This window comes from Esox lucius, chromosome 7, assembly GCF_011004845.1.
Source record: "Esox lucius isolate fEsoLuc1 chromosome 7, fEsoLuc1.pri, whole genome shotgun sequence".
Lineage (NCBI taxonomy): Eukaryota > Metazoa > Chordata > Actinopteri > Esociformes > Esocidae > Esox > Esox lucius.
Window position 1 is genome coordinate 295 of NC_047575.1, and position 72,089 is coordinate 72,383.

General features: G+C 43.8%; 1 long non-coding RNA gene and 6 pseudogenes across 1 annotated transcript; all 7 read right to left on the bottom strand.

The window, feature by feature from the left end:
- Nucleotides 1-20,802: 20,802 nt before the first annotated feature.
- Nucleotides 20,803-22,117, bottom strand: LOC109615910. Its single transcript, XR_004575902.1, has 3 exons — nt 21,990-22,117; nt 21,472-21,860; nt 20,803-21,315 (listed from the first exon to the last, which is right to left on the bottom strand). It is a non-coding gene; the product is annotated as an uncharacterized LOC109615910 (long non-coding RNA).
- Nucleotides 22,118-39,359: 17,242 nt separating this feature from the next.
- LOC114839605 lies at nt 39,360-39,470 on the bottom strand (annotated as a pseudogene).
- A 7,985-nt stretch (nt 39,471-47,455) lies between these two features.
- On the bottom strand, nt 47,456-47,576 carry LOC114839568 (annotated as a pseudogene).
- A 319-nt stretch (nt 47,577-47,895) lies between these two features.
- LOC114839581 lies at nt 47,896-48,006 on the bottom strand (annotated as a pseudogene).
- A 106-nt stretch (nt 48,007-48,112) lies between these two features.
- On the bottom strand, nt 48,113-48,223 carry LOC114839578 (annotated as a pseudogene).
- A 105-nt stretch (nt 48,224-48,328) lies between these two features.
- On the bottom strand, nt 48,329-48,449 carry LOC114839585 (annotated as a pseudogene).
- A 3,627-nt stretch (nt 48,450-52,076) lies between these two features.
- Nucleotides 52,077-52,187, bottom strand: LOC117594777 (annotated as a pseudogene).
- Between the last annotated feature and the right edge of the window lie 19,902 nt (nt 52,188-72,089).

Below are 72,089 nucleotides of genomic sequence, written 5' to 3' on the forward strand. Positions count from 1 at the left end.
ATCACATATTGGCATTAAAACCTTTTCTATAACGATGAATTCCATGTGTTCATGCTTCTAGAGCAACAATATCATCCATTTCAATGTCTTAAGAATTTCCATTCATTTGAGTTTGTTCTTGAATTGCTTGTCGTTTGGATGTGTACATTGACTGCTGTTGAGGACCTATTCACAATATTCGACCTAACTGGCATGTATGTTGTTGGTTTGCACTTGTGCGTTCCATGTATGAAATCTGGGTTAAAACTCATTATAGACTGTTGAATTCTATTAATTTACTTTCATTTGAAATGATAAAATTCCATTTGAATGCACTCTCTTTTGATCAAGGAAAAACACAGTTTCACCATCAATTCTTCAACTATGACTGATTGAATACAGGTTTATACACTTCTATGTAGCATCACCATGTCAGACTATCTTCATCCCTTGTAAGTGTTTTAAATACTAGTTTATGCACACATTTAATGGCATAGTCAAGTGGGGCCCACATATCACATCCATCCATCCATCTTCTTCCGCTTATCCGGGGCCGGGTCGCGGGGGCAGCAGTCTAAGCAGGGATGCCCAGACTTCCTTCTCCCCAGACACTTCCTCTAGCTCTTCCGGGGGGACACCGAGGTGTTCCCAGGCCAGCCGGGAGACATAGTCCCTCCAGCGTGTCCTAGGTCTTCCCCGGGGACTCCTCCCGGTGGGACGGGACCGGAACACCTTCCCAGGAAGGCGTTCCGGAGGCATCCGAAAAAGATGCCCAAGCCACCTCAGCTGACCCCTCTCGATGTGGAGGAGCAGCGGCTCTACTCTGAGCTCCTCCCGGGTGACCGAGCTTCTCACCCTATCTCTAAGGGATCGCCCAGCCACCCTGCGGAGAAAACTCATTTCGGCCGCCTGTATCCGGGATCTTGTCCTTTCGGTCATGACCCAAAGCTCATGACCATAGGTGAGAGTAGGAACGTAGATTGACTGGTAAATCGAGAGCTTCGCCTTGCGGCTCAGCTCTTTCTTCACCACGACAGACCGATACATCGACTGCATTACTGCAGAAGCTGCACCGATCCGTCTGTCAATCTCCCGTTCCATCCTTCCCTCACTCGTGAACAAGACCCCTAGATACTTAAACTCCTCCACTTGAGGCAGGCACTCTCCACCAACCTGAAGTGGGCAAGCCACCCTTTTCCGACTGAGGACCATGGCCTCGGATTTGGAGGTACTGATTTTCATCCCCACCGCTTCACACTCGGCTGCAAACCGTCCCAGTGCATGCTGAAGGTCCTGGTTAGAAGGGGCCAACACGACAACATCATCTGCAAAGAGCAGAGACGAAATCGTGTGGTCCCCAAACCTGACACCCTCCGGCCCCTGGCTGCGCCTAGACATTCTGTCCATAAAAATTACAAACAGAACCGGTGACAAAGGGCAGCCCTGCCGGAGTCCAACATGCACTGGGAACAAGTCTGACTTACTGCCGGCAATGCGGACCAAGCTCCTGCTTCGGTTGTATAGGGACCTGACAGCCCTTAGCAAAGGACCCAGGACCCCATATTCCCCAAGCACCCTCCACAAGATGCCGCGAGGGACACAGTCGAATGCCTTCTCCAAATCCACAAAACACATGTGGATTGGTTGGGCAAACTCCCATGAACCCTCCAACACCCCGTAGAGGGTATAGAGCTGGTCCAGTGTTCCACGGCCCGGACGAAAACCACACTGTTCCTCCTGAATCCGAGGTTCTACTATCGGCCGTATTCTCCTCTCCAGAACCCTGGCATAGACTTTCCCGGGGAGGCTGAGAAGTGTGATCCCCCTATAGTTGGAACACACCCTCCGGTCCCCCTTCTTAAAAAGAACCACACTCCACATATCACATATTGGCATTAAAACCTTTTCTATAATGATGAATTCCATGTTTTCATGCTTCTAGAGCAACAATATCATCAATTTCAATGTTCTATCTCTAAGGGATCGCCCGGCCACCCTGCGGAGAAAGCTCATTTCGTCCGCCTGTATCCAGGATCTTGTCCTTTCGGTCATGACCCAAAGCTCATGACCATAGGTGTGAGTAGGAACGTAGATTGACCGGTAAATCGAGAGCTTCGCCTTGCCACACGATGTTGCACAGGCGTGTCAACCAAGACAGCCTCACAACATCCAGAGACTTGAGGTACTCACACAGCATCGGGTTAAATCCAGCACATTGTTCCTTCCTCTCCTCTCTCTGTAACTACTAAAGCGTAAATTGTCTAGAGAATCGAAAATGAAAAAACTTCAAGTGGCTTACAATGATGCACTGAGAATTGTGCTTAAAATTCCTAGGGGGAGTAGTGCTAGAGAAATGTTTGTGTCTAACAATATGCCCACTTTTAACGCTGTTTTAAGAAATGTTATGTATAGATTCATGTGCAGACTGACAGGGTCTAAGAATATGATTATTGTGTCCATAGTTGATGTTTCTAAGAGTGACACTAGGTATACATCTTGCTTTTGGAAACACTGGACTCGAAAGCCTGTATATGTTTTATAAATGATGCTTTATCAGCACCATTCTTAAATGTTTTGTATTGTTTTATATTTATATATATATTTGGAGTCCGGAGTGCTAGGGCTCTGCAGCTGACCTACAACCTGCAGGCTCATGGCACTTTGACAGACAGAGTGGCTAGCCAATGGGAGCAAGCGTTCTGTGGTGAACTGGGACGATTTGGGGCAGGACATCCTGAACTGGGCTTATATCCATTCACATCTTCTTCTCTAAGTTTTGTTTGTGTTTGTGTGTGTGTGTGTGTGTCTGTGCGTCTCTCTCTCTCTCTCTCTCTGCTACTCTAACCCAGCCCTTTTCCTCTCTCCCCAGATCAGACTTCCAGGCATCGTCAGTGCTGGCCCAACGCCCGTTGCTGGCCAGTATTTGTGTGTGTGCTCTTATCGGTGTGCTGCTGCTCCATGAGGGACTGTGTGAGGGCTAAACCCTGGCTGGGCCTGCTGGCTCTGCTCTCTATCGCCCTCTCTGGACTCACTGCTGCTGGCATCCTCAACCTGACTGGAGCCACCTACAACTCTACCTATCTGGGGGTCCCGTTCATACTACTAGGTTAGTTATAAGTAACCAAGGTCCTGTTCATAGTACTAGGTTAGTTATAAGTAACCAAGGCCCTGTTCATAGTACTAGGTTAGTTATAAGTAACCAAGGTCCTGTTCATAGTACTAGGTTAGTTATAAGTAACCAAGGTTCCATTCATACTACTATGTTAGTTATAAATAACAGAGGTCCCATTCATACTATTAGGTTAGTTATAAATAACGAGATCCCATTCATACTATTAGATTAGTCATTCCTTGATAAAAGGTGAGTGTCTTCTTGCCATTCCTTGATAAAAGGTGAGTGTCTTCTTGCCATTCCTTGATAAAGGGTGAGTGTCTTCTTGCCATTCCTTGATAAAGGGTGAGTGTCTTCTTGCCATTCCTTGATAAAGGGTGAGTGTCTTCTTGCCATTCCTTGGTAAAGGTTGAGAGTTTTCTTGCCATTCTTCGCTAAAGGCTGAGTGTTTTTTTACCATTCTTCAGCACTGTTGTGGAGTACAGTTGCTTTTCAGCTGTCTTGTTTTGCGCAGAGGGAGGGAGCTCTTGTCTCACTTTGTTCACTGAACCAGTGATTACTTAATAAGGCATTCCTTGGCCCAAACTACTCATTATCCCCCATAATAGACAATTATACAAAAACGAATTATAATCTGTTGTTATATGTATGTAATTAGTTTAGGTTCAGATTTGGGGCAATTATCAGAGTGATGATCAACATCAGACATGATGCGTTCCAAAAAAGTTTGGACGCGGTGTAAAATGTAACAAAAAACAGAATGCAATGATGTGCAAATCATGAAAATATCCAAAACTCTTTATATAAATGACTATTTGAATTTGCCCGATGTAAAAAAGATTGTCCGACCACTCATCCCTCTGCCTTCGACTTGACTTTAAGTCTAGGTGTCTCTAGCACTCAAGCTATTGTGTCTAATGACCGACTCCAGAAATGACCTACATGTGTTGGTGTTAATGTAAATCATGTAAACATATGGTGTACAACTGCTCAGCATAATTGCATGAAATGTTCAGGTATGTTCAGGCTCAATGTTAGATCGCTCTCCAATAACAGTTTCACTTTACATGATTTCATCAAGGAGTTTAATATGGACTTTTTTCTAGTCACTGGACTTGGACTTGGATGACAGATGGTGACCAATTTTTATTAAATTATCTCTGTCCTGTTGCTTATAAATCTATAAGCAAGCCTAAGGTTAATGGCCGTGGAGGGGGAATTGCTGTATCTCACAAAACACAGTTGAAATGCAGCCCCATCACTGGGTCAGAATTCTACACTTTTGAGGTGCTTATGTTTTCTATTCGCTGCCTTGAGACAGTTTTATGTGCTGTGGTTTATCACCCTCCAAAACCAAACTCCAACTTCATGCTAGAATTTTCTTAATTTATTTTCTCCCTTGATGGTGAAACATGACCATATCATATATACCATATCATATATAGCCACTGACTTTATAAATCTAACTCAATCATTTAACATGACATGACTTTGGATTTGGTTTTTACTCTTGGACTTACCCTGAATAATCTTGTAAAGGAAGATATTTTTGTCTCTGTCAAAAAGTAGTAGTGACTGTGGCCTCAACTGCTGCAGACTCAAAATCCCTTAACCTTTTTTTTTATCAGAAAACTGCTAATATTAGACCTATGGTGAACCATACACTGTCCTGTTTTGAAGTTCCTTACCCCTCTCTAAACAGATGTAACTCTTTAACTGAAATTGTTTTAGAAGAACTTTCAGATATCACGTCTCATTTAAAACCTTCCCTTTGCCCTCTAGACATTATACCACCCAGACTGTTTACAGAAATTATCAGAACAGTAGGCCCTGAACTTCTCTCCATTATAAACAGTTCTCTCAGCACAGGCTGTGTCTCTGACTATTTGAAGTCAGCATTCTTAAAAAACCTAATCTTGACACCTCTGTTTTTAATAAACTACAGGCCAATTTCCAAGCTGCCTTCATATCCAAAATGTCAGAAAAAAAATTTGCAAAGCAACTTTTACGGGTGGTGGAACACAATCTTATTTTTGAGAAATTCCTGTTAAGCTTTCGTCAGAAACACAGTACTGAAATTGCTCTAGTTAACGTTACAAATGACTTGTTGTTGAATGCTGACTCTGGAGATCTGTTCAATCTTGTTGTTACTGGATCTTAGTGCAGCATTCGACACTATAGACCACAACACTTTAATTCAGAGACTTAGAAATTGGGTTGGGATCTCAGGGATTTCACTAGATTGGTTCAAGTCATATCTGTCAAATAGAGTATTTGTAGTGTCCAATAAAAATGATATGTCTTCCTCTGTGCCTCTCATATGTGGTGTTCTGCAGGGTTCCATCCTGGGGCCAATCCTGTTTTCTCTGTATATGCTATCATTATGCTACCATATATCCTACTAGGTAGGATAATTTGTCAACATGACATTTCTTTTCATTGTTATGCAGATGATACGCAGTTGTATTTGTCGGTTAAAGCAAATGACTTGAGCCAGTTGTGTTACCTGGAAGACGTTACACACTGGATGTCCAAAATAATTCTTCAGGTAAACACCTATAACACAGACATTTTAATGATTGTCCCCCCATCTATTGGGGATTGTTAGGTTGTCTCTTGGATTTCTAGCTAAAATATTCTCTAGGAGTTTTCTTTGACCCAAACTTACAACTTGAATATAACACAAAAAAACTGTTGTAGTCATGTCAAAAAAAGATCAGCTTTTGAGGACACTGCGAAAATGTATACATGCTCTCATTTCATCATGTCCAGACTACTGTAATGATATGTTTACATGCGTCAACAATAAATCCCTAGTTAAACTCCAAGTTATACAGAGTTCAGCTGCCAAAGGACTAAATCAAGGTCTCATATAACCCTTGTTGGCAGCTCTACATTGGTTACCAGTGATTTCAGAGTAGATTTTACAATTCCACTTTTCAGGCACTTTTCAGGTCTTGCACCTGATTACATTAGTGACATGCTCAAACCATACTGCACTGTTAGGCCTATCAGATCAGCTGTAAAAGGACTTATACGGGCCCCTAGACTCTGGAACAGCCTACCACAGAATGTGGAAAGGAAAGAAAAAGGCAAGAAAAAGGTGCAGTGGTCTATTAATTTTTCCCGGAGCTGTATATATACCGCACTGGAAGAAATTAAGAGACAACTGCAAAATTATCAGTTTCTCTGGCTTTAATATTCATAGGTGTGTGTTTGAGGAAATTGAAATGTTTTGTTTTCTTCTATGAAATACTGACAACATTACTACCAAATTCCAAATGAAATTATTTAGAGCATTTATTTGTAGAAAACAACAACTGGTCAAAATAACCCAAAAATATTTTCTGACCTCAAATAATGCAAAGAAAACAAATTAATATACTTTTTTTTAACAACAAAATACTAATATTTTAACTTAGGAACAGTTCAGAAATCAATATCTAGTGGAATAACCCAGATTTCTTATCACAGCTTTCATGTGTCTTGGCATGCTCTCCACCAGTCTGACACATTGCTGTTGGGTGATTATATGCCACTCCTGGCACAAAAATTCAACTAGCTTGGCTTTGTTTGATGGCTTGTGACCATCTTGATGTCATCCTTGATGTCATCCTATGGTTGTTGAGTGACATTCGAATGAGCTGACAGTCATCCTGGTCATTGGACAGTAATTTTCACCCTCTCCCAGTCTGTAGCTTTGTTGTCCCAAATGTCTGTTGCTTGACCTTGTTCTTAGAAATTGCCGTCTGAAATTTTCAGGATGAAAGCAACCTGACGCTCACTGTATCCCTCTGCCAGTAAAGCCAGATATGAACCCTTCTTTTCCTCATTCAAAGCTTTTCTTTTTAACTCTTTTGTCATGCTGAATAGATATATTTTTTTATAAAAATTACCTTTGAGGTGCTACTTGTTTTTGCCATCCCGCTGGTCCTATTGCAAGAGGATAGTGGTGACCACAGCAGTTTTCTTTATACTTAGAATTGGTTAAATTAGATTTGGTTCAGGTAATCACCTAATCAGTAGCTCATTAAGTAAAATTAGGTGTGCCTGTGTTGGAATTTAACAACCACTGGAATGGAATGGCTGCCATAAATGTTAAGATGCTGATTTATGAAAAACCTAGGAGTGGTCTCTTAATTTTTTCCAGAGCTACATATATATATATATAGATAAGATAGATAGATATATACACTCACCTAAAGGATTATTAGGAACACCTGTTCAATTTCTCATGAATGCAATTATCTAATCAACCATGGCAGTTTCTTCAATGCATTTAGGGGTGTGGTCCTGGTCAAGACAATCTCCTGAACTCCAAACTGAATGTCAGAATGGGAAAGAAAGGTGATTTACGCAATTTTGAGCGTGGCCTGTTTGTTGGTGCCAGACGGGCCGGTCTGAGTATTTCACAACCTGCTCAGTTACTGGGATTTTCACGCACAACCATTTCTAGGGTTTACAAAGAATGGTGTGAAAAGGGAAAAACATCCAGTATGCGGCAGTCCTGTGGGCGAAAATGCCTTGTTGATGCTAGAGGTCAGAGGAGAATGGGCCGACTGATTCAAGCTGATAGAAGAGCAACTTTGACTGAAATAACCACTTGTTACAACCGAGGTATGCAGCAAAGCATTTGTGAATCCACAACACGCACAACCTTGAGGCGGATGGGCTACAACAGCAGAAGACCCCACCGGGTACCACTCATCTCCACTACAAATAGGAAAAAGAGGCTACAATTTGCACGAGCTCACCAAAATTGGACAGTTGAAGACTGGAAGAATGTTGCCTGGTCTGATGAGTCTCGATTTCTGTTGAGACATTCAGATGGTAGAGTCAGAATTTGGCGTAAACAGAATGAGAACATGGATCCATCATGCCTTGTTACCACTGTGCAGGCTGCTGGTGGTGGTGTAATGGTATGGGGGATGTTTTCTTGGCACACTTTAGGCCCCTTAGTGCCAATTGGGCATCGTTTAAATGCCACGGCCTACCTGAGCATTGTTTCTGACCATCTCCATCCCTTTATGACCACCATGTACCCATCCTCTGATGGCTACTTCCAGCAGGATAATGCACTATGTCACAAAGCTCGAATCATTTCAAATTGGTTTCTTGAACATGACAATGAGTTCACAGTACTGAAATGGCCCCCACAGTCACCAAATCTCAACCCAATAGAACATATTTAGGATGTGGTTGCCCTGGATGTGCATCCCACAAATCTCCATCAACTGCAAGATGCTATCCTATCAATATGGGCCAACATTTCTAAAGAATGCTTTCAGCACCTTGTTGAATCAATGCCACGTAGAATTAAAGCAGTTCTGAAGGCGAAAGGGGGTCAAACACAGTATTAGTATGGTGTTCCTAATAATCCTTTAGGTGAGTGTATATATATATATGATTTTAATGTATTTTTATTTTTGTAGTTTGTATAGCACTTAGTGTAACTGTACTAAAGTTATTATTATCAGTATTATGAAAAACGTTTTAAAAAAGCTGGGGCAGGGGCAACCAAGACTGAAAAAGTTGAGTAATAATAAAATAATAAACCTGGTGGAACATCTAACAACTTATTTGGCCACTGGTCAGTAACGTGATTGGGTATAAAATAGGGATGCAACAGTACAGTGGGCCCATGATTCCATTCGTATCGCTGTTTGTGGGTCGGTTTCAGTATGAATGACATCATCATGTTAGAAGTGTTTCCACAAAAGTTGCTGACAGTGCCAAAGCATTGCTTGCAGACTGTATTTTTTTTATGGTCTTCTTACCCTTGCTGAATCCAAAATGTTCCCACACAGTGGATTTGAAACACAGTGGTGCCTCTTCAAATTCTCTTCTCTCTGAACCCATTTTGAGCATTAAGAGTCAGTAGTTGTGATTGTTGTAGTGACTGTAGTATTGCCATTAGAGTCAGTAGTAATGACTGTAGTATGGATTGTAGTAGTGACTGTAGTAGTGCAATTAAAGTTAGTAGTAGTGACTGTAGTAGTGACAGTGGTATCTGTTGTACTGCCATTAGAGTAAGTAGTAGTGACTTTAGTACTGCCATTAGATTTAGTAGTAGTGACTGTCGTAGTGACAGTGGTATCTGTAGTAGTGCCATTAGAGTCAGTATTAATGACTGTAGTAGTGACTGTAGTATTGACAGTGGTATCTGTAGTACTGCCATTAGAGTTAGTAGTAGTAGTGACTGTAGTACTGCCATTAGTCAGTAGTAGTGACTGTAATAGTGACTAGTTCTGCCATTAGAGTTAGTAGTAAAGACTGTAGTAGTGACAGTGCTATCTGTGCTACTGCCGTTAGTCATTAGTAATGACTGTAGTAGTGTAGTGATGACTGTAGTACTGCCATTAGAGTCAGTAGTAGTTACTGTAGTAGTGACAATGGTATCTGTAGTACTGCCATTAGAGTTAGTAGTAGTGACTGTAGTAGTGACAGTAGTATCTGCAGTGCTGCCATTAGATTCAGTAGTAGTGACTTTAGTAATGCCATTAAAGTTCGTAATAGTGACTGTAGTACTGTCATTAGAGTTTGTAGTAGTGACAGTGGTATCTGTAGTACTGTCATTAGAGTCAGTAGTAATGACTGTAGTAGTGACAGTGGTATCTGTAGTACTGCCATTAGAGTCAGTAGTAGTGACTGTAGTATGCCCATTAGAGTCAGTATTAGTGACTATAGTAATATAGCCACCGTGCCATACATTTTCAGTTTCCCATCACTCACGAACACATCCTGGTCTGTCACATGTTTTCAATCTTTCACACCAGGTCCCAATTTACATCGTGTGTATGTGTTTAAATGTTTCCCCTCTGCTCCCCACATTGTGGATCATTGTTCTTGTTGTGTTTTCCGTCATGTGTTGCTGTTGTGTGTAAGTCTTTCAGAATCTTTATGTACTGCCGTTTTGCTGCTTTAGCCAGCCTTTTGTTTCATAGTGTTTTGTTTGTGTTCGGTGTTACTTTTGTTTAATGAAATTAAAGAAACCACACCGACTATCTCTGCCTGCAACCTGGTTCCTTGCTCCGCAACACTAGACCGCATCATTACAATGATATGCTGGAAGTTCTTAGAAAAGGTAGCTAATCTTTCATCATAAGCATATGTTATCCTCAATGCTCCTCATCAGTCAAGTACAGAAAACTTGATTATGAAGATGAACGAGGAATGCGGTAGTAATCTATATTCCAATCAAGTAACACAGTTCCAATATAAAACATAGTTACATACCAACACGATTCAACATCCTCCCAACTAGCCTTGCAGTATATTAAGTATACCATAAGTATTTAAGACACTATAGCACAAAGTTATGCTAGGTGGTTCTGTTAAAGATAGTCTCCAAAATATGACAACACAACGTGTTGGGAGGTCTCTTTAACAAGGACAAACTCTTTAATATGACTACAACACAATGTATTGGGAGGTCTTTTTAACGAGGACAAACTCCAATAACTTTTTGGAGACATGGCTATTTATCTTAAAATCAGACATATCTCAAACACCCACCCAAAATAGTCATTAGCATTACTTTACATTGGCAAACACAATGAACACAAAGGATAGGAACTGTCCCACTTGCTAAATGTTTCCACTATAAAAATATAGAATAGACGGGGCATTGCTGCCAGTTGTTGTCTGACATGCAACAAGGACAATCATTTGTACAATATTCTTGTGCAGTTTGACCCATAAACCGTACAGTACAATAAAGCATATCAGCCTATTGTGCCCTTTATGGGGAACAGGGGAAATCCAAACACGGCAGAGAACTGTCCACAATATAATGCATTTAGTTACATTCCAGTTCACTCAGAGTTTCACACCTCTCCAGGTGAGCTCAGGAGGGTGGGGCTGATGGCTCACACCTGGTGTTCCAGATCTTTAGATAAGCAAATGTTACCCAGGACCACTGATTAACATCACTATGGGTCTGTTGGAGACTTGAGTGGGGCCAGATGGGCCTCTTTGTCGATTACACTTCCATTCTTCCTCAACAGAAATTTTTCATTACACTACAGTAGTAGTGACTGTTGTAGTGATTGAAGACAATATTGTAATGACTGTAGTGACAGTAATAATGACTGAAATAGTGACACTAGTATTACTTGTAGTAGTGTCAATAGTAACAATTGTAGGCTGGTCAATTTCAGCCAAATAGTAAAATAATAATAATACTCCAAAAGCTGTGTAGTTTTGTGGCTGTCCTGCTGTCTCTCGTTCTCCTCTTCCCTGTCAGCTGTATGACAGGTGCTGCTGTGGTTTCTGTTTATGACACTTATGATTTAATATTTTTCTTGGTTCTGACAGAAATGTTACTGAAAACACTCTAAGCCCTTGCCGATGTTTCACAGATGCTAAATACAACATATTTTTATTGCAAACTTAATTTCCTATTCGCTATATGAAAAGGACTTTCAGGTTTTTGTTTCAGCGCTCATTAACTGTCGATTACTCCAATAATTAATTAGCAGATAAAGCATTAATGAATCTAAATATATTTGTATTCAAAATTAAACATATTTTATTATAATGGTTATCACTCAGTTACACAATTTAATATCATAGCCCCTTTGTTGTTGTATATTTTATTTCTCAGTGTTCTTTGTTTTGCTTGTTTTTGTAAAGCGTCTTTGGGTCATTGAAAAGCGCTATATAAATCCCATGTATTATTATTATTATTATTAATATTGTGGATGATAGCCAGCTGTTTGTGGATAGGTTGGAATAGTGAAGAAAAACATGAAGTTCATGAGTGGGAATGCGCAGACAATCAATAAAAAAAAATATTTTTACGTCAGCAGCTGTCACAAAATGCTTTTACAAAACACCCGGCCTTAAACCCCAAGGAGCAAACAACAGCAGTGTTGAATTTCAGTGGCTAGGAAAAACTCCCTAAGAAGGACGAAATTTAGAAAGAAACCAGGCTCAGAGGGGTGACCAGTACTCTTCTGGCTGTGCCGGGTGAACATATCAAGAGTACAAACTGTAATAATTGATAAATGCATGTGGGCTGAGTGGCAGCTGAAATCGTCATTTATCGTCTTGATCTGCAACACAACCAGGAAGACTTTGGACAGGGACATCAACAAATCTTTCAAGCCTGGTACTCCGGAGTTGTGGGTCAAGACCTTACCCACACAGCAAAAGGACTCCGCGGCAAATCTGCCCGTATCGGCGTCCACTTGCGCGCAGTGACGGATCCACAACGAAGGCGGATCGCGGACCCACCGCGGCTCCACGCTGCATCTGCTCCACATCCGCGATTAAAACCTTGCCTCCGCAAATTGATACATAGCCTACATACGCCGCGGACCGTAATGGACTCACAAAATTCCTGGTTCATCTGGCCCGGGTCCGTTTTGGACCGGTTTTCTCATTTTCAAAATCCCCTCTGTTCTTTCTGTAGGATAAAATAGGATAAACTAAACCATAGGATTTCTATCACTAGGCCTAGTCTAGGTTACTACAGCAATAAAGTCCTAATCTTAAATCTGCATTGCCTTGTATTTTTAACCTAACAATATTGTCAATAAGCCTAACAGAAAAGGTCAAGACATCAATTTACTGTACAAAAGTAATCACTACTCAATGGAAATATAAAATTCTCATTTACATTTATGGAAAGTTATAAGTTCTTCCTATTATGTTTTTGTTAAGCTAAGCTACTTTACATTCATTTTGTGGCCAAAACCTAATTTAGTGCTTTATAGGCCTAGGTCGGAGCAGACATAAAATATTTTATCCATTAGGCTAAAACTTCAATGAAATGCACAGCTAAAATATTGATGAATATTGAATATTGATGGTGAACAACAAGAAGTTCAATAAAAATATTGTTTATTGCTTATTTCTCCTATTACTCTGTGTGTGTGGCTTGAGGCGGGACACGTCTCCTCGTTGCCCGATCCACTGCCAGGTTGAACCACCTGATTGCGTGCTTGGTGACCTCTGCGTCCGTGGCTGACTGTGTCACTGTTTTTCCTCACAGCACCTGTAATCAAACAGACAGATATGTTTATGGTATGTGGCATCCAAAGCCAAGTATGCTTACACAATACAATAATACAATACAACAGTTAGTGCTCACCAGAGCAGGGAATGGTATCGGTCATTCTTCCCCCTCGCCATGTTGGTCTGTAGGCCAGGCTTGAAGAGGGCTCCTCTGTTCGCCTCATGTTGAGGGTTGGTGCGGGGGGTGGAGGGAGTTGAGGAGGGACTGCCGTTCCTGGCCCATAGTGAGTTGGGTGGTGTGAGAGAGTGGGAAATTTTTTTTATTAAATGGTAGTCATCTGTTAACCATACCATACCATACCATCTTCTTCCGCTTATCCGGGGCCGGGTCGCGGGGGCAGCAGTCTAAGTAGGGATGCCCAGACTTCCCTTTCCCCAGACACTTCCTCTAGCTCTTCCGGGGGACACCGAGGCGTTCCCAGGCCAGCCGGGAGACATAGTCCCTCCAGCGTGTCCTAGGTCTTCCCCGGGGTCTCCTCCCGGTGGGACGGGACCGGAACACCTTCCCAGGAAGGCGTTCCGGAGGCATCCGAAAAAGATGCCCAAGCCACCTCAGCTGACCCCTCTCGATGTGGAGGAGCAGCGGCTCTACTCTGAGCTCCTCCCGGGTGACCGAGCTTCTCACTCTATCTCTAAGGGATCGCCCGGCCACCCTGCGGAGAAAGCTCATTTCGGCCGCCTGTATCCGAGATCTTGTCCTTTCGGTCATGACCCAAAGCTCATGACCATAGGTGAGAGTAGGAACGTAGATTGACTGGTAAAGAGTTTTTGCCTCCACAACCACCCGGGCTGCAGCCCGCTTGGCCTGTCGGTACCCGTCAGCTGCGTCAGGAGTCCCACAAGCCAACCAGGCCTGATAGGACTCCTTCTTCAGCTTGACGGCATCCCTTACTTCCGGTGTCCACCACCGGGTTCGGGGATTGCTGCCTCGACAGGCACCGGAGACCTTACGGCCACAGCTCCGAGCGGCTGCTTCGACAATGGCGGTGGAGAACATGGTCCACTCGGACTCAATATCTCCAGCCTCCCTCGGGATCCAGTCGAAGCTCTGCCGGAGGTGGGAGTTAAAGATCTCTCTGACAGGAGACTCGGCCAGACGTTCCCAGCAGACCCTTACAGTACGCTTGGGCCTGCCGAGTCTGTCCAGCTTTCTCCCCCGCCATCGGATCCAACTCACCACCAGGTGGTGATCAGTTGACAGCTCCGCCCCTCTCTTCACCCGAGTGTCCAAGACATACGACCGCAGGTCAGATGAGACGACAACAAAGTCGATCATCGACCTGCGGCCTAGGGTGTCCTGGTGCCACGTGCACTGATGGACACCCTTATGCTTGAACATGGTGTTCGTTATGGACAAACTGTGACTAGCACAGAAGTCCAATAACTGAACACCACTCGGGTTCAGATCAGGGGGGCCGTTCCTCCCAATCACGCCCCTCCAGGTGTCACTGTGGTTGCCCACGTGGGCGTTGAAGTCCCCCAGTAGAACGATAGAGTCCCCAGTCGGAGCACTTTCCAGCACCCCTCCTAGAGACTCCAAGAAGGTCGGGTACTCTGCACTGCCGTTCGTCCCGTAGGCACAAACAACAGTGAGAGACCTATCCCCGACCCGTAGGCGCAGGGAAACGACCCTCTCGTTCACCGGGGTAAACTCCAACACATGGCGGCAGAGCTGGGGAGCTATAAGCAAACCCACACCAGCCCGCCGCCTCTCACCATGGGCAACTCCAGAGTGGTGAAGAGTCCATCCTCTCTTAAGGAGTGTGGTTCCAGAGCCCAAGCCGTGCGTAGAGGTGATCCCGACTACCTCTAATCGGAACCTCTCAACCTCACGCACTAACTCAGGCTCCTTCCCCGCCAGCGAGGTGACATTCCACGTCCCTAGAGCTAGTTTCCGTGTCCAGAGATCGGGTTGTCTAGGCCCCTGCCTTCGACTGCCGCCCGATCCTCTTCGCACCGGCCCCTTATGGTCCCTCCTGTGGGTGGTGAGCCCACGGGAGGGCGGCCCCACGTCGCCCGTTCGGGCTGAGCCCGGCCGGGCCCCATGGGGGAAGGCCCGGTCACCAGGCGCTCGCATACGAGCCCCAACCCCGGGCCTGGCTCCAGGGTGGGGCCCCGGCTGCGCCATACCGGGCGACGTCACGGTACTCATAATTTTTTTCATCATTAAGGGGGGTTTGAACCGCTCTTAGTCTGACCCGTCGCCTAAGACCTTTTTGCCTTGGGAGACCCTACCAGGGGCATATAGCCCCAGACAATATAGCTCCTAGGGTCACTCGGGTACTCAAACCCCTCCACCACGTTAAGGTGGCAGTTCTTGGAGGGGCATCTGTTAACCATGACTTATAATACACTTTGGGGCCTTCCAATTCACTAATATTTCAGAAATCAGTCCCTACCTTGAGTAACTCTCCTCGTGTTAAATGCAATGGAGTTGAGGTGGTGAATGGTGTTGCGGTCCGGCGAGAGATTGCTATTAAATGGTTGTGATCTGTTAACCAATGGTATGCTGCGAGCTACAGGGCCAAACAATGGCCCTAGACAGTTTCCTCCAGGTTGAGGAGTAGTGACTCTGCTGCCTGGCACTCGGCGAGATGGTGGAGCTAGAGGAATGGATACAAGGAGAGGGGAATATCTTTAGCACTAACCAGGTAAATATTATGATTTTGTTATTTCGATGTTAAGAGATTATTTCTTACTTTGCCAGTGTAATTTGTTTGGGCTTGAGGATCCAACTGATACACCAGCCGAGTTGGAAGGTCGTGGCGACCTCAGAGAAGCTAAGTCACAATTTTCTGTCTCTTCTTCACTCTCATCAGAGTCCCCAAAACGATTGATGTTAAGAAACCATACCATTTTGGTTATTGCAATCCCAAATTTGCCAAATATACTCTTTTTTTTATGCTACAGGAAATAACCTTCCTATTACTGTAGAAACATAACAAAAACAAGACCGAACCCACTTACATTGGCTTCCTGACTCGTTTCTCTGGCAGCTCACCCTCCGGCTCTGCCCCAGACTGTAGCTCAGAGGTGTTGCAGCCGGTCTGAAATTGATTCATTAGCCTGATGGCGTTTTTGTAGTTGTCTAAAATGTAATATGTTAAAATGAACATGAGTTTCAAATTAGCTGTAGAGCTGCACAGAATATTGATGATGATAATTGTTAGTATCATTATTATTATTATTCTCTTTATTTAACCAGGTTGGTCTCGTTGAGAACACAATATCTCTTAAGAGAGACCTAGCCAAGAATAGCATCCACAGTTATAAATTGAACATTTTAAACAATGCAAGGCAAAGACAATTTCATGTGCATTTTCATAAAATAGAAAGAATAGGTTATTCCAAGCATAAGGAGAAGCAACCATGAAATTATTTTAAAACAAGAATTTTATGAATTGGCATATCACAAGTTCTGACGACTTTTACGTCATATCTTGGCCAGTTTGGCTCATGCTTCTCCTCGTTAGCAGCTGCCCGTTTCACACGTTCAGTGCTCTTAAAGCTGGGCCAGTAACACCATCCCGTCATCATACCAGTCAGCTGGCACAACAGCAATGTCCTCGCTTGCTTGAAATTCAATTAGATGAAAAGGCATCCTTAATGTAGAAAGAAAGAAAAAGGGTATTTATTCATCATCAAAAAAGGAATAACATGGACTAAAGCATGCACAAGTATAGGCCTACAATGTATACAAATAAGCAAGTAAGATGGGCTGAAAGTTGACCTGAATGGTGCCCCAAGGTGGGAAGAAGTATAAGGAAGGAAAAAGTACAGGTCATAATGGTCAAGTAGAACTTCAGCTCAACCATAGAGTACTGTTGCATTTTTTTGGCAGAATCTGTTGGGGTGTTGTTGCTGAAAAAGACAGACAGCCATGCCTCTTCACCTCGTCTGCCAGGTGGACCATTGTACACAATCTGGTCTGTCCCATACAGCTCACCAAAATGGTTTACAAAAGATTTTAGCATCTGTCCAGCATAGTCAGCAAGGTAGAGATGTTCAGGGCTTACCAAAATGGATACAGCAGTTCGTCTTAAGGTTGATAAGGAGACAGGCACAGTATTTCTATTCATTTTTGTTCTAAAAGAGACATTTCAAAAAGACACATTGATCAGGTGTGTAAAAGTTATCATTTCTAATGTTGTATTTAAATAAAAACATTGTTGAATAGTGGTGTTGTCTGTTTCATTGCTACAAACTAGACTGTTTATTAGACCCCAGATGAAACAAGAAGCTGCATGGAGTATTCCTCCATATTAGCTAGCTAGCTAATGTTACTGTTTTAAAACAATTTTCTAGGTTAGTGAGGGTGCATACCGCTCAAAACCAACATGAAAAACGTAGCTAGCTCGTAATGTTCACTCATTACTAGCTGCTCATTTTAAACTGTGTGTAAAATGAGCGGTGATGTTAAATCACCATATGTACTGTGTATTTGCTGAATGGTTTCAAGGTAATGGTCGGTAGCAACCATTAGCAGATAAGCCCGTACTTTACGTTCAAACAGGCGCCAATACCCATTAGTTGTCTGAACCGACTTAAACAGTGATTAAAATGCCAAAGCTTGATTTTCATTATAAAGAGGATGGCAGATAGATACTACACATGAGACCAAACTTGCCAAAATGCAAACTTAACTAAAATTGTACCTGGTAGCTATCATAGCAGACACGTGCTTCACTGACTGTAATATTGACCCCACTTCATTGACGGAAATACCGTCCAATTGTACGCCCAATGGGTCCGCCCATACTATTCGGTCCTGGACCCCCGAAGTCAAACATTTTGACATTTACTAGGCAAATGTACATGTTCTACCGCCCAATTGTACATCTTATGAGAACACCCATAGACTTCGGTCAGATGACCCCGGAGTCAAAATTTTGACATTTACTAGGCAAATGTACAAATTATACCACCCAATTGTACATCTTATGAGAACACCCATAGACTTCGATCAGATGACCCCGGAGTCAAAATTTGGAGGTTTACTAGGCAAATGTACAAGTTATACTGGCCAATTGTACAACATATGAGACTACCCATAGACTTCGGTCAGAGACCCCCAAAGTCAAAATGTTGACATTTACTAGGCAAATGTACAAGTTATACTGCCCAATTGTACAACATATGAGACTACCCATAGACTTCGGTCAGAGACCCCCAAAGTCAAAATGTTGACATTTACTAGGCAAATGTACAAGTTGTACTGCCCAATTGTACAACTTATGAGACCACCCATTCGCTTCGGTCCGAGAACCCTGAAGTCAAAATTTTGACATTTTCTAGGCAAATGTACATGTTATACTGCCCAATTGTGCAACCTATGAGACTACCCATACGCTTTGGTCCGAGACCCCCGGAGTCAACATTTTGACATTTACTGGGCAAATGTACTTTTAATACTTCCCAATTGTACGCCCAATAGCATTTCCCCATAATACACTTCACTCCATACCCCCCTAGTCAAAATGTTGACATTTACTGGGCAAATGTACTTAAAATACTTCCCAATTGTACACCCAATGAAATTACCACATAATACACCTCACTCCATATTCTCCCAGTCCAAATTTTGACATTTACTGGGCAAATGTACTCATAGTACGTACCAGTTGTACTCCCAATTGAATTACCCCATATTACACTTCACTCCATACTCCCCCAGGCCAAATTTTGACATTTACTGGGTAAATAATACCGCCTAATTGTACATGTGAAGGAGACATCTTAAAGACATGGGAGTTGGATTTTCCAAGTATACATGAAGAAGCAAATGTATTACACATTATTATTAAGCATTTTAAGCCTTTTCTACATTGTACAATTGGGCAGTATTTCCTACCCATTCATTTACATTACAAATGGCACAAGTCAGGAAGGCTGACTCCTGTACATTTGCAATGTATATGAATGGGTAGGAAATACTGCCCAACTGTACATGAGAAGGAGACAGTCTGGACAGGGTGCAGAGTGATAAAGGAGGCACTGTGTCATAGAGGGAGGCATGGACTGATGGAAGAGGGGTAGAGAGAGATATTGGAGGCACAGGGTCATAGAGGAGGTGCGGTATGATGGGGGAGGTGGGGAGATCAGGAGGAGGTGTGTAGTGCTATAGGAAGAGCAGAGTCGCAGAATGATGGAGGACTAAAGAAGTGATGGATGAGGGGCAGAGGCGAGCAGCAATAGGTGTAGACAGGGTGTAGACAAGAGGGAGAGTAGATGAAGAGCAAAGTTAGAGTTCCCCTGATGCACCACATCGAAAATGGCTTGTCTGTGAGTGATAAAGGTCACAATAGATCACCCAATGGATTCCATTGGGCGAAACAGCTTTGGGGGGCGGGGTCACACATGACATCTGGTGGACGCAGGACGAGGCCACCCTGTGATGAACATATCCGAAGAACAGCTCTTTACGACACTCGGAAACCCTTTAAAGGCTGTGTTGAGTAGCCAATGTATTGTCAATGGGATGACCTGTAACACATTCCGGGGGTCAGAGGTGACTTCCTGTGGACGCAGGAGGCTACAGATCGTACCAGGTAGACTAGACCCACCCCCGATGAACATATCCGAAGCACAGCTCTTTACGACACTCGGAAACCCTGTTTAAGTGTGAGGTGAAATGTGAGGAGTAAGCAATGTATTGTCAATGGGAGAGAACAAAGTGTACAGTTGCTGAATACAAAGTGTACATTTTCAGAATGAAAAACTGCACACAGCTAGTATAACTGTGTGGATGATTCATCTCCCCATTCCCCCGATGGAGCACGTCAAAAAAGGTGTGTTTATGAGCGACCTACGGGCCGCAATATGTCAAAAACACATAAATCACTACTACACAGGATGTGTTTCGGGCCTAGTCTACATCCAGTACCTGTGTATTACATTGCCGGTGGCAATGTACAGTGTAGAAAAGGCTTAAAATGCCTGATCAAATAGCAAGTATGATGTAGGTTTACTTCCATCCACTTTAATATTTAAATTACTCTCCACTTAGCTTGGCAGGCGCTCTAGAGGCGCGCATTTTGTGTCTGACCTCTTAATTGGTGTATTTATCTGTGTGTGCATGCATTATTGTAAAAATACTTTTCTGTCTCTATACAGGGAAGAGTCGGTGAAACCCTCCACACACCTTCTTTAGGATATTTGATATGTACAGGTAAGCCCAAAAGTATTCATACCCATGCCATCTTTTGAGCCACAGTGAATTTGTATTTGACCATATGAATAAAGTTTCCTTAAAATAAAGTTTATATCTCCAGCACAATGGTCAAATATAAATTCACTAGGGCAAGGGGTATGAATACTTTTTGGCTTACCTGTACATAGTTCAATTGAAGTTTTTATAGTTGTAATTGTTGGCACATCTGTTCTTGTTTAATTATTATGTCTTGTTATTGATAAACAGTGTCATTTATTGGAGTTGTCTCTGAGAGACTGAAACACTAAGAAAATTGTATTTGACTCAAACTGTTTCAGAGAACCAACAACAGACAGTGCCCAGTCAAAACTTGTACTTACAACAAAGTGACAGAAATCAAACAAGGTCTGAAATACAACTCCAAACAGAATAATTACTTTGAAGAATTTTATTAAACAGAACACCACAGATCAAACCAAACAGACATCCATTTCAATATCAACAAGTAAAAAAGCACAACATATTAAATGACAAAGTGGCACACATGCAATAACAAACTCTCAATAACAAAATACTAAAGAACAATTCAATTAAACAGAACAGAGAAGGTTATAAATGATGAGAACAAAACTCTAACATGTTTCCTATCTACATTTACAATTAGAACAGGTAACAAAAAACACAATAGAACAAGTGTCCAACCTATTGAGTCAATCAATCAAGCTTTGCTGCCCATGGCTTCCTCTGCTTGAACAGAGGTTGACTCACTATCTTTTCCCTCTGGGCTGTGGGGTGGGATAGTGTCTTTGTCCTTACCTTCCATTTTTAGCCTCCTTGAGGCAATGGCCCTCTTGAGCCGGGCGCTTGTTGCTCTCAGCTTCCTTATCCCCTGCTGAGTCAGGACAGGAGAGACGTGTCTAGTTTTTCTCATCGATTTCAGCGGGGACATCTTCATCGGGGTGATGGAGACCATGACTCTGCGCCTGTCTGTCACCGGCAGTTTGGAGGGCGTGGGGTGCTCTTCGCTCTCCGGTGCTGGTCTCTTAGGAGGTGTCTGCAGGCACAGCAAACAAAAACAACAATAAATATCTCACACTGAACATTTGACTGTAACATAGTCATCTGTGACTGCAATAGGAAGGGAATGGCTCTGTTGGTTAAGTGGTTTACATTTGGATGTTGCTTGTGATTTCTGAATCAAATTGCTTACTTGAGGTAGTGTAGCCATCTGCCCCACCCCTGACGACGAGGACGAAGAGGGAGATGATGATGACGACGACTCAGACTTAGAACCCGGAGATGATGTCCCGGACTCTTGGTATTGGACCTTTGTGGCTTCAGAAGAAGTGCTCCCCTCAGAAAGGGACTTGTCTTCCGCTGCCTTTCCCTTGCACCTTTCTGATGGTTTTGAGGTTGAGGGGTGTCTCTGGCTCACTGGTCCTGGTCCTCGCCCTCCAAAGCTGCCTGGAATAAGGACCTAACCTCCATTGCCTGGGTCGGGTTGAGGCTGATGGCATAAAACCTGTCCGCCGTCCTAGTGTCATGGCACATGAACCGAGCCACTGTCTCCCGGTCCTTTTTTGCCAGGGTGTTCTTGCACTGTAATACACACACACACACACAGGCAGGCAGACACACACACACACACATAAGAGAAGACAGTCAATCAGTCATTAATTTGTTTAAGACAGCTGTGTAATAGGACATTTCCATTCCAATCTGACTTACATGAGTGGAGATTGAGGTCCGTATGTCAGTGAAGGTGGGGCTTCCAGGCAAGCCCATCTCCTTCCATACCTCCCTCAGGTAGGTGGGGAGATTCTTGAGGTCAGAGTTCCGGGAATTGAAGAAAAAGTGCTGTGTTTTCTCCCCCCCCCCTCAGGAACCTATAGAATTGGAGGAAGTTCTTGAACCACTCCTCTGTCAGGGCGAGCTGGCATGTCCCAAACTCCTTGTTGGTTTTGTGTTCCTCCACCTTTTAAATAATGACACACAAAAACACATCCTGTGTAGGTGCAATTGTTTTCAAAAATGACCAAATAATGTAAACATTTGGCCTCAATAGTAAATCTATTCAGGCCAAAGAGGATGGACATTGATCAAAAAGTATCCACTCTGGTCCCTTTTTGCTTCCTCAACCTCTTTTATCATCATGTTCTTGAAGACACCAGGTCTGTGGCCATAGGTTGTGGAGAAGTAGGCGCAGATGTAGCCATAAAACCGGAAATGATCCCTCTGCTTCCGGGACTCCTCCAGGGTAACTGTGTGAACATGAGTAAACATTGCAGTGCACTTAACAGTGTAACAACGAGGAGATGTGTAATAAGTGGGTAATAATAGTGATATAAAACACTTACCTAAAATCTCAGGGATCTTGGACTTAGCTAGGCGCTGGCACTCAATCAGGACTGTCTTGGGGACCACATTCGCCTCCTTCTTCTCCTTGACATGCACCTGGTGAATTGTGATCCGGCGTTGTAGGGACTTGGTAATTGCCTTAAAATGACGGTTGACCCCTCGCCACTGGTTCTTGGTCAGCCTGCTGGATGCTGGTGGGGTCTCCTCAGCGTATCTCAAAAAATGGGCCACACTCTTTGTATAATGCTCCACCGTGGTGATGGCTTTTGTGGCCTCAATGTCCTTGACCCATCTGAAAGACACATAAAGCAAACACACACACACACACATACACACACAAACGCAGTGAAATCAAAAGATCAATAATTGGACTTTGCTTGAACACTTACTAGAGTGAATTAAAATCAATCTGTACTTACTCTGTTATTTTCGTAGTGTTGCGGAGAAAACAAAGGTTTGAAGGATAGTTCTTTTCACTCCCCATGAAACAGAGGAACTGCTTTACTCTTCTGACCTTGGAGGCACAGTTGTCCATCAGCTTCTTGTTCGGATTTGGGCTCAGAATGTTTTGATGAAACCCCTGCAGAAACTCACCTAAACAAAATGTTAATAGACATCTTGGTTGAGTGATTTAATTTCTCAATACAATCTAAACAGTGACCAATTCAAAAAGGCTATACTTACTCAGACTGGGGCAGGAGTCTGGGAAATCCAGTTTGGATGTGCCTGGCTTTGGGGACATTTCACTTTGGGTCATTTCCACCTCTTCATCTGATGAGCCCATAAGTTCCACCTCCACTGCTGCAGGAGACTTTGCAGCCAAACCTAACTTTGGCCTCACAGACATCTGCCTTTGCAGAATCTTGTAGGCCGCCCTGATTTTGCGTAGGCGACTCACCACCCTTTCATACTCTTCGTTTTGGGAATTAATCCTACCATCCCTGGATTTTAAGGCCATGTCTCTTTCATGCACAGCCTCCCGCAGCCTCTTAATTGGGCCTTGGCAATGACAAGCTTCATCCTCACAGGCCATGTTGTCAGACTCATCCTCTTCCAAAAAAGCAGGTGGCGACTCTGGCAAGATCTCCCTTTCAACTTCCCTTGCCGCTTCCAGCAGGTCCAGAGTGGTTATCATTGGAACGGGAGGGTTGGAGGCTCTCAGTGATGCTAGTCGCTCCATTGTTATCCTCCTTTTCAGCCTATCTAAAGCCCTTTTCTTCTGTGACTTGGTCATTTCAGTGTGTTGATCGATGTGCCGGTCCAGCCTGCTTACGTGCATGCCACACCCCTCAAACAGACATGGCTCCTGCCTCAGGTTGATCCGGCCGGACACCCAATGGCACAATATGGCTCCCTCCTCTTTGTTAATCACTCCATGGTACAATCGTAGGTGCTGACTAAGAAAGCATATTGCCTTCGGGCATAAAGGACACAATTGAACAGTTGAGCGTCTTCCAGGCATCTCTCAAAAAGTAAAGTGCAAAACAGTTATATCCGTTCGATATCCTCTGCAACAGCAATGTTGAGTTGAGTTGTACAATAGTAAGCTCTGATACTGTGGGACCTCCTATAAATCCCTCTTGAACTGTGTCCCCATCTAGTAAATTGCATTGAAACTGTTTTATAGAAAAAAGGGGTTTTTCCTTTCAGTGTCCTGATCTAATGAATCCTATTATCCCTGTGTCCTGAGCTAACAAATTGCATTCTTCACATGTGTCCTGATCTAATGAATCCTATTATTCCTGTGTCCTGAGCTAACAAATTGCATTCTTCACCTGTGTCCTGATCTAATGAATCCTATTATTCCTGTGTACTGAGCTAACAAAATTTCCTACCCATTCATATACATTGCAAATGTACACGAGTCAGTAAGGATAAGTCCTGTACATTTGCAATGTATATGAATGGGTAGGAAATACTGCCCAACTGTACATTTTAGAAAAGGCTTAAAATGCTTAATTATAATGTGTAATACAGTTGCTTCTTGATGTATACTTGGAAAATCCAACTCCCATGTCTTTAAGATGTCTCCTTCACATGTACAATTGGGCAGTATTTCCTACCCATTCATATACATTGCAAATGTACAGGACTTATCCTTACTGACTCGTGTACATTTGCAATGTATATGAATGGGTAGGAAATACTGCCCAATTGTACATTGTAGAAAAGGCATAAAATGCTTAATTATAATGTGTAATACATTTCTTTCGTGATGTACACTTGGAAAATCCAACTCCCATGTTTTTAAGATGTCTCCTTCACATGTACAATTGGGCAGTATTTCCTACCCATTCATATACATTGCAAATGTACAGGACTTATCCTTCCTGACTCGTGTACATTTGCAATGTATATGAATGGGTAGGAAATACTGCCCAACTGTACATTTTAGAAAAGGCTTAAAATGCTTAATTATAATGTGTAATACAGTTGCTTCTTGATGTATACTTGGAAAATCCAACTCCCATGTCTTTAAGATGTCTCCTTCACATGTACAATTGGGCAGTATTTCCTACCCATTCATATACATTGCAAATGTACAGGACTTATCCTTACTGACTCGTGTACATTTGCAATGTATATGAATGGGTAGGAAATACTGCCCAATTGTACATTGTAGAAAAGGCATAAAATGCTTAATTATAATGTGTAATACATTTCTTTCGTGATGTACACTTGGAAAATCCAACTCCCATGTTTTTAAGATGTCTCCTTCACATGTACAATTGGGCAGTATTTCCTACCCATTCATATACATTGCAAATGTACAGGACTTATCCTTCCTGACTCGTGTACATTTGCAATGTATATGAATGGGTAGGAAATACTGCCCAATTGTACATTGTAGAAAAGGCTTAAAATGCTTAATTATAGTGTGTAATACAGTTGCTTCTTGATGTATACTTGGAAAATCCAACTCCCATGTCTTTAAGATGTCTCCTTCACATGTACAATTGGGCAGTATTTCCTACCTATTCATATACATTGCAAATGAACAGGAGTAAGCCTACCTGAGTTTTTTCTATGTAAATTTGTCCAGTTAATGTCAAGAAATTGACAGAGGAAGTATGTACAAATGTGTTCTATGGGGTAATCCCATTAGGTGCACAATTGTGAAGTATTCTAAGTACATTTGCCCAGTACATTTCAAAATGTGGACTGGGGGAGTATGGAGTGAAGTGTTTTATGGGTAATTCCATTGGGCATACAATTGGGAAGTATTGCATGTACATTTGCCCAATAATATTCAACATTTGGACTGGGGGAGTATGGAGTGAAATGTATTATGGGTAATTCCATTGGGTGTACATTTGGCAAGTATAGCATGTACATTTGCCCAGTATTGTTCAAAATTTGGACTGGGGGAGTATGTTCCCATGTGTTCTATTGATAATCCAATTTTGTGTACATTTGCAATGTATTACACTGCCACCGGCAATGTAATCCACTGCACATGGACAGTAGTCATACCATGTAACAGGTTATCTATTTCACTGTTTCTGGATGTACCCCTGTACTGAGAACATCCTATGTAGTAGTGATTGTAGTGTAAACGTCCAAATCTGCACTTGGGGGAGTTTGGACCGAAGTGTATGGGTAATTCCATTGGGCGTACATTTGCAATGTATTACACAGTCACCGGCAATGTAATACACTGGACATGTACATTTGCCCAGTAAATGTCAATATTTGGACTGGGGGAGTATGGAGTGAAATGTATTATGGGTAATTCCATTGGGCGTACATTTGGCAAGTATAGCATGTACATTTGCCCAGTAAATTACACATTTGGACCGGGGGAGTATGTACCGATGTGTATTATGGGGGAATCCCATTGGGCGTACAATTGATAAGTATTGCATGTACATTTTCCCAGTAAATTACACATTTTGACCGGTGGAGAATGTACCGGTGTGTATTATGGGGAATCCCATTGGGTGTACAATTGAGAAGAATCGCATGTACATTTGCCCAGTAAATTACAAATTTTGACCGTGGGAGTATGTACCAATGTGTATTATTGGGAATCCTATTGGGCGTACAATTGAGAAGAATCGCATGTACATTTGCCCAGTAAATTACATATTTTGACCGTGGGAGTATGTACTGATGTGTATTATTGGGAATCCTATTGGGCGTACAATTGAGAAGAATCGCATGTACATTTGCCCAGTAAATTACAAATTTTGAAGTGCTCTTTGTTTTTGTCGTTGTGGACTTGAATACCATGATTTTCATTAATTTGCTAGAATAATTGTATTACGTGACCCTTTTATGCTGTTATTGTTTTCCAAAGAAAGGAACCTGCCATGGATTGATTGGAGTCATTAATTTGTTATAAGTAGGATGTCTTTTTATAATTATGTTTTATGAGAAAATGATGCGCTAGTCTCCAAGTTTGTAGCTAAGATGTACCAGAGTAAGCGTGATAAGCAAATGTTTAATTGTTCAAATGTTTAATAAGTACACTGAACATTTGTTGCGTTCTAGTAAGTGTTCGCTTATGGCGAATTTGGGACTGATATAAGGCAGTCATTTTCCCATGGTCGGCTCCAAGGGACCAAATACGCCATATAGCAGACCCCACCTGCGTCTCTAGGACTGCAACTGTATGTTTTCCTATCACAGACAATATAGACCTGCTCTGGCAAATCTCTTAGAGCCGTGAAGTTCGTTTGAGTTGTGGCGGAACAAGCACTGTTTATTAAATGCTGTGTGGATCCTAAAACAATTAATAAACAGATTTTGGTGACTAAGTCTGGCCACAATCACCCAAACTGGGCTTTTCAGGAACAGCCGGAATTGAACAATTATGCCAATTGATTGTCATTGAATCTATGTTCATGTATGTTTCCCATTGGGATATAGTTAACCACCGCATCAGAGAATCCAGAAGGTCATACCTAATCTGATTTCATCCTCCTAAGTGTGACAGTTTGTCTGCACCAGGATCATTTGTATTCTTACAGTGAATCCACTTTCAGTGAGTGATTTGTGCTACCACCTCGGTCCTACCATGCGTCTGCTACTGAAAATGGGATAGAAGATAACATAGGGGACTGTGAGGATGTTGGTATATTTTGTAAGTCATGTTCTTAGTCATGGTCAACCATTATCTTAAGGGCTATGTGGTCTGACTTTAACAATACTCTCCTTACTCTACCTGGCTTTGGATGACATGGTGCAAGAGAAGGAACAAGAGTAGTATGTGCGACTGTTATGGGACATATCTTAGCGGGTCTACCTTTGGGGTAGTCAGGTGGTCTGAATATCCACACTATTGGTATGACAACGACAACACTTAAAATCAGAAGGCAACCAATGGTGCATCTTATTCCTTTGGTCCTCCTGAGGGGTTCCATGGTCCTTGCCTCTCTGGCTCCATGGTCACAGACTGTGTTGGAGTTGATGGTTACTAGCACCACAACACACGCCGCCCTTAGGTAACTTCAATTTACCTATCAATAAATTGTATTTATAAAGCCAAGTAGTGATGCTTTTAACCGGTAACCAGCATAGTTTGCAGTGCATTTTGTTAATATTAGCCCTAAATGAACAGCAAAGGGCTAAACGAGCAGAACCCTCTGTAGTTTCCCTTAATTCGTCTTTGTAGTTCCTGACCAAACCACAGAGCAATAATCTAACACTAGTGTGTGCAAAACATATTTTATTAAATATGGATTTAAAAACAATAACACCTTTTAACTACAGATAATCTTCCTCTATATGTCTTGACTACGACAAAGTACAGTCTAATGTTACCCCAAGAAGCTTAATTTCATGTACCTGCTCAATAGCAACATTATTTAGTACCATATCCAACATGGGCCTTGTTTTTAATGAACATTTAGTTCCAAATAAAATACTTTTAGTCTTGTCTATATTTAAGACAAGTTTATTATCAGTAACCCAATTGGATACCATCTGCAACTCATTGTTGAGAGCTGCAGTAATGTTTTCTAAAGCTGGTGCAGGCATATAAAGTGTTACATCATCCGCATATATAGACACAGAAGCTCTTCTACAGACCAGTGGGAGATCATTCATAAAGATAGAAAAAAGCAATGGTCCTAATGAAGACCCTTGTGGAATCCCACATGCTACAGACCTCACTTCAGAGAAGCTTCCATTAAAATACACCTTCTATCTGTCAGGTAGCTCTCTACCCATGCTAATGCAGATGGTGTAAAACCATAACATTTGAGCTTCCCCAATAATAAACTATGGTCAAGTATGTCAAAGACAGCACTAAAATCGAATAATACTGCTCCATCAATATTTTGGTGATCAATAATACTTTATCCACTCATATGTCATGTAGCTATTCATCTGTCAAGGAGCTATTGCTGAATACTCCATGAACAAAACAGGAGAAAATAGTAGTTAACATAAATTCATGTAATATATTCTACTGTGCTCTACTGTTGATGTCTATGATTGGTATGCGGGTGTTATGATCTGGAACAAAATGTGTGTTAGCACGGTGCTCATAACATTTTCGTCAGTTTGTAACGAGGACAAGGACATAATGACCAGCGTATACTGTGAAAAGGCTGTGTTTCCATATTAATGCCCATGGTTTTGGAACGGGATGTCCAAAAAACTCACAAAGGTGTGATGGTCAGGTGTTTAGTGTATGCAGACTGGAATTTGAGAATTTGGTTAGTTCAGCCACAACCACTGATACAGGTGAATTTAATTGAGCACACAGCTATGAAATCTGACTGTCAGTATCTCACCCTGCTAAAGGGTGCTAAAACCACTTTCAGTGCTGTTTTAGTGAAGTTGAAATGTCTAGGAGAAACAACAGCAGAGCCATGTTTTTATGTCCATATTGCCCAGCCCTACCTTACTGTGCCAAAAATAGAGGGTGTTTGATATTTCAGATAACAGTAGTGAGATTACCTTAATAAAAACTGTTCTGAATTCTATGCCTAAGTGTATACATGACTCCTATTCTATTCTTGCCGAATTGATGACATGCTGCCGCAAAATGCAAGTTGGGTTTAGCAGATTTCCTTGATGAATCGTGAGAACCCTAATTTCATATTGAATAAACCTGTTTATTTTATCAATCAACGGGATTAACCCCAAAAAGATGGTAAATATGTTAACCATAGTTACTGTATGATCCTGGTTAGCTAGTATCATACTTAACTTTCGAAGGAATTACTATCCTGCATAATGCAAAGCACCTGCTCTTATAGCATACATGTTATTGTACTTGCTGTGTTATGAGGGGTGGATAATGCATTTAACAGGCCTAGGGAAGCTACTGACATGACATTCCAAGACACTTAACGCCTGAACAGTTCCTAAAAATAACATCTTAACAGGCCTAGGGAAGCTACTGACATGACTTTCCAAGTCACTTAACGCCTGAACAGTGTCAGGACTCAGCCCTCCTGAGCTGTTTCTGTCATTACATCTCCCCGAGTACCAGTCTCCTTGTTCCCGGCACTCAATGAAGGCACCCGTAATCACCACTGATCCTGAGCACCTGCACCAGTCTACACACCTGGGGCGCTGATTGCCACTCTCCCTATAAATAGGAGAGTTCTGCTTTCAGTCCCTGCCGGATTATTGTACAGCCACGTAATTATTACAGTGTTCTCTACCTAATTAAGCAAGCTATCCTATTTCCCGAGTATCCTGTTTTTGTTATCTTCTGCTCACCGTGTTTTCTCCCCCGTTCGTTTCCAGCCCCTTGTTCCGAGACCCGTCCTGTACCTCCCTCCCAAACCACCTTTCTGCCTTCCCGTTATCGACCTTCGCCTGGACTGACTCCCCGCTCTGTTAACTGAACCCTGCCTGACTATTCGACCATTCTTGCCTCCCGGACTTCGTACCTCTGCTACCCACTTTCCACCCTCCAACAATACATTCATACCCGCCTACGTAATTCTCACGTATCTCCACTGTCATCTCCCACTGCTACAATCATCATCATTGTCCTTTTACCCCGGTGTCTGTATCTGCTTCTGGATCCTACCTCTGTCCTGAGTCCCGGGAATCGTGACAAACAGTTCCTAAAAATAATCTTAAACTAACAGTCCATCAATAGAGACAAGTCATTTTCTGTCGTGTGTAGGCCATTTACACGTTAATTACAAATGACATGTCCACAAGACAACACACGACATGAACACGGCACATAAATGGCCTACACATGACACGAAAACGTCAGATGTCATTTTAGGAGCGAATTGATTATTGAGATCCTAAAATGCGTATTTGCAACACATCTATTATTACACGTCTACATAACATGTTATGTGTTGTCTTACCAACATCATTAGGTTATAACGCAGATGTTGAGTAAATCAATTGTTAGACCAACAATTGACTGCGCTGCACTAAAATAAAAATGTCCTCTAGTCTATTGCTCCATTTTCTGTCATAGAAATGTGATGCTCTTCAATTCAGAGTATGCAAATGGAATAAGTTGCTGAATAATTTCATAATTTCTAATGCGAAATGATCTTTATCGGTTGCTACATTCTAAAATTATTTTGATTATTTTAACCTGTTTCAAAATTGAGACAACCATAAGGCTAATGATCATTACCACAACAATGCTTTCTGTTGTCGAACGCTGATATGAAAGACCTATTCACCAATATCGCAGTGTCATGGATATATCACATGTTTAGCAAGGGTCATGATAGTGGTAAGTCTTCCATAGGTTATCGCACATTTAATTTAATAGTTGCTATTTCTACAATGAATGTATCAAATGTATTATTTTATTTCCTTTTGCCTGCATAAACACAACAAATACTTTGGGATTGCAATAGTCAACATAAGGTCCATAAACTTACAATGCATTAAATATATGAGAACCCCGACATTCAGACTTATTCGCCTTATTCACTTCCTTTAAACCAAAACGAGGCTGTGGGGTACGGAAGTAACGTTGGCCCGCCCAACTATATATTTCTGTCATAACGTTACCTACAATGCCGCCGCATTGTTATGTTCCCAAATGTATGTCTTCAAAGAGAAAGAAATCCTATACAGGTCAAACCTTCCATCGTTTCCCCAAAGATCCTGTACTTGGCCGTGAATGGATTCATAAAATAAGAAGAGATCCCGGTCGCCATTTCAAGGTATGATATTAACATTAGTTTACGATGCTAACGTTAGCCATATTTACATTAACTGTCAGAGATAATTACTTAACCTTCTGGCTAAATAGACATGACTTTATTAGCCACGAACCGGTCCTTTTTAAGTTATAACAAGCAAAGGGCTGATTCGGGGGTAATGTTAAGCAAGTTGTTGCTCTTTTTACTAGCCTGGGCAGCTAACGTCCTGCCGCCGTGTCTAACAGCAAAATATAAACAACACGTGATCTGTGCATGTTTATGATAATAACCATTACTAATCTAGACCATGTTAAGCACACAACTAAGTTTAAAAAAAAACATCCATTTTACTGGGTTTGTGCATCCAAGTAGACGACATTACTGATTCGTTTTTAGCATCTGTGTTACCTGTGAGACCTGAATAGTACCTTCCCCAACCCTACGTAACATCGCTATCTGAACTGAGCAACCCATGCCTGTAAACAAATTAACTTATACTTAATATTTATTCATTTTAATAACCAACAGTAGCACCCTGCCTTGCTTTTGACTGATGGTTCCAATATACTTTTAGCTAAAGATCACATCAACTGCACATAACATTTTTAGTCTAGCATGGAAAGATGAACTGTTGATATGAACGATCAAGATGAACTGTTGATATGAACGATCAAGATGAACATTTGAACGTTTAGCAAGCGTATTCTAGCAGTGCCACCACTCCGCAAACTGAGCAGTTTATCCAGTCATGATACCTGAATGTTGTAAGGTGCCTCGTTTTTTCGCATTGAGTGAAAAGACTTAGCTCTCACACTGACTGTCTCGCTCCTCTTGACTGTCGGTAAAATAATTTATTGTTAACACTCAAAATAACAGTCAGTCTGGTGTGGTTAATATATCTTAACAATGCTTAGCATCAGCTTGTAATGTTGTCACGTCCTGTTGTTTTATCTAGCTAACAAGCTAACTTTAAAAGTAACGTTGATTTCAGAAAAAAAAGCTGTGATCGTCTGTGCATTAACTTCCACGTCGTGCACATATCCCTCGAGCCAGTTGCTCTATCCTTTCAGCAAAACAGCCCGGGGAATCATGCAGTCCTTATTGGCCCATTTTTCGACATAGTCCACTGTTATTTCGGGAAGACATGAAAGATTTGATGTCCACACAGGTATCGCCATGATGACAGACGCCCGCTGCTGCGCTCTGTCAATGAACTTCCGGTTTAGAGTGTACCCCCTAGCCTCGTTTTGGATTTCAAGATGGAGGCGCGGTGAATAAGGTCCATAGAGTTATTTGCAAGTATTCAGACATATTAATCTATTTAAATCTGTCTTAAGTTCACATTCCTAGCAGTACCATATGAGCAAAATGTCATAATAGATGTATAGCTTATTTACTGGATTTATGTACTGGATGCATAATCGTTTTTAGCCTCAAAATCATTATATTATTCTTAACAAAATAAAGTAAATTATTTTGTATACATAACCATTTGAAAGGAAAATGTGGAGTTTAAATGGAAATTACTTAATTCTGGTCTAATTGAAGCATTAAATGTAAAATGTTCATCCTTAGTAATGCTAAGATCTGAAGTCTCCCATGGTGGGTTCATCGCTTTTTCTGTACTTCTGGTCATGAGCAAAACAATTCTAACAATATGTTGACCTGGGACCTCAAACTTAAAGCCCAATTAGAAAACATTTCTTATCTAATCATATTCCAAACTAGTAATCACTAGACGTGTGAACCTGACCAGAAATGTCGTCTCTGTACTTCCATATTTAAGAGTGTCGATCGATAGAATTATCATCATATTTGACAAAACACTATATTCATATTATATTACTAATTACTCACCTACTTGGGTGAATGGGGGATACATCAGTCAAATTATCATATTATGATTTCGTTTCTCAAACACGACCAAACATAAGGCCATGTATTGGCTTTTTATATTGTTTCTAAACAACACTAAAAGCAAAATAATTTTGAGAAAGAAAACTGATTTTGATTCCTGGAGTCACACCCCAAGAGGCTAGAGTTCATGAAACACAAACATACAGATGTATTTACAGACCCACCAAAACTTACAGCAGTATTCACATTTAATGTGACAGACCACCATTGCTTTCAGTTTCAATGTTAATTCTTGTCAGAATTGATGACAGATATGACATTACGATATTATGTGCTCGTTACAAACTGGCGATTACAGATATAAAGCTTAGAATTAGATTTGGGATGCCGGAATTTAGGATTAAAGTCTTGAATTGTCCTTGAATCACACACATGCACACGCTCTAAAACCCCTGAAAGAGGACAGTTTTGCAGAGCTCCTCATGCTCCCTTTCTGCGGTTCAAGAGAGATGAGTTTGGCAATGTGGTGCAGCCTTATTTATTGATGAGGACTACACTGAAGCCGTCCGGCAAAAAGCGTAAGGAACTCATTCCAGCCATAAAATCTCCCAGAGAACGAGGAGACATAGCTTATATCCGATATGACGAGCTTATTGTCCATCCCCCTTCCCAAAAGTGTAAAGATAGGTAAGGCACCAACAGCCAGGAGTGGGAGCCAAGAGCGGGAGCGAGAGATTATGGTTTCCTTAACTTGAGCTTATATAGTCTGAATTATTTTTGAAGTCTTTTTATTTTAGTGCAGCGCAGTCAATTGTTGGTCTAACAATTGATTTACTGAACATCTGCGTTATAACCTAATGATGTTTGTAAGACAATGTTATGTAGACGTGTAATAAGAGGTGCGTTGCAAATACGCATTTTAGGATCTCAATAATCAATTCGCTCTTAAAATGACATCTGACGTTTTCGTGTCGTGTGTAGGCCATTTATGTGCCGTGTTCATGTCGTGTGTTGTCTTGTGGACATGTCGTTTGTAATTAACGTGTAAATGGCCTACACACGACAGAAAATGACTCTATTGATGGACTGTTAATTTAAAATTATTTTTAGGAACTGTTCTGGCGTTAAGTGACTTGGAAAGTCATGTCAGTAGCTTCCCTAGGCCTGTTAAATGCATTATCCACCCCTCATAACACAGCAAATACAATAACATGTATGCTATAAGAGCAGGTGCTTTGCATTATGCAGGATAGTAATTCCTTCGAAAGTTAAGTATGATACCAGCTAACCAGGATCATACAGTAACTATGGTTAACATATTTACCATCTTTTTGGGGTTAATCCCGTTGATTGATAAAATAAACAGTATTGATAAAATAATTCAATATGAAATTAGGGTTCTCACGATTCATCAAGTAAATCTGCTAAACCCAACTTGCATTTTGCGGCAGCATGTCATCAATTCGGCAAGAATAGAATAGGAGTCATGTATACACTTAGGCATAGAATTCAGAACAGTTTTTATTAAGGTAATCTCACTACTGTTATCTGAAATATCAAACACCCTCTATTTTTGGCACAGTAAGGTAGGGCTGGGCAATATGGACATAAAAACATGGCTCTGCTGTTGTTTCTCCTAGACATTTCAACTTCACTAAAACAGCACTGAAAGTGGTTTTAGCACCCTTTAGCAGGGTGAGATACTGACGGTCAGATTTCATAGCTGTGTGCTCAATTAAATTCACCTGTATCAGTGGTTGTGGCTGAACTTTTTGTTCCAGATCATAACACCCGCATACCAATCATAGACATCAACAGTAGAGCACAGTAGAATATATTACATGAATTTATGTTAACTACTATTTTCTCCTGTTTTGTTCATGGAGTATTCAGCAATAGCTCCTTGACAGATGAATAGCTACATGACATATGAGTGGATAAAGTATTATTGATCACCAAAATATTGATGGAGCAGTATTATTCGATTTTAGTGCTGTCTTTGACATACTTGACCATAGTTTATTATTGGGGAAGCTCAATGTTATGGTTTTACACCATCTGCATTAGCATGGGTAGAGAGCTACCTGACAGATAGAAGGTGTATTTTAATGGAAGCTTCTCTGAAGTGAGGTCTGTAGCATGTGGGATTCCACAAGGGTCTTCATTAGGACCATTGCTTTTTTCTATCTTTATGAATGATCTCCCACTGGTCTGTAGAAGAGCTTCTGTGTCTATATATGCGGATGATGTAACACTTTATATGCCTGCACCAGCTTTAGAAAACATTACTGCAGCTCTCAACAATGAGTTGCAGATGGTATCCAATTGGGTTACTGATAATAAACTTGTCTTAAATATAGACAAGACTAAAAGTATTTTATTTGGAACTAAATGTTCATTAAAAACAAGGCCCATGTTGGATATGGTACTAAATAATGTTGCTATTGAGCAGGTACATGAAATTAAGCTTCTTGGGGTAACATTAGACTGTACTTTGTCGTAGTCAAGACATATAGAGGAAGATTATCTGTAGTTAAAAGGTGTTATTGTTTTTAAATCCATATTTAATAAAATATGTTTTGCACACACTAGTGTTAGATTATTGCTCTGTGGTTTGGTCAGGAACTACAAAGACGAATTAAGGGAAACTACAGAGGGTTCTGCTCGTTTAGCCCTTTGCTGTTCATTTAGGGCTAATATTAACAAAATGCACTGCAAACTATGCTGGTTACCGGTTAAAAGCATCACTACTTGGCTTTATAAATACAATTTATTGATAGGTAAATTGAAGTTACCTAAGGGCGGCGTGTGTTGTGGTGCTAGTAACCATCAACTCCAACACAGCCTGTGACCATGGAGCCAGAGAGGCAAGGACCATGGAACCCCTGTCACGGTCGTGGGAGGAGAAGGACACAGGCGCAGAGTATAGGTATTGAAGATAATCCATGTTTAATAAAATAAAAGAAGGACTTCCAACAAAACAAAAGGCAGCAACCAGTGACGTGGGTTTAACTAAAAAACATGCAAACCAAAATGAACCACACCTCTGGGTTTACAAACTGAACTTAAATAGGGTCCCCAATTGGAGGCAATAACTAACACCTGCCTCCAATTGGGGAAACCAAAAAAAAAAGGATTAGAGGTGGCTAAAGGCCACCTCCTGTCCTGTCCTGGCTATGCCCTGAGCCCAGGGCAGAGATGGCTAGGGGCACAGCCAGGACGTGAAAGTACCCCCCGCCAAAGGCGCGGGCTCCCGATCGCAAGACCGGGACGACCACACCCGGACCGGCGGAGGCTCAGCGCCCGGAGCTGCCGGCACAGGCCGGGGAGGCGGAGCCGCAGAGGGCCAGGAGACGGCGAGATTTGCCAGAGCAGGTCTATATTGTCTGTGATAGGAAAACATACAGTTGCAGTCCTAGAGACGCAGGTGGGGTCTGCTATATGGCGTATTTGGTCCCTTGGAGCCGACCATGGGAAAATGACTGCCTTATATCAGTCCCAAATTCGCCATAAGCGAACACTTACTAGAACGCAACAAATGTTCAGTGTACTTATTAAACATTTGAACAATTAAACATTTGCTTATCACGCTTACTCTGGTACATCTTAGCTACAAACTTGGAGACTAGCACATAATTTTCTCATAAATCATAATTATAAAAAGACATCCTACTTATAACAAATGAATGACTCCAATCCCTCCATGGTAGGTTCCTTTCTTTGGAAAACAACAACAGCATAAAAGGGTCACGTAATACAATTATTCTAGCAAATTAATGAAAATCATGGTATTTCAGAGATGTTTTATTGTGTGAAGGCTAAAAAGCATTTATGAGATACAGAATTTGGAATGTCTGAGAATGGAATCGAACTGGGGTCACAATATAGAAAGACCGGGATGTTCCCGCTACACAGAACGTGGAAGATGTACAAACCCGATTCCAAAAAAGTTGGGACACTGTACAATTGTGAATAAAAACCGAATGCAATGATGTGGAAGTTTCAAATATCAATAGTCTTCAGAATACAACATAGATGACATAGCAAATGGTTAAAGTGAGATAATGTATTACTTTTAGAGAAAAATAAGATTTTAAATTTCATGGCATCAACACATCTCTTTTTATAATAGACTGCAAACATCTGGGGTATGAGGACACGTTGCTCAAGTTTATGAATAGGAATGTTGTCCCATTCTTGGCTGCCCATGCCACACGCACTCATGCAACCACATACCATCAGAGATGCAGGCGTCAGAACTGAGCACGGATAACAACTTGGGTTGTCCTTGTCCTCTTTAATCCAGATGACAGAAGATCACGGGCATCCATTATGGTTTTCCGGCCAAATTTTTTGGAATGTGTAGTTCTCAAGAAGACCAAAATGAGCCAATATTTGGCATTAACATAACAAAATGTCTCCCTTTTAACATTCGATATATCTATTATCTATTGTGAATTAAATATAAGTATATGAGATTTGTAAATTATTCCATTCCTTTTTTTCTCGCATTTTGTACAGTGTCCCAATTTTTTTGGAATAAGGTTGGTATATTTAATGGTGTTGTCCTTCATAGCTCAAATGTAGAATACCATGACATAGCTCTAGTTGTGTTCATTCTACCTGCTTTATCAGCCAGGTCAGGAGAATCTGTGTGCTCTCCTGTGTGAATGCAAAGATGACCAATTTTAGCCAAAGGCTCTATAGCTTTAGGTCAGGTCGGAAGGAATTTTTTACCAGTTCCAGAAAAATCACTTTTCCCTCAGTGACTTCAATTCACTGTGCCTAATCTTTATAAACCCGCCGGAACCAGCCCTCTTGTAGCATGTCGTCGTCCCCAGGTTCCTCTCTCAGCTACTGGCTTGATGTCATGCAGTTGGTCTTCCATGCTCCAGTAAACGTTCCGAGCTCCCATCCTCTCGGTTGGAGGTTGCCTTCTCCATCTAATGGCAGAATCGTCAGGAAAATAATTAATCTAGCTAAAAGTTGTCTTTTAAGCCAAACTCAGTCTCTTTAGGCTTCAAGTGTGGCCATATGCCTATTGTCCAGTTGAATTTGGGACTTTTATAGGGTGTGTGGACATCTCCTGAATGAATGATTGACTCCTTTTATTCGAAACTGATTCATTGAACTGAATCAAAAAGGTCTACAGCACACCTGGTATTCCCAGGCGGTCTCCCATCCAAGTACTAACCAGGCCCAACTCTGCTCAGCTTCCTAGATCAGAAATGCTGAGGGAGTTGTGGCCGTAAGCCTATTGTCCAGTTGAATTCGGGCCTTTTATAGAGTGTGTGGACATCTCCTGAATGAATGATTGACTCCTTTTATTCAAAATTGATACATTGAACTGAATCAAAAAGGCTTACAGCACACCTGGTATTCCAAGACGGTCTCCCATCCAAGTAATAACCAGGCCAGACCCTGCTTAGCTTCCAAGATAAGGCGTGCTGAGGGAGGTGTGGCCGTAAGCCTATTGTCCAGTTGAATTCGGGCCTTTTATAGAGTTTGTGGACATCTCCTGAATGAATGATTGACTCCTTTTATTCGAAATTGATTCATTGAACTGAATCAAAAAGGTCTACAGCAAACCTGAGATTCCCAGGCAGTCTCCCATCCAAGAACTAACCAGGCCCGACCCTGCTTAGCTTCTGAGATCAGGCGTGCTGAGGGAGGTGTGGCCGTAAGCCTATTGTCCAGTTGATTTCCGGCCTTTTATAGAGTGTGTGGACATCTCCTGAATGAATGATTAACTCCATTTATTCGAAATTGATTCATTGAACTGAATCATAATGGCTTACAGCACACCTGGTATTCCCAGGCGGTCTCCCATCCAAGTACTAACCAGGCCCAACCCTGCTTAGCTTCCGAGATCAGGCGTCCTGAGGGAGGTGTGGCCATAAGCCTATTGTCCAGTTAAATTCGGGCTTTTTATAGAGTGTGTGGACATCTCCTGAATTAATGATTGACTCCTTTTATTAGAAATTGGTTCATTGAACTGAATCAAAAAAGTCTACAGCACACCTGGTATTCCCAGGCAGTCTCCCATCCAAGTACTAACCAGGCCCTACACTGTTTAGCTTCCGAGATGAGGCGTGCTGAGGGAGGTTTGGCTGTAAGCCTATTGTCCAGTTGAATTCGGGCCTTTTATAGAGTCTGTGGACATCTCATGAAAAGGTGATTGACTCCTTTTATTCGAAATTGATTCATTGAACTGAATCATAATGGCTTACAGCACACCTTGTTTTCCCAGGCAGTCTCCCATCCAAGTACTAACCAGTCAACCATTTTGAAATGGTTTAGCTAAGCAATAACTAATTTGATGGGTGTGTTACTGTTTAGTTAGTTTAATATTTGATTAGAAGTAATCATATTAATCTCATGCATTATGGAATAAGTGGGTAAAAACGTGCAGGGAGCACATTTTGTTATTCCTTACATGTTTACAAAATTTTGCCATGGTTTAATTTGATATTGAGAAAATAATTCTGCATCAATTTATATTTCGGGAAAACCAAGTTGAGAAGTCTTACATAGTCAAAATTGTAAAGAGAGGTACAGACCCACTGGAGCACTCCACTCACTGACACAAAAAACAGTTTGAGATGGATTTTAACTTGTTTGGACTCTTTAGAAGAGAAACTGACATTATCAAAATTGGGTATTCTAATTCTAATTTAATCAATCAAAATCAAAATCAATCAAAATTTATTTATAAAGCGCTTTTTACAACAGCAGTTGTCACAAAGTGCTTTACAGAGACACCCGGCCTTAAACCCCAAGGAGCAAACAACAGTAGTGTTGAATTTCAGTGGCTAGGAAAAACTCCCTAAGAAGGTCGAATTTTAGGAAGAAACCTAGAGAGGACCCAGGCTCAGAGGGGTGACCAGTCCTCTTCTGGCTGTGCCGGGTGAGATATTAAGAGTCCAATTGGAATAATAAATAAATTTCTCTTGGCTAAATCCAGAGTATATTTGATTTTAGACTAGGTCAGAAGTATGACCAGGTGGACAAGGACAGGAACAGCAACGGTCCCCCCAAACCAGGTAATCCGCAGGTGTGGACCAGGACCTCATCTCCTTCTAAAATTTAAAATTGGAGGAAACTGAGAAAAGTTAGTAGTACATCCCTCATGTCCCCCAGCACAATAATATAGCAGCGTAACACCTTGGAAACTGAGACGGGGGGGTCCGGTGACACTGTGGCCCTACCCGGGGGAGGCCCCGGACAGGGCCCAACAGGCAGGAAATCAATCCAACCACATTGCCAGGCATCAACCAAAGGGACACCCACCAACCGCAACCCCCCTGAATGAGGGCCGAGTATTGCTAGTAGCGTACAGCCCAACTGCACAAGTGCGCAATAGAGAATCAACAACAAGCCAGTGACTCTTCCCCCGAAGGGCATTGGAGGGAGGGCATCCCAGTGGCGACGAGAGCCCACCTGGCAAGACAGCAAGGGTGGACAGTATCAAGCCTACTGGTCACCTTCACGCCCCCGGGCCAGGCTACACCTAATTATAAACCGTGCTGTAGAGATGAGTTTTTAGTAGACACTTGAAAGTCTGCACTGAGTTTGCATTTCTAACCTTAATTGGCAGATCATTCCACAGGAGTGGAGCTCTATGAGAAAAGGCCCTGCCGCCAATTGTTTGTTTAGAAATTCTAGGTACAATTAAAAGGCCTGCGTCTTGCGATCTAAGGTTACGTGTAGGTATATATGGCTGGATCATTTCAGCAAGGTAAGTAGGAGCAAGTCCATGTATTGATTTATAGGTTAAGAGTAAAACCTTAAAATCAGCCCTAACCCTAACAGGCAGCCAATGTAAGCATGCCAGGACAGGAGTAATGTGTTCAAATTTTTTTGTTCTAGTTAGGATTCTAGCAGCTGTGTGCAGCACTAATTGAAGTTTATTTATTAATTTGTCTGGATAACCAGAGATAAGAGCATTGCAGTAATCTAATCTAGAAGTAACGAAAGCATGGATTAATTTTTCTGCATCAGTTTTTGATAGGAAGTTTCTAATTTTTGCGATGTTTCGAAGATGAAAATAAGCAACTCTTGAGACATATTTTATATGTTCTTCAAAGGAGAGGTCAGGGTCAAGGGTAACGCCAAGGTTTTTTACAGTTTTTTGGGATACGACCATGCAGCCGTCGAGGTTCACAGTGAGATCTGCTAACAACGCTATTTGTTTTTTGGGTCCTAAAAGGAGCATTTCTGTTTTATTTGAGTTTAAGAGCAAGAAATTCTCTGTCATCCACTTCCTAATATCTGAAACGCATGCTTCCAAAATAGCTAATTTAGGGGCTTCTCCATGCTTCATTGAAATATATAACTGTGTGTCATCAGCATAACAGTGAAAGTTAATATTGTGATTTCGGATTACATCGCCCAGAGGGAGCATGTATAGTGAGAAAAGTAATGGGCCCAGAACCGAGCCTTGAGGAACTCCAAAGCATACCTTTGACTTGTCAGAGGATATGCCATCCACACTAACGAACTGATATCTTTCAGATAAATAAGATTTAAACCAGGCTAGAACATGTCCACGTAGCCCAATATTGGTTTCCAGTCTCTCTAAGAGAAGGGAGTGATCAATAGTGTCAAAAGCAGCACTAAGATCAAGAAGCAACAGGACGGATGCGGAACCTTTGTCTGAGGCCATTAGAAGGTCATTTGTTACCTTCACGAGTGCAGTCTCAGTACTATGATGGGATCTATTTTCGGGTGCTAGTAACCAGTCACTTTCTACATGGCCTTTAGCTCTAGAACCTTTAGCTAAAACTGGTCGTCTTGGAGTTCACAAGGGAGAACACACAGATTCTCCTGGCCTGGCTGAGAAAGCAGCTAGAATGGAGACAACTAGAGCTGTGTCTGCATTTGAGCTGTGAAGGACAACACCTTGGAATATACATCTGACTTTTTCGTTCTGTTACATCGACCTGTCAAAGAAATGGTTCATAACTGACTGTCTGACGTTTGAAGGAGCAGAACAGTTGTGATGACTTTGGAAGGACATCCAAATGGAACCATGGAGAGGACTTTTCAGTGAATTGAGTAATTGGCATGAGAGAACTTTGTAACAGTGATAAATTGAAGGATGCATTCAGTGATAGGTGTTTATGATGATTTTAACATAAAGAAAAAAGTTTTGCTGTACTATGTTATGATTCTGTATGATGACAATGTGTGATCTTGGTGTTTATACGGAAGGTACTGATCTAGAAGAATGCAAAGGAGGATCCAGACATTTCAGATTTGCTAAGTTCTCTAATCATTAAGGATAATAATATTGACTGGGTCATGTTGTTAAATCGTACTGTTTTGTTGCAGTCTACATCCTAATGAGTGAACTGTTTAAGGTTTGATACCAAGGTTTGACATGGTATCAAGAGGATGGATTGTTGTGGAAATTTCTTATACAATGTATTCTGACTGTATAAAGGAGTGAGTCCCACTGTTAAGATAGGTACAGGAATGTGTGGGATCTGGTATTTGCATGGGGGGCATCTATTGTCTGTCCAGATGCAGATCAATGGGTTTTAGGACAGGATAGGAGAAGATACAGCAAGGGGGCAGTAAGGTCAGTTGGCCCCTTTGGGTAAACATTATTGCAGGAAGGATAAGGTGGGGGAAGATAGCATTTGACGTTTGTGATAGAACAAAGGGAAAGGTGTTTGATTGACATGAAACAGATGGCAGCATCTTACCACACCCCTTCTTCCTATGTAATAAATACTGTCGAAATGATGTTTTTATTTAGAAACTATCCACCGTTACTTTGTAACCTGTATACTTTCTCCTTGCAAGCAACATTAAAACCGTTTATTGCGCAATCGATTTCTCCTGTCTTACCTACCATTTTCGTACAACTATTTGGATTTTAGAAATTGCCATCACAGAACCACCTGTCTGGGATAAGATATAGTCAATAATAAATCATCGGCAAAAAGCTAATTTTTGTTCCCCTCCTACTGTACTTACTCCAGTTATATCCTTTCTCTGCCTGATCCACTGGCTTAAGGGTTCGATAAACAAGGCAAAAAGGAGGGGCGAGATGCAACACCCTTGTCGAGTTCCGCGCTCCAGTATAATTGATTCAGTGAGGTCTCCATTAATTTTGATCCTTGCAGTTGGGTTATTGTATAACCCTGAAATAACCTCAATTACAGATTTATCAAAACCAAATTTCTCAAGCACCTTATATAAAAAGGACCACCTCACTGAATCAAATGCTTTTTCGGCATCCAAACTCAAAACTAAGGTCTCTAATTTTTGCTTATCCACCTGCCTCAATATGTGTAAAACCTTTCTAATGTTGTCTTGGGTCTGTCTGTATTTGATGAAACCTGTCTGATCTTTATGTATTAACCCTGGTAAAATTGTTTCTAATCTTCTTGACATAATAGAGGTGAACAACTTGTAGTCTATATTCAGAACACTAATTGGACGATAGCTACTACACTGCAATCTATCCTTTCCTTCTTTTGGGATGATAGAAATTATTGCTTCCCTCCAAGAGGGCGGGACTATCTTACTTGCCATCACCCATCATCACATCACCATCACTTTCTTCCGCTTATCCGGGGTGCCATCATCCAATTAAATGTTTTCAGTTGGGTTGGGACCAGAAACACTTGCATTATTTTGTACCATTCTGGACCAAATCCGTCAGCCCCAGCCATCTTCCCTCCCTTTAATCTTTTAATTGCTAATTGAATTTCTTCTTTAGTTATTGTGGATAATAACTTTTTATTCTGTTCCTCTGTCACTGTTGGTAACTCAAGTTCAGACAGAAAAGTATTTATGTCCTGGTTGTTATCCGTATGAGGCTGAGAATATAATGTCTTATAATAATCCAGAAAGCATTGTTGAATTTTTCCCTGTTCAATGTCTATTTGATCATTTAGAGGATTCTTAATTTTGTGAATAGTTCTCTCTGCTTGCTGTTTCCTAAGCTTAAAGGAAAGATGTTTCAGTGATTTCCCCCCCGCTTTGTAGTACTGTTGCTTTAAAAACTTTTCTGTACATCCATGGTGTTCAAATCGTCTATTTCTTTTTTCAGTTTTATTATATCCGCTTTAATATTAACATTATAAGAGCTAGAGTGTTGGTGTTGCAAATCTAACAACTTGTTTTCTAAGTCCCGGAGTTTTTGCTGACCTACTTTTTTCAAATGAGAGGATATACCTATTATTTCCCCCCTAATCACTGCCTTAAGTGCATCCCATAATATTCCCGGTGACACATCTTCCTTATCGTTATATTCTAAGTACTCCTCCCTTTCTTTCTTTAAACGCTCTTTAATATCTGGGTAATTTAGAACGTTTGTGTTCAACCTCCATAGTGTAGATCTATTCTTCCTATTCAGACAGATATTAGCAAAAACCGGGTTGTGATCTGATAAAGTGCATGGGCCTATTTCACAGTTTTTTAACCTAAAGAGGTCATTTTTAAACATAAAGATATAGTCTAGCCTTGAGTAAACATTGTGTGCGCACGAATAGTGGGTATATTCCCTATCCGTTGAATGGCAATCTCTCCAAACATCCACTAATCCTAATTCGTCCATAAGATTTACCATTCTTTCTCCAATATGTCTCACATCCCCTTTCCCATTAGAAGAATCCAATTTAGCATTTATTGTGAGGTTAAGATCACCACCACATAGTAAAATTCCCTGACTCCTTGATGATGTTAATCCTAAAATTTGTTTATATAAGGATCAATTGCTTCCTGGGGGAATATACACATTTAAGAGACTCAGAATAATACCATCCACCTTACCAATTACCATTATATATCTACCCTCCTTATCTTTATGTTCTGAGATATGTTCATAGTTAAGAGCGCCGTGCACCAGAATCGCCACTCCTCTTCGCCTTCCCGAACTGTGAGAAGAATAAAAGACATGTTTAAAACCAAGCATGGTCAATTTTTCGTGCTCACTATCAGACAGGTGAGTTTCCTGTATAAAAACGATCTGAGCTTTATCTTTTTTAAATTTAGATAGGGCTTTCCACCTTTTTACCGGATTATGTAAGCCATTAATATTGATTGATACCATTTTCACTGATCTGCTACACATCTAATTTATGGGATAAGTACACACATTTTAATAGGCTCCCCACACACCCTTGTAAACACTGAACATGGAACATGAGACCAAATTAAATAACAAAAATAAAACTGAAATAGTTCTAACTTCCAAGGTTCTAACTCCCTGAGGAGGACCCTGCTTCGCCTTTAAAGGCAACTTCTTCATCAGTCGGTGAAGGAGGCCCTTAATGGCTGAGGCTTCACTGAGACAAACATCCTCCAAAAACCTTATTTATCCACTTATTGCACACCATAAAACCAAATAACATGTGCTTTTTTTTTTTTTTTTTTTTAAGAAAACAGCAAAATAGGTAAACCTCAATTTCCGGAAGGCGCAGATGAGGGCCTCTTGAATGCTCTGAGCTTTTCTTTGTAAACGGGATCTCGCCTCTTGTTTGCTGCGCTGCTCCCCGCTCCTCTGCCAACTCTGGTCCAGGTCAGCTGTTTCAGTTGCTCCAATGCTGATTCTGGTGTTCCGATGACCTTCACCGCATAACCTCTCTTGGACATATCTGCAGTAGCTTCCACCACGGTGTTGTAAATTATAGTTCCTTCAGTGTATTTAACCTTCAATCGAGCTGGAAAGAGAGTCTGAAAGGGGATCTGCTGCTCTTTCAAAATCCTGCGCGCCTCTGTGTTTTCTCTTCGTCTCTTTAGGATGATAGGAGGGTAGTCATGGTCTAAACTTACTTGTGTGCCCTTACATGCAAATCCTTTTTTCTGCCATGCCTTACGGAGCAAAAGTTCTTTGGTCTTAAAGCTGAGGAATTTCACAATAATAGAGCGTGGGGGTGCCTCGTCCGGTGGTGGAGGACCCAGAGAGTGATGCGCCCGTTCGATACGTATGTCACACTCATCTTGGGACAGCTCCAAGCCATCACGCAGCAGCTTTTCCACAAACTCACTCATTGTTGGAGAGTCCCGCTCTGCCGTCTCGGGTACACCATAAATGCGGACATTTTCCCTTCTTGTGCGGCTCTCCAAGTCCATTAACTTATCCTCCAACCTTATTTGTAACTTTATTATTTCCGTCATGGCGTCCTCCGTGTTCTGAATCCTCTCCTCCGCCTTCTCAATCCGTCCTTCAGCCTCGTCCATTCTCGCGCTCATCCTGGTCATTTCTTCCTTAATTTCCCACAAACTCACATTGTTTTCTTGGCGAAAATCCCTCAATTCCTGAAGTACCATGTCCATGCTGGCCATGTCGTTTCACCATGTGGTAGCAGTCCACCTGTTTGCGGCCTCATGTCGAGCAGTGAGTCACGTTAGCACTAGCAGGGAAACTAGCGCTATTTTCCAGGTTTAAGCACCCACTATGTTGCTCTGTCTAAGCGTTAGTTATGGTGTATTTCGCTTACCCCCTCGCTAAACTAACACTGAATTGCGTTGTCTAAATTGGGTAATGATGTTAATTTCACAGGTTTTCGTGAGGAGCCCGTTCACAGTGCTGCCATCTCGGTGACGATCACACCGGAAGTCTGAATTTGGGCCTTTTATAGAGTGTGTGGACATCTCCTGAATGAATGATTGACTCCTTTTATTCGAAATTGATTCATTGAACTGAATCAAAAAGGCTTACAGCACACCTGGTATTCCCAGGCAGTCTCCCATCTAAGTACTAACCAGGCCCGACCCTGCTTAGCTTCCTATTTCAGGCGTGCTGAGGGAGGTGTGGCCATAAGCCTATTGTCCAGTTGAATTCTGGCCTTTTATAGAGTGTGTGGACATCTCTTGAATGAATGATTGACTCCTTTTATTCGAAATTGATTCAATGAACTGAATCATAATGGCTTACAGCACACCTGGTATTCCCAGGCGGTCTCCCATCCAAGTACTAAGCAAGCCCGACCCTGCTTAGCTTCCGAGATCAGACGAGATCAGGCGTGCTGAGGGAGGTGGGGCCATAAGCCTACTGTCTGGTTGAATTCGGGCCTTTTATAGAGTGTGTGGACATCTCCAGAATGAATGATTGACTCCTTTTTGTCTGAATTGATTCATTAAACTGAATCATAATGGCTTACAGCGCACCTGGTATTCCCAGGCGGTCTCCCATCTAAGTACTAACCAGGCCCAACCTTGCTTCGCTTCCTAGATCAGCCGTGCTGAGGGAGGTGTGGCCGAAAGCCTGTTGTCCAGTTGAATTCGGGCCTTTTATAGTGTGTGGACATCTCCTGAATGAATGATTGACTCCTTTTATTCTAAATTGATTCAATGAACTGAATCATAATGGCTTACAGCACACCTGGTATTCCCAGGCGGTCTCCCATCTAAGTACTAACCAGGCCCGACCCTGCTAAGCTTCCGAGATCGGGCGTGCTGAGGGAGGTGTGGTCGTAAGCTTATTGTCCAGTTGAATTCGGGCCTTTTATTTGTTTGTGTGGACATCTCCTGAATGAATGATTGACTCCTTTTATTCGAAATTGATTCATTGAACTGAATCAAAAAGGCTTACAGCACACCTGGTATTCCCAGGCGGTCTCCCATCTAAGTACTAACCAGGCCCGACCCTGCTTAGCTTCCGAGATCAGGCGTGCTGAGGGAGGTGTGGTCGTAAGCTTATTGTCCAGTTGAATTCTGGCCTTTTATAGAGTGTGTGGACATCTCCTGAATGAATGATTGACACCTTTTATTCGAAATTGATTCAATGAACTGAATCAAAAAGACTTACAGCACACCTGAGATTCCCAGGCGATCTCCAATCCAAGTACTAACCAGGCCCGACCCCGCGTAGCTTCCGAGATCAGGCGAGATCGGGCGTGCTGAGGGAGTTTTGGCCGTAAGCCTATTGTCCGGTTGAATTCGGGCCTTTTATTTGTGTGTGTGGACATCTCCTGAATGAATGAGTGCCTCCTTTTTTTCTAAATTGATTCAATGAACTGAATCATAATGGCTTACAGCACACCTGTTATTCACAGGCGGTCTCCCATCCAAGTACTAACCAGGCCCGACCCTGCATAGCATCCGAGATCTGGCGTGCTGAAAGAGGTGTGGCCGTAAGCCTATTGTCCAGTTGAATTTCGGCCTTTTATCGAGTGTGTGGACATCTCCTGAATGAATGATTGACTCCTTTAATTCCTCTCCTTGAAATGCCACCTTAACGTGGTGGAGGGGTTTGAGTACCTTAGTGACCCTAGGAGTTATGTTGTCTGGGGCTATATGCCCCTGGTAGGGTCTCCCAAGGCAAACAGGTCCTAGGCGACGGGTCAGACTAAGAGCGGTTCAAAAACCCCTTAATGATGAAAGAAATCGTGTGTTCTGTGACGTCGCCCGGCATGGCGCAGCCGGGGCCCCACCCTGGAGCCAGGCCCGTGGTTGGGGCTCGTTCGCGAGCGCCTGGTGGCCGGGCCTTTCCCCATGGGCCCAGCCCGAACGAGCGACATGGGGCCGCCCTCCCGTGGGCTCACCACCCACAGGAGGGACCATAAGGGGCCGGTGCAGAGAGGATCGGGCGGCAGTCGAAGGCGGGGGCCTAGACAACCCGATCCCTGGACACGGAAACTAGCTCTAGGGACGTGGAATGTCACCTCGCTGGCGGGGAAGGAGCCTGAGATGGTGCGTGAGGTTGAGAGTTTCCGACTAGAGGTAGTCGGGATCACCTCTACGCACGGCTTGGGCTCTGGAACCACACTCATTGAGAGGATGGACTCTTCACCACTCTGGAGTTGCCCATGGTGAGAGGCGGCGGGCTGGTGTGGGTTTGCTTGAAGCTCCCCAGCTCTGCCGCCATGTGTTGGAGTTTACCCCGGTGAACGAGAGGGTCGTTTCCCTGCGCCTACGGGTCGGGGATAGGTCTCTCACTGTTGTTTGTGCCTACGGGCCGAACGGCAGTGCAGAATACCCGACCTTCTTGGAGTCTCTAGGAGGGGTGCTGGAAAGTGCTCCGACTGGGGACTCTATCGTTCTACTGGGGGACTTCAACGCCCACGTGGGCAACGACAGTGACACCTGGAGGGGCGTGATTGGGAGGAACGGCCCCCCTGATCTGAACCCGAGTGGTGTTCAGTTATTGGACTTCTGTGCTAGTCACAGTTTGTCCATAACGAACACCATGTTCAAGCATAAGGGTGTCCATCAGTGCACGTGGCACCAGGACACCCTAGGCCGCAGGTCGATGATCGACTTTGTTGTCGTCTCATCTGACCTGCGGTCGTATGTCTTGGACACTCGGGTGAAGAGAGGGGCGGAGCTGTCAACTGATCACCACCTGGTTGTGAGTTGGATCCGATGGCGGGGGAGGAAGCTGGACAGACTCGGCAGGCCCAAGCATACTGTAAGGGTCTGCTGGGAACGTCTAGCCGAGTCTCCTGTCAGAGAGATCTTTAACTCCCACCTCCGGCAGAGCTTCGACTGGATCCCGAGGGAGGCTGGAGATATTGAGTCCGAGTGGATCATGTTCTCCACCGCCATTGTCGAAGCGGCCGCTCGGAGCTGTGGCTGTAAGGTCTCCGGTGCCTGTCGAGGTGGCAATCCCCGAACCCGGTGGTGGACACCGGAAGTAAGGGATGCTGTCAAGCTGAAGAAGGAGTCCTATCAGGCCTGGTTGGCTTGTGGGACTCCTGAGGCAGCTGACGGGTACCGACAGGCCAAGCGGACTGCACCCCGGGTGGTTGTGGAGGCAAAAACTCGGGCCTGGGAGGAGTTCGGTGAGGCAATGGAGAAGGACTATCGGCTGGCCTCGAAGAGATTCTGGCAAACCATCCGGCGCCTCAGGAGAGGGAAACAGTGCCCTACCAACGCTGTTTACAGTAGAGGTGGGCAGCTGTTGACCTCAACTGGGGATGTCGTTGGGCGGTGGAAGGAGTACTTCGAGGATCTCCTCAATCCCGCCGTCACGTCTTCCATTGAGGAAGCAGAGGATGAGGGCTCAGAGGTGGACTCGTCCATCACCCGGGCTGAAGTCACCGAGGTGGTTAAGAAACTCCTCGGTGGCAAGGCACCGGGGGTGGATGAGATCCGCCCTGAGTACCTCAAGTCTCTGGATGTTGTGGGGCTGTCTTGGCTGATACGCCTGTGCAACATCGCGTGGCAGTCGGGGACAGCGCCTCTGGGATGGCAGACCGGGGTGGTGGTCCCTCTTTTTAAGAAGGGGGACCGGAGGGTGTGTTCCAACTATAGGGGGATCACACTTCTCAGCCTCCCCGGGAAAGTCTATGCCAGGGTTCTGGAGAGGAGAATACGGCCGATAGTAGAACCTCGGATTCAGGAGGAACAGTGTGGTTTTCGTCCGGGCCGTGGAACACTGGACCAGCTCTATACCCTCTAAAGGGTGCTGGAGGGTTCATGGGAGTTTGCCCAACCAATCCACATGTGTTTTGTGGATTTGGAGAAGGCATTCGACTGTGTCCCTCGCGGCATCTTGTGGAGAGTGCTTCGGGAATATGGGGTCCTGGGTCTTTTGCTAAGGGCTGTCAGGTCCCTGTACAACCGAAGCAGGAGCTTGGTCCGCATTGCCAGTAGTAAGTCAGCCTTGTTCCATGTGCATGTTGGACTCCGGCAGGGCTGCCCTTTGTCACCGGTTCTGTTCGTAATTTTTATGGACAGAATTTCTAGGCGCAGCCAGGGGCCGGAGGGTGTCAAGTTTGGGGACCACACGATTTCGTCTCTGCTCATTGCGGATGATGTTGTCGTGTTGGCCCCTTCAAGCCAGGACCTTCAGCATGCACTTGGACGGTGTGCAGCCGAGTGTGAAGCGGTGGGGAAGAAAATCAGTACCTCCAAATTCGAGGCCATGGTCCTCAGTCGGAAAAGGGTGGCTTGCCCACTTCAGGTTGGTGGAGAGTGCCTGCCTCAAGTGGAGGAGTTTAAGTATCTAGGGGTCTTGTTCACGAGTGAGGGAAGGATGGAACGGGAGATTGACAGACGCATCGGTGCAGCTCAGAGTAGAGCCGCTGCTCCTCCACATCGAGAGGGGTCAGCTGAGGTGGCTTGGGCATCTGTTTCGGATGCCTCCGGAACACCTTCCCGTCCCAACGGGAGGAGACCTAGGACACGCTGGAGGGACTATGTCTCCCGGCTGGCCTGGGAACACCTCGGTGTCCCCCCGGAAGAGCTGGAGGAAGTGTCTGGGGAGAGGGAAGTCTGGGCATCCCTGCTTAGACTGCTGCCCCCGCGACCCGGCCCCGGATAAGAGGAAGATGATGGTATGGTATGGACTCCTTTAATTCAAAATTGATTCATTGAACTGAATCAAAAAGGCTTACAGCACACCTGTTAGTCCCAGGCAGTCTCCCATCCAAGTACTAACCAGGCCCCACCCTGCTGAACTTCCGAGATCAGGCGTGCTGAAAGAAGTGTGGCCATAAGCCTATTGTCCAGTTGAATTAGGGCCTTTTATAGAGTGTGTGGACATCTCCTGAATGAATTATTGACTCCTTTTATTCGAAATTCATTCAATGAACTGAATCATAATGGCTTACAGCACACCTGGTATTCCCAGGCGGTCTCCCATCCAAGTACTAACCAGGCCTGACCCTGCTTAGCTTCCGAGATCAGGCGTGCTGTGGGAGGTGTGGCCATAAGCCTATTGTCCAGTTGAATTCGGGCCTTTTATAGAGTGTGTGGACATCTCCTGAATGAATGATTGACTCCTTTAATTCAAAATTGATTAATTGAACTGAATCAAAAAGGCTTACAGCACACCTGGAATTCCCAGGCGGTCTCCCATCCAAGTACTAACCAGGCCCGACCCTGCATACCTTCCGAGATCAGACGAGTTTGGGCGTGCTGAGGGAGTTGCCCCCGCGACCCGGCCCCGGATAAGCGGAAGAAGATAGATGGATGGATGGATGGTTGTGGTCGGTCTAGTAAATGCATTTGTCCATTTTGGTATTCCCTGTGCACGAGGGATCCGATTGGCTGCATTGAGTATTCCTTGATAGAATATTGGATCTCGTTTACCGAGGTTGGTGTTAACTTGGAAGTTTTGTAATCGCAATGTTTCATCTTGTTTGGTGTGCATTTGGGCGAACGCTTACATTGCGTTGTTAATATGGTTCTTTGGGGAGGCCTACTCTTTCGGCTTTTCCCTTTGTGCTGAAATTGCAAAATTTAATTTTCCTAATGGCTGGCACACGTGGGAGTGGTAGCCTGCTAACTTAGGTGTTTAAGAGAATATTGTCCGAAATATAATTAGAGGAATAGCTCAGATATTGGTATAATGATGATTCTGTGATTTGGTAAAATATGGTCTCGTGGTTTCGTAATGAGGGGTTAAAATAGTGTTTTCTCTCTCCATGTATGGAGTGGGATGCAGACGATAGCGAAAGTTTTTAGTATTAAGATAACATGCTGTTTTCCATGAAGACTGGATTCAGCCAATATAGTCATAGTCTGCAAAAGAGGGTAAAATGACTATGGCCCGTTTATTCCCCAAATAGCCAAAGCCAGTTTATTCCCCGTTTAAATTAACCCGTAAAATTAGACGTCCTATTTTAAATGCTAAATTGAGTTTGGTTAAATAATATAGTTTCTCTATAATATAGTGTTTTCCAACGATAACTGGGATAATACTTGTGTTTTTAAAACCAGCGCCTGCTACTCGTTCATGGAATTTAAATTCTGGAATGGTACATTGACTAGTGGACAAATAGGGTATTGATGTAACGGTGTTTAAGGCCTACACTGAGTTCCCTTTGGATTACTTATTGTACCTTGATTATAGTGACGTCATAAATCTGTTTTCTGCCTGGATTGCCATTCTTAAGAGTTTCTTAATTTCCACCATAATGTTGAGTTGTTGTATGATAAGCACATTTTTACAAACTGCGAAAATATTAGATAGGTTGGACACTAAATCTAAAATCTTCAGTTAATGAACGATGTAGGCTAAATTGATAGGATAGTCTGAGGACCATAAACGAACATTTGGCCTTTTTAATGGCCTACCATAAATGGGTGGAGCTCAGAGTAGCAACCTTTCCCATTACATCAAGGTAGCATATTACTAAGGGTTAAATTTGAGTGTTCAGGCTGTTCTCACCCGTGTGTAATTTTACCAACACAAGCATGTTCAGTTTTGGCATGATAAAACATTATGTGAAAACTGAGTAAGTTTTCCTTTTGGTTGCTTTAATGTTTAAATTTATGATTTCGAATCAAATTGTAGTAAGGGTGGAGACCTTGAGTCATCCAACATTGTTAATTGTTGTAATAGTACAAATTCGATGTCTAATAGTACAAATTCGATGTCTTTGCACGAGATATGCGTGAAAGTAGTGATTTTGGCTGACCGCCACTATTTTGAATGACATAGACTTACATCTAAAATTGAGTGAATTCCCTAGACTTTAGGAGGTAAATTGAGTCATGATGTTTGTTGGTCTCAACTTAGTTTGGCCATTGCCTGTGGAAATGCTAATTTTGATATGCTAATTTGGGAGATGTTTCAATATGCTTCCTTCACACGAGCGACCCGTGTGGTGTAATCGTTTTTTTGATTTTATTGAATTCATGTTAGAATTTTATTTTTCATGTCCGTCCAGTAATGATTCTGCTTTCACTTTGAGTCATTTCCGTTGACTGTCTTGAAAGCAAGGGGGGATTGTATGAAATGATTATCTATAGTGGAAAAGAGTTGAACTTAGAGTTCAAAGCAAATTAAATAGGTACTTAAAGAAGTTATGTGAATAATCTAGTTTGTCTAATTGGGTTTTTGAAAAGTATGTTTTATGCGAAATCTAACATGGTTATGGTTGAGTAGAATACATCTTGCCATTTTGAAATGGTTTAGCTAAGCAATAACTAATTTGATGGGTGTGTTACTGTTCAGTTAGTTTAATATTTGATTAGAAGTAATCATATTAATCTCATGCATTATGGAATAAGTGGGTAAAAACGTGCATGGAGCACATTTTGTTATTCCTTACATGTTTACTAAATTTTGCCATGTTTTAATTGATATTGAGAAAATAATTCTGCATCAAGTTATATTTCTGGAAAAGCAAGTTGAGAATTCTTACACAGTCTAAAATTGCATAAAGAGAGGTACAGACCCACTGTACCACTCCACTCACTGGAAAAAAAAAAGTTTGCGATGGATTTTAACTTGTTTGGACTCTTTAGAAGAGAAACAGACATTATCAAAATTGGGTATTCTAATTCTAATTTAAGTTCTGTCCTAGTAGGCAATCATGGTAAAGTTAATGGTTAACAGGTTTCTTTGAGGTGAATGAAGAGAAAAAAGGTTGTTTTACTATTGTCAATGCCTGGGTTGTTTCTCAAGATAACACCAGTGTCCCTTATTGATAAGGCCAAGGTCTGTTCTTAGGTCAGTAGACCACCCCCCACTCCAGGGAGAGCCCTGAGGTGATGAAGGCGTAAAAGGGGGGTCATGATTTATGACAGGATTTCAGAGTGTGTTTGATGTGCTAGGATAATAAGAAGAGATTTGGAGACATTCACACTCATCTTGTAGAGAAATTAGGCTAAATAACAGTTATGTTAGCTGACCTTCAAGATGGTGTGAAATGTTTGATTTGAATTAAGGTATTTGATCCTTTATGTGGAACAATGGTGAATTTGATTGTAGTTCCGATACAACACAATCAGATGTAAATTATATAGATGAACTGAGGATTGTTCATGAACTGCTCTTAGAGAGTGATACTTCAATGTAAGCAAACTATATTAACTGATGAGTTTTTGGAACAGTAATGAGATATGTGAAATTGTGTTCTTCTGTTCTTCGTGTTGGTTGTTAAACCAACTATAGAAAAGAGTGGAATTGTTATTTTGCTACACTAGCAGAACAGAAGCACCAGAGATGTTAATGTTTTAACGATACTGTTATTGATTTCAACTGTTCTAATCTATTTGGAGAAAAGAAGTAGAGAAATATTGGAAATATAGGGTTTGAGTGTTTGATTGTGTGTGACTCTAATGTATCAGCGAGATGCAACAAGCTAATGATGTACTGTGCAGTTGCAATTAATCACATTCAGATACAGGACACTTGAAAGCGATTCGACAAGAGAGGACTTGTTGGAGCCCAGAGAGAGACTGAGCTTGGCTTAAAAGGACAACTGTGAGGTGGCTGAGGTAACCTCCGGTCAAGAGGATGGAGGCACTGCTGAGTGAGGAACCTGGGGTCGACGACACGCAACAGGAGTGTGAAAGCTGTCTACCAACTCCCATTGAAGGCCTGCTGTACAACATTGAGCCTGGAGACTGGGTAGTCATCAAGGACTGCAAGAGAAAGCACTGGAGCAAGCCACGCTGGTTGAGTCCATACCAAGTTCAACTGGTCACTCAGTCTGCGGTCAAAGTTGCTGAACACCACACACTGTAAGAAGGCTCCATGATTAGAAGATACGGCGAAAGAATAGGTAAATTGAAGTTACCTAAGGGTGGCGTGGGTTGTGGTGCTAGTAACTATCAACTCCAACACAGCCTGCGACCATGGAGCCGGAGAGACAAGAACCATGGAACTCCTTCAGGAGGTCTGGAGGAATGAGATGCACCTGATTTTTAAGTATTATCATTGTCATACCGATAGTGTGGATTTTTAATGCGCACTGTGATGATCATGGACAGATTGTAAATATGACACCTAATGAAGCAAGGAAAGAGGCATTTGTACACCATGAGAAGAGGCCCGAACCACGGATATAGACAGGGTCTGATTTCGAACAGACTTTGTTAATCTCTTGTGACATGATGAGCTGCCCCCGTATGGGGATTGCTATGTGCTGACAAGCCCAGTATTGAAGGATAATGAGTGGTATTGGACTCACCTGAATACAGGAGGGAACTCTATGTTCCCTTCACACCATTTTTCCAACCATGTGAATAGGTGGAGATGTTATGATGATGTTTATTGTACTGCTAACATTTCCAAACCTCTAGGAGTAATCCAGGATTACTGATGTTTCAGTACCAATGGGGATGCCACCACTTGCAGATCACCCGACTTCCCTAAAGGTAGACCCGCTATGATATGTCCCTTAACAGTTGCACGTACTACGGTAGTTCCTACTCCTGCACCACGTCGTTCTGAACCAGGTAGAGTAAAGAGAGGATAATGGTTGACTGTGCAAAACACAAGAACATGACTAATTGTTGGATTTGCCAACACATACCAACATCTTCACGGTCTCCTATGTTAACCCCTAACCCATTTTCAGTAGCAGACTGGCAGGCATATGGTTGGGCGGATGTGGCAGCACAAATGATGCCGCCAGATAAGGACTGTTATTCCCCGTCAGCCATTCCTGACCGGCAGAGTGGGGCTAACATTGGATTTGGTCCATATGGTAATGGTCCAGGAGCAGAACATTTGTGATGACTTTGGAAGTACATCCAAATGGAACCATGGAGAGGACTTTTCAGTGAATCGAGCAATTGGCATGAGGGGACTTTGTAACAGTGATAAATTGAAGGATGCTTTAAGTGATAGGTGTTTATGATGATTTTAACATAAAAGTTTTGCTGTACAATGTTATGATTTTGTATGATGACAATGTGTGATCTTAGATTTTGTACGGAAGGTAATGATCTAGAAGAATGTAAAGGAGGATTCAGGCATTTCAGATTTGTTCAGTTCTCTAATCATTAAGGGTAATGATATTGACTGGGTCATGTTGTTAAAGAGTACTGTTTTGTTGCAGTCTACATCCTAATAAGTGAACTGTTTAAGGTTTGATACCAAGGTTTGACATGGTATCAAGAGGATGGATTGTTGTGGAAATTTCTTTATACAATGTATTCTCACTGAGTAAAGGACTGAGTCCCACTGTTAAGATAGGTAGAGGAATGTGGGGGATCTGGTATTTGCATAGGGGGCATCTATTGTCTGTCCAGATGCAGATCAATGGGTTTTGGGACAGGATAGTAGAAGATACAACAGGGGGCAGTAAGGTCAGTTGGCCCCTTTGGGTAAACACAACAGTAAACATTGTGGCAGAAAGGATAAGGTGGGGGAAGATAGCATTTGACTTGTGTGATGGAACAAAGGGAATGTGTCTGTCGAAATGATGTTTTTATTTAGAGACTATCCACTGTTACCTTGAAACCTGTATACTTTTTCCTTGCAAGTAAAATTAAAACTGTTTATTGCGCAATTGATTTCTCCTGTCTTACCTACCATTTTCATAGAACTATTTGGACTTTAGAAATTGCCATCACAGGACCCAATTCAGAAAGAAAAGGAAGAGATAGAAGATAAATTGGGACAAGTGGTGAGTGAGGCAGGATTAAGGATGGAGGAAAGGAGACCATTACATGTTATTTTGTGGAATAAAGAGAAGGATTGTGCCAAAAATCAAGATAGAGTTAGGGACAAAAAAGAAACAGCAAATTTGGTCAAGAGAGGGAGATATAGAGATCAGGAGAAGGAATGGGAAAAGCACAGAAAAGAATGGTGTAAATTAGCAGTGTGGTGTCAGGGTGTAGAACATTTGAACAAAAAGAAAAAGGAGCAGAAAATTAAGGAGGAGAAAAAGGGATAAGAGATAGAACCCCCAGCATATGAAGATGACCCGGTGTCGCCTAGTGCACCGCTTGTACCACTGTATCCAGTGTTACGCTTAGAAGGAGGGACATTGTGTTTAGACCCACAGAACAGCGAGCCCGTACCTCAATTCACAGGAAAGCAAGATAAGAGAAAGTTGAGTAGGAAGGCAGAGTCAGAGAGCGAGACAGACACTGAGGAGGAAGTGAAAACATTTAAGGCAAGGGCAGAGAGAGAGTATGGGAGGTATGAGGAGAAGAGTGAAAAAGCTAACAAAATAGGAATGTGAAAAAACAGAGTGAGGTTAAAGGAACCAGGAAGAAAAGGTCAGGCAGTGCTAAAGGAGGTTAGGTGAGGACACAATGTCGGGGTCGGACGATAGTGACACAGTGAGAAAGACAAAAAATAAGCAGAAAAAAGGAAATTCACATAGAGGACAGGTGTTACTCACGGGGAAAGCAGTAGGGAGACGGACTGACTCAGACACCGAATCAAACTGTGGAGATTGGGGCAAGGGAGACGTAGATGTAGACCCTTTGCCGCGTTCGCCCCCACCAGAACAAAAACTACACCATGACGCATTAGAGTCGGTTCAAAGGACTAAAAATAAAATGTTTTCGCGGTCACAAGCAGGGGAAGCGATTTCCCTTGCCCGCTGGCACCCCAGTACCCAAGTTACCTTGGGAAAAAGACCAACACCCTAGACAGTATTTAGAAGCATGTAAAGAAACATGGGCCAAACACACAGGGCACCACCCGGGGAAGGGAGGTCTGCAGCAGGAGTGGTTTAGAAGGGCGGTCTTAGAGGGACTTCCTGAGAAAATAAAAGAGGCATTGATGGCCAACCCAGATTTGCCGGGGAGCGAGTCACATGTGTGGGAAAGGCATGTAGTACATCATTTGCAGAGAGCTAAGGACGAGGAGTCAGAAAAAGAGAAACAGATAGAGGAACTGAAAGAGAAACTGTTGCGCTTACAGCTGGGCGAGGCAAAAGCGAGAGTGAATGAAGGGAGAAAGAGACACAGACAGATGGCAGCCCTAGGCTCGAGAGAACCTGATACACCCGTCTTATACCCTGTTCCCACATGGGCACCCCAACCTCACGGTGGCCGGAGGGGATTCACCGCGCCCTATCGACCAGGGACTCCAAGGGGAGGTTTTGGTAGGGGGAGGGGATGGGGTAGAGGCAGAGGGGCTCCAGGAGCCCAAGTCCCATACGGAGCCTGCTTTACGTGTGGTGACCCGAACCACTGGTCCAGAAAGTGCCCACAGAACGCTGTAAGGGGCAGAGGATACCCAAACCAAGGGGCAGCTCCAGTTCCCAACCCACACGCCGTCCCACCACCTAGTGCACCTGGCCAGTACCCACTCTCTTATGATGGAGGTTGGGACCAGGAATGACGAATGTCGACGGGAAGGACTTCCCCTTTCTGGTTGACACAGGTGCCACTTTTTCCACCATCACCGCCCCTCCCGCCACAGGACTGTTATCCTCCAAGACAGTGGAGGTTGTGGGGTTTGAAGGGGTGGGACAGACTTTGCCAGTGACATTTCCTCTTACTGGGTAAGCAGGCCCTCAGCCATCCGTATGTGGTGTCGGCAAACACAGCAGTGAACTTTTTGGGGAGAGACTTGTTGATAAAACTGGGGGCTAATATCTTGTGTTCTCCAGACGGACTAACTGTCACGTTACCAGACGGGACGTCGGCGGTGTGCGGACCTGAAACCACACGCAAAGGGCAGTACCTGGTACAACCGGTGAAGGGTGAAATAGCAGAGATATACTGGGGACTATTGATACCAGAAAAGCCGGACAAACAGGGTATTTTGTCCCAGTACTTCAAGTGGAGGCCGTGGATCTCCCTCCTCGAGCCGTACTTTCCTCCGCCAGACCCCCCACATGTAACCCTATTTTATGATCGGCAGGGCGATGAGGTGTATAGAGAGGGGTTTGGGGATGTAGTGTGTGGGGACACGTGGCAGGTCGGGTCTAAATTCATATATGTAGGCCCTGAAGGGATAGCGGCAGATGTACAGTTGACAGAAGAGCAGGATCAGTGGTACATGATGGTGGAGGAGTCCGTCCCGCATGTGTCACTGGCCCTGCATCCTAAACACCAAGCAAAAGACCTAGGGCCCATGGTTAAAAGGGCAGTCGAATGCACTGATTGGACACTCACTCAGGCCCCAAACGTATGGTACTCACCCAGCTGTAAGACGTATCGGTTAGAGGCACCAGGGACGGATTGGGTATATTTAGAGCGAAGGGAGATAACTCGGGATCATGGGAGGGAAAAGATGGATCACCCTGTAGCCACAGCCAGACTTAATGAGTTACCGGACTCACTGTGGTCCAAGGGCCCCACGGACGTGGGGCTCACCGATTGCCCACCAGTCACCTTTAAAATCAGCCCGGGAGAGCCCATATGGCTGCCCCAATACCCACACAAACCAGAGTCAGAGGAAGGGTTGGATGTGACATTGAATGGTTTGTGGCCCACAGGGGTGTTGGAGGAGTCAGGTTCCGTGTGGAACACGCCTATCCTCCCGGTAGAAAAGAAAGGGACAAGAAATACCGTATGGCCCATGACCTCAGAGCTATTAACAACATTTTACTCACACCCACTATACCGGTACCTAACCCGTATGTAGCACTCACTAATTTGACCCCTGATCAAAAATGGTTCACCTGCATTGACCTGGCTAACGCTCCCACTAGCAGAGGAACTTCGTGATATTTTTTCTTTCACACATAGGGGTCGGCAATGGCGATACACGAGACTACCACAGGGGTTCGCGCAGAAATCTTGCAGAAAGGAGCGGGACTTTCCCCAGCTCACCGCACAACCATCCTCCACCATCCTAAACCCACTACTGTTCAGGAAATGCTATCATTCCTGGGGCTCACGGGGTACAGCCGCAATTACATCCCAAACTATTCAGGGCTCACAGAGCCACTTAGAGCGCTACTTAAGGAGCAGGGATTGCGTAAAGCCACTCTCAATTGGACTTGCCCGGCCGACCAGGCCTTCATTTTGCTGAAACAAAAACTAGCCGCCGCAGCTGATCTGGCCATACCTGACTACACAAAACCCTTTTTTCTAGATGTTTCTGAAACAGGACAAGTCATGAACGGGGTCCTGTTTCAGAAAAAAGGGGGAGATAGGAACATCCTCATGTACATAAGCGTAGGATTTGACAAAACCGAAAAAAGGCATCCCACCTGCACACAGCATGCAGCGGGGGTAGCGAGACTCATTCAAAAATGCGCACACATAGTGACGGGGCATCTACTTCAGATACTCACAACACACAGTGTAGTGGCGTATGTAAATTCACAGATGTTCACTATGACTTCCCTCAGGCAACAACACCTAAGCAAAATTCTCGGGGCTCCAAATTGGACTTTCACACATGAAGGGATAAATATGGCAGACCGAATGGGGACGGGGCTACCACATAAGTGTGCGCAAGAGGTAGTCAGGGAGAGTAAGACACGAACCGATCTGGAGGCAGAACCCCTCCCAGGGGCAGAGGACTTCTTCACTGATGGGTGCTGTTTCAGACACGAACAAGACGGGCTGAGGGCGGCGTTTGCGGTAGTGAAACTACATGCACCATGCACTCACCACAACCCAAAACCGACGATCAAACCTGAGATGGGGGCATTCCCCATGACGACGAGACCTGGACAAGAGATAGTGATGGACTACACGGACATGGGGGAAACTGTACAGGGGTGCCGCTACATGTTAGTGTGTGTGGACATGTTCACAGGGTGGCCAGAAGCCTGGCCGGCAAGAAGGGAGGACAGTCAGACAGTGATCAAGTGTTTAGTGAACCAGTACATTCCCAGACACGGCTTCCCAGAGAAAAATAGGTCAGACAATGGGACTCACTTTAAGAACAGTGATTTACAGAAGGTAGAGAGCTTATTGGGCCTAAAACATGCTTTTGGCACTGTGTACCATCCACAGTCCCAGGGAAAGCTAGAAAGGATGAACTAAAACTTAAAAAACAAGTTGGCTAAGATATGTGCACAGACTAAATTGAACTGGGTGGATGCACTGCCACTGGCACTCATGACGATTCGATGCTCGTTAAATCAGACCACTGGGTTCACCCCATACGAGCTGCTGACGGGGAGACAGTTTCCAGGACCAGCCGCGGGGCCTGCGGTCCCGGAAGGGGAAAAGTGGCCCAAAGATCACAGAGTGTATTTTGATGAATTGCGAGCTCTCGTTTCAGAATTCACCAACAGAGTCGGAGAACGGAGGGACCTACACCCGCTGGACCAGAACCTGTGTTGCTGAAGGTCATCAAGCGAAAGTGGTCGGAGCCAAGGTGGACGGGTCCTCATCAGGTGGTGGAGAGAACGAGCCTTGCGGTCCGCCTGAGGGACAAAGGAGAGACGTGGTACCATTGGAGCCAGTGTACACCAGTGCAGGAGCCAGGGAGGTCGCTGACAGACCTCATCCAAACCGGGAAGGAGGAGCTTTCCCCAGTGTGGACGGAAGGAGGACCAACACCAGCCGGACTGGTGCCAGGAGCGGACCCCAGGACACGGCGGGACTACGAGCGAGTGAAGGAGACAAAGGACGGCGCCAGGGGAATAGACTCTTAGGGGAAAGAACCGGAGAATACTGTAACAAAAGGGGGTATAGGACACTGTGTGGCTCCTACCACTCGTACCAAGATGACAGGGTTACAGAGAAAGGTCTGGGGAGATGATAGTAGAGTGAAATGGTATATGGACATTGGTGGAATAATGATGTGTGTTGTATGTTGTTACAGGTTTCCCAGGTTGGCATTGGGTCTTCATTCCCCCAGCGAAGAGGTTCGCGACCCCACCTGAGGACACCTGTTTGAGGAAATTTGGGGGATTGAATTGGACTATGTCAAGGGGTCGCATACGAGCATTCTGGGATAGATAATCCGCTGGAGGAATGGATGACCTCGATGTTCGGCCAGTGGAAAGGTTTGATAATGTCTGTTCTTTTATCGCTTGCTACTTTTGGTGCTATAATGGTTACTTGTGGGTGTTGTTGTATCCCATGCATAAGAGGGCTTGCCATGAGAGTGATCTCTACAGCCATTGAGAAGGCTCCAGGACCGCCACCAGGGATGCTGATACCTCTACTGGAGCAGCATGACCCGGGAGAACTGGAGCTTGGCGAATAGGGGTGATCTCTCTGGGGAGATCAAAAGGGGGAATTGTAGATGTATTGATTGTATAAGTTAGTGAACTTTTGTAAGCTGTTGTAAGCAATGAAGCAAAATATTAATTGTTTGTAATATGAGCTAAAACGGAAGGTGCAAGTAGGAGAACAGGACACCCTGTTCAAGCGGTTGCCGGGGAGAGAAAGATTTAGTATGTCTGTCTATTGAGAAACAGGACACAGGTTAGAGACACACACACATAGTCGGACAGACAACACAGAAACCACAAGGGGGGCAAGGGGATACTTGTAGTTATCCTTATAAGGAATAGAACTGGGATTGGGCCAATGGCACACTTGCTTTGTAACTTAACGCCTCTATCTTTTGGGTGTAGTGGAAGTATAAAATTATGTTTTGACTGTTGATCTTTAGACATTGTGCGGCGACCCTTGTCTCCAAAGCTTTTGTAATAAACTGAATATACGGTACGATAATAATTGACCTGACTCCTGGTGTTTTATTCCCCTATCCATCAAACCAACTCGGGGAAGTGATATACTTCAACACTTGCAATGCAATGTGCAAGGTGACTGTTCAAATGCTGGCGTGAGTTAAAATGCTGGAGAGAGTACTGAAGTCACGCGCATAAAAACTCACGCTGGGGTGTCGGTAAGGAATATTTAAAACTCACGCGTGAAAAGGTTAAGGAATGAACTCACCGGTTGATGCACCCTCTGGTCCGTCTCTCCTCTGACCGTCAGCACCACCCCCAGGCAGTTCAACGTTCCTGCGTGTTCCCGTTGGATCGCCCGCGGCGAGGCCAAAGAGGCAGCCGAAACTGTCTCTATTCTTGCGGGAACAATACGTCTAAACAGCCGTTGTCTTGATTCTCACTGGTATCTTCCCAAATCCAATGTCCAGTCGAATGTCTAGTGGTTGCTTCATAAATTTAAACGTAGCGGTTAGCATTGTCTCCTCCTCAACCCCGGGTCTGTAGTATTTTTTGGTCTCAGACGCTGCAAACACCGGAGATTACGGATCTGGTGTGTATTACTCCCCACTTTTGGACCTTTTCTTGACCCGCGTAGACACGCCCAACACTTCCAAACTGGAGCAAAAACAGCCTCCAGCATTCACAACGAAAAGGTCCATAGAGCGAAAACCAATCGGGGGCAATCTCAGCCTCCAGCGGGGTTGGCTACAATTGTAGGGAAATGTTCTCCAACGTGCAGAGTCACCGGGTGGGATGGGACCACGCAAACCTCCAAGGAGTCCCCGCGGGGGGTGGGGGCGGTCAGAGAGGACAATCTGAACGAAAAGGGCTGCAACACAGATCAATAAACCCCTTCCAAGCTTCCACCAGTCACCACTTTCTACATACCGTAGCCTACACCTTCCAAAACAACTTCATATTACGCGTTCTGCAACTTCCATACGTTACCACATCCATATGCCCAGCAGGCCACGCATCCGTCACCGAATGAAAACGCCAGTCACCGGAAAACCTAATAACACTCACCAGAAACATTTGTTCACATGTCCATGCACCATAAACACCAGACATAATCTTTGTCGGCACATTGTAAAGATGAGAGACCGGTAAAGACTTACTTCCGCACCTACCCATTAAACCTAAGCGAGGCGAGATCCAGGGCAAACACAAATGGGGCTACCAAGCCAACACCTTTCACCCTGGTACCTCGATCAACACACCCAGCATGCGTTGATAAGCTCGTCAGCCCTTTCGCAATATATACCTTACACCAGTGTGTTATACAGTGGTCCAACCACCGTACTGTTAACAGTTTCCTTTTAAGCACTGACCGTAATGTGCACGTACCTCCCGGGTACCTGTACTGAGGAATCCCAAAAATCATTCAAGCTGGGCGCCCTAACTCTCAGCCTATTTGCAGCCAGTCCACGAGCGGGGGAGGAATTGGGCTCCGGGACCTAGTCACCGGCCGTGCACGGATAACCCGCCAAGATTTGAGTAGGAGACCCCAAGATCAGTAACCAAGGATGAGCTCCCAAAGTGTGATGGCAATTCCATCGATCAGAACTCTTTAATGAAGAATTACAGAGACGAAATTCTCTTGGCACAATTTAACAGTTCATTAATTATTTGCAAATAAGAGAGACGCGTCAAACGCGGCAAACGTTGTTGCCCATCTGTCTTGTCAATACAACACATAGGTTTGTGCCCAAAGGGCGGGCTGTCTCCCCCACCTCATCCTTCTCAACTTCTGAGGAGTCACAATGTCTGGACAATCCACAGATAGACATTAAAGATTTACGAGTAACCCTCTAATCCGTTGGTGCCAGTCAAGGATGTCCCTTAGGCAAACATCAGATCCCTCTCGGCATCTTTAACTAGTAACCCATTTATACATGTATAGGGCGACCAAGTATACATCAGTGCAAGAATTTCCACAACAGACCGTAGGGGTCAGATGGGTCATCTGCAGAGCAGATTGAGGGGGGGCCTGAGCAGCAGCTTTGGCAGCTGCATCTACTCTGTGATTACCAAGAGAAACAACATATCTGCCTGTGGTATGGGCCTCACATTTACAAATGGCCACTTCCTTAGGTAATAAGACAGCTTCTAACAGATTACGAATAAGTTGGCCATGTTGGATCTGTGTACCAGAAGAAGTAATGAACCCCCACATTTTCCACAATGTACCAAAGTCATGTACAACACCAGAAGCATATCTACTGTCAGTCTAAATGGTAACACTTTGGCCCTCAGCCAGGATGCAAGCCCGAGTGAAAGAAAACAGTTCTGCAGCTTGAGCGGAGAGATGGTGTGGCAATCTATGACCCTCAACCACATCATGATCAGTGACAATGGCATAACCTACATTATTGACAGAAGAAGTAGGAGATTTACTAGCAGACCCATCAACATAAAAAACAAGGTCACTATTGGGTAGAGGTTCATCAGACAAGTCATCACGAGGGGTACACGGTTGATTAATAGCAGAAAGGCAGTTGTGCGGCTCACCATCTACCTCCGTGGGGAGGAAAGTGGCTGGATTCAAAACAGGACTCCTTACAACAGTGACATGGAGTAACGACAGTAAAATGTTATGGTAATGCAGAAACCTAGCATCTGACAGATGACTAGTTTTGTTTTCTAACAAAATGGAGGCAACAGAGTGAGGAACTCGTAGCTTGAGTGGCTGATAACACACCAGAGGCTGTAATCGCAAAACAGCATCAGGCGCCGCTGCCACAGCCTTCAGACAATAGGGAGGGCCTTGTGCTACGGCATCTAGTTTAAAAGAGAAGTATGCCATTAGCCTCACCTCATCCCCATGTTTCTGCATCAATACAGAGGACATATAACCATCCTTTACACACACTGCTTGAAAAAACTTCTTTTTGGATCAGGGAGCCTTAAAGTGGGAGAGGTAGCCAGGGCCTGTTTCAAAGAAGTAAAGGAAGCATCTCCCTCAGGAGTCCATACTACTATAGCATGTGATGCAAGCTTCTGGCTATAGCCCATGTCCTGCAAGGGCTGTACCAAACGAGCATATTCAGGAACCCATTGTCTACAGAAACCTGTCATGCCCAGAAAGGACAGAAGTTGAGTTTTAGTAAGAGGTTTTGGGATGCCAACAATGGCTTCTATTCTGTCTGCACTGAGATTTTTACCCTCTGGTTTTAGTTAATGGCCCAGAAAAATAACCTCCTTCTGGACAAACTGCAATTTATTCAAACTGGCTTTATGACCTTGCGAGGCCAAGTACTGTAACAACAGCACAGTGTCTTTTTCACACACATTTTAATCTGGGGAACAGACAAGAAGATCATCAACGTATTGGATAAGGGTACTGCCATGTTTAAATTGGAACCCCTCCAAGTAATCTTTTAGCATGGACGCAAACACGGCAGGAGATTCAGAATAACCTTGAGGCAATCTCGTCCATGTGTACAATTGGCCGGAGAATTCAAATGCGACTCCAAAATTGTGAATCATTGTGCACAGGGATGCTAAAGAACGCGTTGGCTAAGTTGACCACAGAGAAGAAATTACTATTGCCCGGGACTTGGGTCATAATTGTATACGGATCAGATACAATCGTTGCACGCGTATATACAGCCTTGTTAACTTTTTTAAGATCTTGTACAAATCGCCAAGCCACAGGTTGTCCAACAACTTTGTCTTTCTTTACTGGGAAAATAGGAGTGCGACAGGGGCTGTTTGGACATGGAACAATTATGCCTTTCTCCAACAATGCTTTAAATACGGGAGCTATCCCTTCAATAGCCTCTGCTTTCAGTGGGTATTGAGCCTGGCATGGTCTATGGGGTCCTCTAGGTGTGACTACAAGAGGCTGTGCATTGTTAATTAACCCAACATCATATTTATGCTGTGACCACAAGGAGGGTGGAACTTCCTCTAACTTGGACTGCACAGACCTGACGGACCCAGTCGTCATGCGGCACAAGATGTACTTCCCGTTTACCCAAAACGGTGCACCCAAACCTTTCTCTATAAGCTTGGGCTGCAATGGAAAATTCCACTCCCACCATGTGACAAGGGACCCAGTCCACTACTTCATTGCACCCCCTCACCCATGGACCCAAGCTTGCCCACGTGCCAAACACAGGTTTAGCAAGGGGGACATGGGGGTCCGACCCCCCCACATCAAAAAAGTGAGACACCTCTCTCACATTTCGCACAGACCATGAACAAAAACCTTCCGAAGACCAGTATACATATTCACCCGTCAAAAAATCACTTTTACCATCTCCAAACCACTCTTTCACAAAACCAACATCCTGACTTTCTGAAACCTTCGCCAAGCAACGGAAGTCGCCCATATCCATAAACATAGCTGAACCCCTCTCTACTCTACTCATCGCCTTATTTACCAACTCATGTGAAACAGCTCTAGGCCCTGTTTTTTCTAAATCCCATGAATAACAATAATCAACAGGCTGCACACCATTTTGAACAGCTTGCAAAACAGTATGTTTAATTCGCATGCCTTTGTCTGAACATTCTAGTGTGATCCCTAACTGTGTCATCAAGTCCCTAGCTAACAATTGGAAAACAGAAATGAATGTCTTGGATAACTCTGGCCCTCGTCGTCTACAACCGAGGGGTAGTACATCGCTCAGTGGTCTGTCCTCCACTAGCCCCTACCGTAGTTATAGTTCTACCACTCAATTTCGGAAGCAGGTCCCATTCCTGGGCTCTAAGGACAGAATATCCTGCTCCAGAATCAACCAAAAATCTGTTTCCCATTAATTGTAAGAAACATTGTGGGTTTAACTTGGTACTCTACGTTTTCTCTAAATGCGTGTACATTACGTGTCTGCATAACATCAATATATGCGGGGTCATGTAATGGATAGATCTAACCGGAAGATGTGTCCTGTCCTGCCCCCTACAACCGTCAAAACCCCTCCTCCTGCAGAGAGGCTGGTAGTAGACTGTTTTCCATTACACAAGGCAGTAATTCGGTGGCAGAATACTCTGTGGGTTTTCGTATATTAGCTACCAAGAGTGGGTGAGGACAACCAGCACTGCAGTCTTATTCTGGGTTTATCTGATGAGATAAGAAGTCAGGTGGCACTCCGCACAGAAACAGGGGAGCTTGATGACATTATCTCATTAGCCGTTCGCATCGACAACAGTTTGAGAGAACACAGACAAGACAAAGACAGCAATAAAACTAGACCATCGAGGGACTCACAACCTCGTTCTAGCCCTGTTCGGGAATCTCCCCGCATTAATCCCTCCTTTTCCTCTCACGGTTCCAAGCAGGCCGAGGACATGAGTGAACCCATGCAGTTGGGGAGAACGAAACTGTCAGTAGCCGAACGCACCCGGCGATTCCGAGAAAGATTGTGCTTATATTGTGGAGCTGCGGGGCACATCCGTGACTCCTGCCCGTCATTAAACTGCTAAGCTCACCAGTAAAAGGAGGGTTACTGGTGAGTCAAGCAGTCAACTCTCCCTCCACAAAGGACCGCATGGAGTTGGAGGCCACCATCATCCGTCCTGAGGGCCCCATTACTCTGCAAGCTCTGGTGGATTCAGGAGCGGATGACAATTTAATTGATGAGACCCTGGTGAGCACAGCAGGCATCGCTACCGAGACACGGAGGATTCCCAGAGAGGTTAATGCCCTGGATGGACGCCATTTAGCCCGGATAACTGCTCCAATAACCGTACTGTTCTCAGGCAACCATCGAGAGGTAATACAGCTTCTTGTTATCTCATCACCCAATGTACCTATAGTTCTAGGCCATACATGGTTAAAACTCCATAACCCTCATGTTGACTGGTCTACTTGCAAGATTGCTAGTTGGAGTAAATTTTTGCATGTCTCGGTGTCTTCGTTCGGCCAAAGCACCTCACTGTGAAAGAAGCGTACATCACTGTAGTCCCCCCGATTTGACTCTTATCCCTCCTGTCTATCATGATTTAGGTGAGGTTTTCAATAAATAAAAAGCTCTCTCTCTGCCATCCCACCGTCCTTATGATTGCGCTATTGAACTGTTGCATGGTGCCACATTGCCAGCTAGTCGGTTGTTTAAACTATCCAGACCTGAGAGAGAAGCTATGGAGAACTACATTTCAGAGTCCCTGGCTGCCGGCCTGATTCGCCGTTCGTCTGCTCCGGTGGGAGCGGGATTTTTTTTTGTGAAGAAGGATTCCACCCTCCGACCCTGTATCAACTACAGAGGATTAAACAACATCACAGTAAGAAATACATACTCACTACCGCTAATGGATTCTGTGATTGAACCCCTGTGCAACGCTACAGTATTTAGCAAACTGGACTTACGTAATGCTTATCATCTCATCCGCATCAAAGCAGGCGACGAGTGGAAAACCGCTTTCAACACTCCTCTCGGTCACTTCAAGTGTCTAGTGATGCTGTTCGGATTAACCAACGCTCCTGCTGTTTTCCAGGCTCTGGTGAATGATGTTCTGCAAGACATGCTTAATCAGTTCATCTATGTATACCTGGATTATATTAAAAAAGAAATCCCAGAACCTGGAGGATCATGTGAGACATGTCAGGCTGGTGTTACAACGTCTACTGGAGAACCAACGTTAAGGCAGAGAAATGCGAGTTTCACCATTCAGCAGGGAGAACTCAAACCGGACGACAGTAAAATAAAGGCGGTAACCGATTGGCCTATACCTACCTCCCGCAAACAACTCCAGCGGTTTTTAGGTTTTGCCAACTTTTATCGTAGGTTTATCAGGAACTACAGTAAAGTAGCAGCACCTCTCACCAGTCTCACGTCTCCGGCCAAGCCTTTCCTGTGGAGTTCTGTGGCAGATGAGGCCTTTTCCAACCTCAAGCGGCTCTTCTCATCGGCTCCTGTGTTGGCTCATCCCAATCCAGAGTTCCCCTTCATCGTGGAGGTCGATGCATCCGACTCTGGTGTGGGAGCTGTTCTGTCTCAAAGAAACCAGTCTGAAGGTAAACTACGTCCGTGCGCTTGCTTCTCCAGAAGACTGTCCCCGACGGAGAGGAATTATGATGTAGGAGACCGTGAACTGCTGGCTGTGGTGATGGCGCTGCAGGAATGGAGACACTGGTTTGAAGGATCGTTTCATCCATTTGTGGTATTTACGGATCATTTTGCATACCTGAGAACGGCAAAAAGGTTGAACTCCCGCCAGGCACGTTGGTCTTTGTTTTTAGGCAGGTTTGACTTCACCCAGACTTACAGACCAGGTTCTAAGAATACCAAGCCTGATTCCCTGTCTCGCCAGTTTCAAACCACCGAAACCAGTCCGGAGATTGGGACGGTGTTGCCGTCGGCCTGTGTGGTGGGTGCAGCCACGTGGGATGTTGGAACTGCTGTCAGGGAGGCTCTCTTGACTCAGCCTAGTCCCGAGAGTTTTCCTGATTATTTGTTCCAGACGCTGTCCGATCCTGTGTCCTGCAGTGGGGCCACGAATCCAGACTTACCTGTCATCCGGGTTTTCATAGGACCCTTTCTTTTCTCAAACATCGATTCTGGTGGCCCACTATGTCGGCGAATACCAAGCCTTTTGTGGCAGCTTGCCCAGTCTGTGCTCATGGCAAAGCCTCCCATCGTCCTCCAGTGGGCCTGCTTCATCCTCTCCCGGTGCCCAGCAGACCCTGGTCGCATATTGCAGTGGACTTTGTGACCGGACTACCTCTTTCGGAGGGTAACACTGTGGTATTGACTGTCGTAGATCGCTTTTCCAAGGCTGTTCACTTTATCCCTCTGACAAAATCAGCTACGGAGACGGCGGACCTCATGATTCAACGTCTTCTGTATTCATGGCATTCCTGTGGATGTGGTGTCTGACAGGGGTCCCCAGTTTTCATCTGCTGTTTGGAAGGCCTTTTGTGAGTCGTTGGGGGCCTCCGTCAGTCTCCCATCGGAATACCACCAGCAAAGTAATGGTCAAATGGAAAGCGCCAACCAGAGCCTGGAGGCCGCACTTCGGTGTGTTTCAGCCCGCAACCCAGGTGCTTGGTCTTCTCAGCTGCCGTGGGTGGAGTATGCCCACAACTCGCTCCCCAGTTCTGCTACGGGTAGGTCGCCGTTCCTTCTGGTGTATGGTCATCAACCTCCATTGTTCCCGGAACAGGAGAGAGAGGTGTCCGTCCCTTCAGTGCAGGCCAACATCAGTCGCTGTCGGCGGTTATGGCGGGATGCCCATGCCGCGCTGGAGGAGGCTGGTGGACGCATGCGGCAAGGGGCGGACAAGTGTTGCAACACTGTTGGCATGGAGGTTTGGCTGTTGTCGCGTAATCTTCTGTTGCAAGTGGAATCTCGGAGCCAGTACAATAAGTATTTGATACA